The 72,089-nt window shown below is 43.7% G+C and overlaps 1 long non-coding RNA gene across 2 annotated transcripts; it reads left to right on the top strand.

The window, feature by feature from the left end:
* Positions 1 to 43,490: 43,490 nt before the first annotated feature.
* Positions 43,491 to 59,049, top strand: LOC135452757 (uncharacterized). Of its 2 annotated transcripts, none has more exons than XR_010441690.1 (5): positions 43,491 to 43,592; positions 52,702 to 52,879; positions 53,900 to 54,125; positions 54,224 to 54,410; positions 58,537 to 59,049. It is a non-coding gene; the product is annotated as an uncharacterized LOC135452757 (long non-coding RNA). The 2 variants fall into 2 exon arrangements; XR_010441689.1 differs by having other exon boundaries at positions 52,702 to 52,930.
* Positions 59,050 to 72,089: the final 13,040 nt, after the last annotated feature.

Raw genomic sequence — 72,089 nt, 5'->3', positions numbered from 1 at the left:
ATGGATGGCCCAGTCCCTGCTCACACACCAAAACTCTGATCTGTGATGAGATAAACCCAGCTCAAACCAGCCTCGTGCTCTGAAGAGCTCTCAAGCTTTCACCAACAACCCTGGGGGATATTTTTGCTTTTCTTTAGCAGAGAAAGAGGCCTCACCTGGGGCTGCAAATGTGGCCCTTGACATGGCAGCGTTTGTCCTGATTTGGGAGGATCCATAAATTTCATATATTTTTGTTTACCTTGAGAGTGAGCTCAGGGCTCCCTTTGAGTCCCGCCCTGGGCTCTTGACTGTCCTTTCTGTGTGCTGCACACAGTAGTTGGACGTGGTCTGGAGACCTCTGGAGTTGTTATTTTTCATCAGGAAGATGGCTTTTAGCTGCAGGGGTAAACCTCACTCCATGCTGGGCAAATGTTGGGTGGAAAAATATTTCACAATAGGAAACAAGTTGGAATAAGTCAGAAAAGAGGAAGTCAACCAATCCGCGGTGCTGTTTGGGATTGGTGTAATATTTCAAAGTTCCCTGTTTTGAAATTATTAGACCACCAAAAAAGTGAAAGGCTGCCAAAAATTACTGTAAAAGGTAATAATTGTTAATAACTTGGCATCTGCTGGCTCATTTGAGCTGCATGGGTTTGGCATTCATTAAAGACAACATTGTAAGCAAATAAAGGAGCAACTGCCTGGCACATAACATTTTTAACCACATCATAACTAAATATTAAATGTGAGGTTTTAATTCAATTTATAGTTTAAATAAGGATCTTTGCAGTAACTTTAAGGGAAAAAATAAGAGTCAACCCCATAAACAGTGAGTCATAAGAAGATTTTAAATAAATAATTGCAGTGTCCTTGACCTTGAAATGACCCTTTTTCTGAATTAGCACAGGAATTTAATTAAAGCTTCAAAAAAAGCTTTCATTTTAGATTTGAGTTACCAAATATTTAGAGATCCAGTGCCCAGGCAAGCCAATGGAAACATTCCTGCTCATTTCAGTGAGCTTTGGATCAGGCCCCGCACAGCTTTGGGTATCTCATTTCACAGATGGACCCAAGGTCACTGCAGGAGAAAATGTTCTCCCTTAACCCAGCATTATCTGAGGTCACACATCCCAGGGATCCCAGAGCAGCTGCACAGCATGGACAGGGCAGGGAGGAGCCACCTTTGTGCTTTGCCATCTCTGTGCAGTCATTTCAGGTGATTACACAGAGCTCTGAGGGCTCTCTCTGTTTTTATCAACAGCCGGGACCATTCTGACCCATCAACACAAAATCTCTGCCCTCACCAGTGGCAGAAATGCCAGAGGTGCAGCAAAATCCTGCCAGCCTCTTCTGGATGCACCCAAGGTCACTGCAGGAGAAAATGTTCTCCTTTAACCCAGCATTATCTGAGATTGTTCATCCCAGGGATCCCAGAGCAGCTGGACAGGGCAGGGAGGAGCCACCTTTGTGCTTTGCCATCTCTTTGCAATCATTTCAGGTGATTCCACAGAGCTCTGAGGGATCTGTCTGTCCTTTCCAACAGCTCGGACCATTCTGACCCATTAACAAAAATCTCTGCTCTGTGAGAGCAGATGTTTGGGCACTCTCAAATGTTTGGGCATTTTGAGAGTGCCCAAAATGCCAGAGGTGCAGTCTGATCCTGCCAGTTTCTTCTGGATGGGCCCAAGGACACTGCAGGAGAAACTGTTCTCCTTTAACCCAACATTATCTGAGTTTGCTCATCCCAGAGATCCCAGAGCAGCTGGACAGGGCACGGAGGACCCACCTTTGTGCTTTGCCATCTCTTTGCAATCATTTCAGGTGATTCCACAGAGCTCTGAGGGCTCTCTCTGTCCTTTCCACCGTTCTGACCCATTAACAAAAAGTCTCTGCTCTCACCAGTGCCAGAAATGCCAGAGGTGCAGCACGATCCTGCCAGCCTCTGTGTCCCTTGTCCTTCCAGCAGAGCTGCAGGAGTCACAGCCCCAGCGTGTCAGAGGCTCATCCAGAGGTCACTGAAGTCAGGGGACACCTTTTCTATTGACTGCAATGGGCTCCAGACCAGGCTCTTACTCACCACTAACGAGTCAGCATTTACCAGAAGTGATATCCAGCAATTTCCTGTTCCCACTAGAGGGTCAGTGGTGATAGCTGGGGTGTCATCCAGTGGTTACATTTGGTGTTTCTGACCTCTAAATGAGCTTCTCTGTCCCATTCCTGTATATCCAGGGCTCTGTGCTTCACAGCTTGGGATGCAGGAGAGAGGGGAGCAGGCTGCAAGGAGTGCAGCTCTTCTTCCTCCCCTCTTCTTGTTGTGATCTTAAGCAGAAGATAATTTTTATGGGTCTTCAAATAAAAATTAAAAATTAAACTTTTAAAAATTAAAATTTTTTTTTAACCTTTCTAAGGCTAGTGAAACTCCTGCCCTCTTTCTCAAGTCGAGTTCACAATGAGAAGGGTGGCAATTTTGCTGGAGTCAGGAGAAAATAAGGACAAACTGGAAAAGAAGCCCTCAGTCCCGGCACACAGTCAACAGTGTCATCTTTCAAAAGAAGTTTCTGCACGCTCAGAAGGATCAATGTCTTCTTATTTTGGTTCAACAGGGGCTTGGTTTATTACACAGCTTTTGTTTTTATTAGTGAAATGCACTAAACTGTTTTCTCAAGACTTGCCAAACAGTTTAAAATGTAATACCATTAAATTTGAGGTCCTACTGGGAAAAGTAATGCAAACTTAATTAAAGTTAACCAGAGTTTTCTCTCTGTGCAGCCCCGTGTGTCTCTGGGCTGGAGTTTGCTCATAAAGCACTTGTTTGCTCAGAGCAGAGCAGTGCTCAGGCTGGAAAGGGTGGTGGAACTGCCAGGGTGGGAGATGCTGAGCAGCAGGAATAGCTGGGGAAACAAAAAAAATAACAAAACCAAAAGGCTGTTTTCTTCCTCGGGTGTAAAATATTTCAATTTTCATCCTAAGCTTGATTGCATCCCCACGGCTTTCCTGGGATGGGGTCTGGAACACAGTGTGGTGTCTCCAAGAGGGGGGTGAAGGCTCCAGCTCCAGCAAACCGCCACAGGGGTCAGACATCAATCTCTGCAATGTAATCTCTGCTGTTGGATCTCTGGAATATTTCTTTTGTGGCTTCTCACTGTTTCTACCTGTTTATCCCCACGCCGGCTCTGTGGGATGGCTGCCCTGCCTGTGGCAGGAGCCTGGCAGGGATTGAGGGCTCCAAAGGGAAGGATGAGCTTTGCCTGCAAGAGCTGTGACCCTGCACCCTCAATTCCTGAGCACAGGGAGGGGAAACTCTGATTGCAGCTCCACGTCTCGAGTCTGAAATAAATCTTGTATCCTGGCTCCTTGTAAAACTTTAGATTTTCCCTGATGTCTTGGGAAAAGGGTGAGAACATGGCCCCTGATGCTTGGCTTGGTGCCCACATGGGTAACTGGATATTTTTTTGATCAAATATTTGCCTTGTGGTTTGTGCTGGATTCTTGTCCTGGGACTTGCTTAAAAATTTGGGGGCTAAACCCCAGAGCTGGAGCATTTGAGTGGAGCATGAAAAGAAAAAACAAATGTTAAATTCCTCTAGAGATTTATTTTGTCCTGGAAACAGACAGATTACAGAAAAAGGTCCTCTAAATGCCATTTTTTGGGCATCTGTTGGTCAGAAGAGGCTGGAAATTTGGCAGCAGAACTGAGCCATGAAATGAGATTAGGAAGCAAATCCAACTGATGGGTCCAAAATTCCAGGATGCCATTGGATGGGCTAGAAAGCACTAATAAAAGACTCTGGGAATATGAAAGTTATTTTGCATGAGTTTTTTGCTGGGATTTTACCTCATTCTGGTCCTCCATCTTTTTTTAGTCTACTGACCAAACCTTATTTCTACCTCAGGCATTGCAATGTACTTTCTGTAGCCTGAACGAGTTTATTCCACGTGGTGTTGTGAGCAGCACTGGCAAGAAGAAAACAGGTGGAAGTTTCCATAATAAATTCATTTTTAAAAGAGAAAACTTTAAGTAATTGTTCATATTCCTTCTCTTCATCCCCAGCCTCAGGGATGAGTTTCCAGGCCATACATCTTTCAAAGCAACAGGTAGTGATGGATGTGTAAATGGAAACTTTAATCTTTGAGTTGTTGAATTAGAATTCTCCTGCTCTGGTCAGAAAAAAAGGAAGCTTTCTTGTGATCTGTTTGTCCAGTTAGAATTCCATGAATTTTGAACAGTATATTTATGCTGGGTTTTTTTTTTACTTAGTAGGTGTAATTAATTATTTACCTTAAGTTAGAAGTATGCAGGAAATAAGCAAACAGAAATGGAGATGACATTGAGCAATGGAATTATTCACTGTGGGTTATATAACACCTTCTAATTTTTATAGAACTTTTTTTTATTGTTCCCCATTTATAGCAGATATCTGTAATAGTTCTGACCAGTAATTTCCTATTCATCACCTTTTCTCAGCTGAAATTTGGAGTTCTGATAATTTGGAGTGTGCATGATATTCCATTTACAAAGAGTCTGGAATGCTGTAGTGCAGAAGAAGAGCTCTGAGATGGTTTTCTTTCTTGATCAGATGAAAAGTAAAATGATGTGGCCTCAGACCACTCATTTAGTCTGTTCTTTCTCTCCCAAATTTTAAATTACCTTCACTTTCCCTGAAGGTGGGGACAGAGATTGGTTTCAGGTTTTCCTGTGAAGCACCAAATCTTTTGAAATGAGGATGTAAATAAGGATGAAATATTTACGTAGGCAGAAAATATTCTTGGATTAAATTCTTGTGGAGCAGAGAGATATCTCATGAGACCTTTTTTTCTTTCCTTGCTGCCACCTCATGGAAACCTGGAGCATCAGCATTGGCGACTTGTTTTTGTTTTCCCTCCCACAGCGCTTTGACACGAGCCCCGTGGAGATCACCGCTGTGCTGATAAGAGGACAGGAATAGCATTTTGCTCCTTGAAGAACTCCTTTGTTTCCTAAAGCTGTCCTGCTTGTGAAGCTCTCACTTTCCCTCCTGTCCAAGCCTGGGGGACACCAGGGGTGGCCAGGCCTGGAAAGCCACACGTCCCTGTCTGCAGGGACACTTCCTGACCAGAAACGAGCGCTGCCACATCTCTTTCTTTCCACTACCCCTGGAGAACAACAATTTTTTTGGGAGAAAACTACGCCTACATGGAAAGTTCCCATTTCCTCCTCAAAATAACAAAAAATAACCCCCCAAAAAACGCCAAAACAAATCCCAAAAAATGAGGCTCTTGTCTCCTCTGTTGCATGGCCGGGGCAGGTTCCCGCTCGCGCGATTCCATGGCCCTCGCCTTGGCTGCCTGCCCAAAACTCCCGTCTGTTTTCCAGACAGGAAATATGAATCAAAATAACATGACATAAAAACAGTAATTAGCTTTTGTGTGTGAGGCTGCTAAGGCCTTAATGAGGAACAGGCTTGCAATAAAACTCTTGGCTACTCTCTCCCAAACTCGCTCTGTCGCTCGCTCCCCTTTTCAGTTCATCATTTATTTTCTTGCAGGGAGAAGTGAGGAGAGAAGGAGACACTATCTGTAAATTGATCCTCCCCACCCTTGTTAAATTATCAGGGAGTCTATAAATGTTTTGACAGTTTTTTTTTTTTTCCATTTGTTTTTGGGCTATTTCTGTCCCACCCACAATGCTCATCTTTCCCTGTCATCCTTTGCTGCCTTTCAGGCATCTTAAGAGCTCTGGTTTGAGCAATAGCTGAGGTTTGAATGAATGTGGGGGATCCTACAGGTCACCTGAGGTTGGCACATCCTTCCAAGGATATTTTCTGGATAATCAAGCTCCATCAAGCCACCCAAGGCAGCTGTGGTGTCTCTGAGCATCTTTGTGCCTTTGAGCAGAGAGAAGGATGTGGTGGAGCAGCAGGGTGACCACGAGGCCAAAGGAGATGGGCTGGTACCAAGGGTCACTTTTGTAACCTTTAAGCAAAAAACTGTGATCTCACAAGGAAAATATTTAATTTCTGCAGGAAGAAGCTTCAGGTCACATAAACGCTTCACAGACCTGGCATTTTGTAGCCTCAGACTGAAATGTGAAGCCAGAACTGTGCTGCACGTGCTGTGAGAGCGCCAAGGTGAGCAGAAATGTAAAAACTGGGATTTTCTGCATAAACTCCTGGGATTTTCTGCATCAAGACAAATTTGCTCATGCAAAAACCTGCGTCCCCTTCCCAGACAGATATATTAGTGACAGGTGACATGATGTTATAGTTCTGCTGGAACTGAGGACCACTAAGTACCCTCCTGGTCTTGGCCCAAAGCATAAACCCTACTTTGACACCGCTTTTCCTCATAAAACCATTAAAAAATCTCTTTGTGTAGACCCTAATAATTTTCCTGTCCACATCTCAGCATGTTTATAGGCTGTCCACTGATTTTTCTGAGTAATTTAAAATCCCTTTGTGGTCAGTGCATTCAGAGCTGCAGATCAGTGGTGGGAGCCACAGATTGCCAAGGATTTTAGGAATGAATGGTAAAATTTCTCCAGGATCTGTCATCATCCATGGCCATAACACACTGCTGGAAGCAGATCTAATGGGTTTATCAAGTGAGAGGAAAGAGAGAAGGTTGTGTCCCTAATTCCATGCCCTCCTTTCCCACCTCTCTGTGGGCACAGCATGGAAAGACCTGGCAGGAATGTTTGGAGAGAAAATCCACAGAAAGTCTTCTATGAAACCAACCATGGATCCTCCTGGAAAGCTTTCTGCTGGGATTTACCTCAGGCCAATGACCTGAAAGTGGTGTTCACCAATTAATTTAAAACTCTAGGAACACCTTGGCTGCTTATGGGTATTTTTCCATTTCTTGATGCTCTAACTCACAGCTGGCAAAGCCCAGAGGTGCTGCTGGAGTTGGGGAGAATAAATTCTGGGAGACCTCACAACATTCTGCAATTTTTAACTCCAAGCACTGATGTCCATGATGACATCAGATTAGGGGCAGCAGGAAAAAAACTTTTCCCTGGCAATTTTTCAATGGAAAATGCCATCCACTTGAAATCCAGATTTCCCATCAGAGTACGCTGTTGTCAATGAAGTTTTGCTTCAGTTTTTTAAAAAAGATTTGTTTTGACTAGTTTGAAGTATTGTGTTTGGACCTTGTTGGAGTGAAATGACTTGATTTTCTGTCCTGTCTTTTCATAACAGAAGTGATTTAATTTTATGCTTTGAATAATGCATGCTAAAAAGGAAGGTATTTTGTTCTGATTTAGTTTTATCAGAACATGCTATTTTATTTCATTCCAAATCAATTTTTTTAATGTGGTTGAAGAGAAAATGTAGCTTTCAAAAGTTTTTTTCTCCTGATTTGGCGCTGAACCAAATTTGAAATGTCAGAATTTCAAGTGGCCTTCCAGTGAAGTGCAACCCATTCCATGGCATAAAGCAAGAAGAAAACCCACATAAAACAATCAAATTGATGTAGACATTTATTACTTGTGAGAGTTGTAAAAGCATCACATGGCTTTCTCATAAAAAGTCATAAACCCTATTTACAGTCCCTGCATTATTATTCTAGTAACTAAAACCAGGGACTCTATGAAGTGCAGGAGTGTTCAGCGAATTCTCTCCCAGCTCTGTTGGAAATGCAGAAAATGCTCCCTGTTTTCAGAGCAGGGGGATCGTGTTTTACATGTATTTATTTATTGTGTTTACCTCTTACACTCAGAGCTTGGCCCCTGCCCAAGAGGTCAAAGCTTTAATTACTTGCATTTCATGACAACAAATGCAGAAATTAATTCACCAAAGTGTTTTGGGGAAAACTGGTGGTGTTTAGGTTACATTCAGCACTCAAGAGGCTTAAATGCTTTAGTAGGAAAAGTTTAACCTTGTCCACAGTGTTGCATCCAACACTTAGAGCCTTGAGCAGTGTGTGGTTGCAGGTGAAATTCATTTGAAATTATCATAAAGACGGTAACAGACATAAAAAAAAATTCCACGAGGTTTTGAATCAAGTACAGAGATACATAGGGGAAAAAAAAAGATATATTCAGAAAGATTTGTTTGTTCTTCCATGTTCTGAGCTCAGTGAAATCAATGAGAAAGGGTCACTGCCAGGAGGGAGTTGGGTTGTTCCGTGAACCAGCCCTGTTGCTATTGCAAACACATTGTCTGGGAGTGGTGTCATCCCTGGAATAAAGGGCTGGAGCTTCAGAGCCAAGCCAAAGCTTCCCTCGGAATTCCTGATGTGAAGAACCTTTTTGTTGCCTGCAAAAATGACACCCCTTCCTTCTTTAGGGGAAGTCGAGGCGTCTCCAAAGCAGGATCAGCTGGAAATGTTTGAGGAGAAGGGAAATGGAAAATGGGAAATAGGAATTGGGAAAGTGAAAAGGAAAGGGAAAGGGAAAGGGAAAGGGAAAGGGAAAGGGAAAGGGAAAAGGGAAAGGGAAAGGGGAAAGGGAAATGGGAAAGGGAAAGGGAAAAGGGGAAAGGGAAAGGGAAAGGGAAAAGGGAAATGGGAAATGGGAAAAGGGAAAGGAAGGGAAAAGGGAAAAGGAAAGGGAAAAAAGGGAAAAAAGGAAGAAAGGGAAAGGGAAAAGGAAAGGGAAAGGGAAAGGAAAGGGAAAGGAATGGAAAGGAAAAGGGAAAGGGAAAGGGAAAGGGAAAGGGAAAGGGAAAGGGAAAGGGAAAGGGAAAGGGAAAGGGAAAGGGGAAAGGGAAAGGGAAGTCATGCTCCTCCTGCTGGCTCCTCCTACAAAACTTGAACTTTTGGAACATCGTCCTCTTGACTGTAACTTAAGTGCTGGTGATTTCTTACTTTATTTTCTCTCATTTATCATCCTGTACAGATCCAACAAGTTAATCTAAGAGTGTGAGTGAGCTTTGCCAACCAGCAGTGGAGGATCTCTGGGGAAGCCTCTCCCTCATGTGTTTCCCACTAGTGTCACTGCACTGTCTATATCCAGCTCGAGCAGCTTTTTATAACCTTGTCAGGGTTATTTTCAACTTCTTGCTTCTATACAGGGCCTATACATAAGCCCAGGGCTAAAAATACTTGAATCCAGCCAATTTTTCCCCTAACAGATCTGGGAACTCGCATCTGTTGTCTGAGCTCAGCCAGAAACTGATTTCCAGAGTCAGAAACTCAGCTCAGCCCAGTGTCTCAAACAAAGGAGATGCTGGAGGATGGCCCTGGGCAGCTCAGAGCTCCATCACCACCCTCCCATGGATGTAGTAAAGCTACACCTCACTAACTCACCTCACCTTTGAGTGCCTCCAAAAACAGCCTTCAAAAACCTAAAAAAGAAAAAATAAAATTGCTTTTCTGGCTGTTAGGAAGGGTTAAACTATCCGAGCCGTGCAAAGAAAACATTTGTTTTTAAAAACTATTAAACAAATAGCGGAGTTTCCTTCTCAGAGAGGAGATGCCAGAGGACATGTGCTGCTTGCCCATCCCCTTGGGGACATTCCAGGCTATCTGTGCCATGTCCTCCTGGACCCTGAGCCTGCCCACAGCATTCCCTGACTCGTGCACCGGCTGGGAGGACACATGGAATTAGTCTTTATGATTCAATTATTCTGCGGTAGAGCTTGGACGTGTGCAATGCATCGAAAGCCTTTGGGAGACCATCAAAATTTAATAGGGAAAGTATGGCATTTTTAAAAAATTTTTACTTCCAGCCCTTGCTGTCAAATGATTTGTTTGCTATTTTTATAAACAGGCTGCAGTGCCACTGAGGAGGTGCAGGGACAGGAATGAACCAAGCTGGCTAATCCAGGTGCAAAACAGAAGGGTGGATTAACCCCTCCAGCACCAATCATTGGGATTTCCAGATGGAAATCCATTGGGATTTCCAGATGTCCAAGGAAAACAGCCAGGTCTGACTGGCAGTGCAAAACTGCCTTTCCCTGTGGGGTAAGAGCAGTGGCTGCATTGCTTTGTATCTCAGATACCCTGGTTGCTAAGTTTGGGGTTAACTGTCCATGCAAATAATATTTTTGAGGTAATTTTTCTGCTGGTTTGGCTCTGCTCTCACTCTGGTCTTCTTGGAAATAATGCTGGATGTGGAGACTTTTCCCTGCTATGCCATTTCTACCTCTCCTCCACACTCTTAAACCTCCTCTTTGTCTTGTTGCTCTTGGAATTACTCATCCGAGCCTTCAATCAGATATTTAACATTCTTTATCATTCATTTGCCAAAGTCTTGGAGGTTTGTGCCTTCCTCCATGTGCTTCCTACCTAAATTCCTGGTCAGGCAGTCTGGTTCTGGACAAATATCCCAATCTGCCCATTTAACAGCTGTTCATCAAATCCAATTTGTTCTTTTCAAGCCAGCCCTTCTGAGGTCTTGCTCACCTGCCACACAATAAAATTCAGCTCTTTTTGCCTCCTCTCCCTCAGGGCCCCATTTCTGCCTCTCTTTGCAGCTCCTCTGTCAGCACCTGCCACCTTGAAGCTGCCTTTTAAGCAGCTCTGCTTTCAGAGTTCTCGTTCTACCTATTTAGACCTTCTGCACCAAACATCTGGCAGGGACAATGTGCAAGCCAGGATTTTTATTTCACACTGAGATATCCAGAAATCCACCCCTTCACTGCTTCAGGAATTTTTCCCTTTGAAAAAGCACAAGTCCTCCTTTCCTCTCTCTCTTGACAGCTTCTCTTTTATGCTGTGGGACAAGTGGTATTCCTCAACCAAACACTCAGCACTTCCTCCTTTTCCCTCTTATTCCATTCAGCTCCTGAGGAATTTGCTGCACGCTTCCTTTTGGAGGTCCAAAAGCTACACAGCACTAATGTAGCGTTGAGCTCGTCATGGGCTGGCAGCAGTGAAATTCCTCTCAGTGTTCCCTGGGTTTCTCTGGCTGCTCCAGCACCACCTGCTCCCCAACCCGCCCCTCTCACGCACCACGATTTATTTTTGTTCTAATGGCAAAATACACTGAGAAATAAATGGTGTGCTCTTCGTCTTCAGTTATTTCCTTGAGGAGATGGGCCTGGAAGAGAGCTCTGAGTGGGTCTTTACCTCTGAATCACTGCAAAGAGCCTGCAGCTCCCAGTGTGGGAAGAGGAGGGGATTTGGGTGTGTTGTGCAGAAACCTTGATGCTTGCATCTGCCTTTGATTCAGGGAAAGGGCAGAAAGGAGCAATATCACTTTACAGGGACAGGAGAACAGTTCCAAGCCATGTTACATTTTGTACAATAATGGTTTTGAAGGATGACTCATTGGAGCTTGTCAAATTAGCCATTACATTTGCATAGCTCCCGTGGGAGCCGTTTCAGCGAGCACAGAAACCTGAAAAACAACTCACACACAGGGAAAGAGGCAGAAATTCACTTTATCCTCAGATCTTCTTCCCCCATTAGAGAGGCAAAGGGACAGGTAGTAAAACACCTGCCCTGAACATCTCCTTCCTTGGAGTGCGCTGAGGATTGGAAAACATTTTGGCAAAGTTCATTTCGTGTCACATGTGTGTAATTAAAAAGCAGTTTTCTGACGAGGAAGAAGTTTGGTGAGGACACAGACACTGACCCCCTGATCACTCCAATGCTTGTCCAATATTCCTGAAGCATCCAAGCCATTGTGTCCATTCTTGGCACTGTGGCTCCAGGATCTGCAATCAGCCTCCACACTCTGCTCCCCAGGGAACCACAGCTCTCTGCCAAGGCTGATCTTGAAGTGTTTGGGGCTTTCTGAAGCCAGACTTCTCTGTAATCCTGTGTTCCTGTTAACCTCTTCACTCAGGCGTCCTTGGAATGATGAGAAAGCTGTTCCTAAGAAAGATGACAAACTGATGAGGGTTGGGACACAGGGAAGGCAGACTTGAAGGGGAAGGGGAGGGTGTTCAACTGAGTTCTTTCATTTAAATCTGAACATTAACACATAGTTCCAAATCAGTCGGTCCTCTGCACAAATATCTGAGTTTCTGCCTCAGAAAGATAATTTTGGCATCATTCCTGCACCTGCTGTGGTGTGAGGATCCCACGGAGCGCTCACCCACCTTGCATTGAGTTTCCTGGGATGAGCTGGGGCTGGATCTGAAGCTCTCAGCCATCAGTGTAAAGGCTCAGCTTTGCTGGAGCTCAGCTCCAAGCTAGATGAGATGCTTGGCATGGAGGCTCAGCCTCTTGCTATCTGCACTCTTATCACACTTATCACACTTGCTATCTCGTCCTGCCACACGAGACTTCGCTCTGAAGTTCATGTTACAAACCTGTTTTAATTATCTTCATTTCCCCTCTCACAGCAACCTGAGTCTCAGTACAAGCAGCAGTTAGAAGAAACAGGATTTTTTCATCATCTCTTGGCATCTGTCTCTCTTTCTCTCTTGTTCCCAATCTCAGTTCTTGTAGCTGGGTTGTGTTTGGTTGTTTTTTTTTTTTTTTCCTTTCCCTTCTTTTTTTCATCTCAACCATGACTTGGAAAGATTAAAGCCTGACGTTACTACTTAGGAAAAGGGAGCTCTGCCAACAGGGTGTCCTGCAGGATGCAGATGGGGAGGAGCAGTGGGAGACTGAAGGGCTTGGAAACAACAGCATTAACATGTGGGGATTGCATTGCACTCAGAATTTTTCCTGAGAATACCAGAGGCTGGATTCTCTTTCCCTCACTCCTTTTGTCCCTGACTAAACCTCAGAAGGACAACTTGCAGAGCAAGGCAGCAGGTGGAGGCTGCCAGGCTGTTAAAGTTTGTAACTTTCTTATTTAATGAAAATGTTGGTCCATTTGAGACCTTTTATAGCACAGATTCATATTTATGTAACATGCCACTCATTTTTATGTCTTTTTACTGCGGCTGCTTTGCTTAATCTAGCACAGAACAGGGTTTGACTGGTTTATGGTAGGAAATCACACGGAGAATGGACTCTGGAAGAGAGGAACCTGTTCTGGTGGACCAGAAATTTCTGTATTTCTAAGAAGGAACCAAGTGGTGCAGAACTGGAGGAGACTGAGCTGCCCCAGCCATTCAGCCAATGATCCTCCAAGGACTCTGCCACATCCCTCCAAGGACTCGTTGACCACTGCTTGAAAAATCTTTTTGGAGGAGCTCTGGCAAGTTGAGCTTGTCTCGGGTTGCTGTTGTTCATTGCTGCCCTGAGATGTGCAGGATGTCTCTGTTTTGGCCCGCGTGGCTGAAGAACGAGTCTGGACTCTTCACTTTTTGGTCTTGAGGTTGTTTATTAATTCTTATATATAAAATTTTCTTTCTGCCCAGCTGAGATCTGCTCAGCAGGGCAGCCACAGGCACTCTCTGTGTTGTGCCTTTATACTACAAACTACGTATAACATATTTACACTTAATTCCCAATACCTATCACCTATGTTAGACAGTGAGCTTCTACTCCAAACCAATCCCAAAGTGCCAACATCACTGCAGACAATGGAGAACAAGAAGAAGAAAGAAGGACTAGACATGCCCTGATTCCTCCATCTTGTCCCCATAACCCCCATACCAAAATCCTAAAATCTACATTTTCACCCTGTGATAATTTTATTATTGTGCTATTCAAACCTGTGTGACTTTCACATCCTCATACAAAGTTGGCAACTTGCTCCAAGGGTCAAAATCAAATCCCCAGATGTTCTGGGCTGCATGTCAAGCTCTCTTTCTGACATTCCTTGGCTTCTGCTGCTGCTGTTTAGGGGATGTCTGCCTCCTCCATGCATTTCCAGCTCTCCTAGAGATTTGTGGCCATCATGATGGGCTGCACGACTGAGCAGCAAAGAGCCAGGAAGAAAAACTGATTTAATTTGCACAGAAACCTCTCTTGCTCATATCCACTTTTATCTCCTTAAGAAAATGGGAGTCTTTCACTTCAGGTTTTCCTCTGGTTTTGCCTTAGCAGTTGAGGGTCTCTCCTCTGCCCCAGAAAAGTGTGGGGAGCGGTGCAGATGAGTTGGTGGACAGTGGCAAGGTTTTTGGGAGATGCTGAACTGCCCAGTCATTTCCATATTTCCCCCTTTTACATTCACGTATAATGTTTAATTTACATCTTTCCCTCTACCACAGGTCTTCATTTTAGATACAGACCTTCAATGATTTTCTAGAAAGAAAAAAATATATGAGCATGTGCTCACTGCCTGTGAGAGGGGGAAGACTCTTCAGCATAGTGAAAAAAACATTTTTTTGGTAATTTGCTATAAAATTAGTCAAAACCACTGATGACTCCCAGTGGCATAGGGGTTTATTACAAAGGCAGAGTTTTGTGCTCACCTGGCCCTGCTGCAGGTCTGGTTTTCATGTTTTGTGCTGCTCTGCATCCACCACAGCCCTCACCAAACACCAAAAGTCTCCTCCTGTGCCCACCAGAGGAGCCATCAGCCTAATTCATGTGGTCACACCATTTAGACCTTGAGCAAGTTTTCTCAGCTATGGCTCTGTACAAGGCATAAATATTTTCCTTGTGAAGCACAAACACCCTGCACCCTTCTGCTCTGGCACCCTCGAGGAGCTCACAAGAGAGCTGTTAATCAGCACCATATTTTGAAGACTGTCTCTTTTATTTATTTTTTTAAATTTCTTCTTCTTCTCCTTTTCTTTCTTTTTCAGAAAAACAAGCAGCCTCTGCTCCATACTCACAATTTTATTTTCACATTGCTGTTGACACACACTATCCTGACCAGTCAGGTTGTATTAACTTCCCTGAATGGCACCATGAGTAAAGTTACACCTTGTGTTTCAATTCCAGCTCCTTCATGGAGCAGATACCACCAGAGGAATTTGATTGACTGTGTTTGCTTAGGCTGCCTGACTTACCTGACACTTATCCTTTTAGTTTTCCTTTTTTCCCTCAAAAGAAAAATTGGGATCTCAGAAAATTGGGATAACACAAATTACAGATTACAGAAATATCAAAAAATTGGGATTACTGATCACCTGACCCGAGGGAGGAAAAAGCTAAATAATGACAACAAAATACATTTTTTTCAGGAGAAGAGTTTTCTGTATTTCAAAGAAAATAGGCATTGCAGCATCTGTGGGTTTCCTCAGCCCCTGGAGATTGCAGTGACCTTTGAGATGGATTGTGGGCCATCAGAAGCTAAATATGCTGCCTTTGGTTAGCTCGACATGAATTATGACTCTGGAATGCTGAGGTCCATGTTCCTGATATATTTAGGTATAACCAACGGTTGTAACATCAAATTAAACCAACAGATTGCTGGCTGGCAAAATGCAGGCTGAGAGCTGCTGCAGGCCACAGGGTAATGGAGTTACAGTCAGAACCTGGTCACTCACATGCCCACAGCTACCAAATCTGCAATTTTTGGGACCTTTTTCTCTAAATCCTTCTTCACTTCCCAGTAGATCTGCACAGATTGGAAACAGCACAGCCCAAAGGCCAGCAGGGACATGAGGCCAAGAGCAGAGTGCTCCAAACCCCATCCAACCAGGCCTTGGGCACTTCCAGGGATCCAGGGGCAGCCACAGCTGCTCTGGGCACGCTGAGCAGGCCTCACAGGGCAGGATTTCCCCCTAAAATCCCATCTAAACCTGCTCTCTTTCAGTCAAACCCATTCTCCCTTGTCCTGTCACTACACACCCTTTGAAAAGTCTCCCCATCTTTTTTGTAGGCTCCCAGGATCTGAGCTTGATTACATTTTCCGAGGGTCTTTCTGACGGTTTCTGGATCTGAGGTTGATTATTATTTCAAAAATCTGTTTCATGCTCATGCCCAACATCTGCTAGGGCTGAGCTCTGCTTGGAATACGTTATTTTCCTTGGATTTGGGAAGGTGCTAAAGTTTCCCTGAGCAGCTGTGACTGCAGGGCCTTCCCAAGGAGCACCAGCTCTGGCCTTTCATCTTGGCAATGAATGTTCTTCCCCACACTCCTGTTCAGAAGTGTGCATGTGAGTGATTTAGTGCTCCATGTCAGCAAATCAGGATGTTGATCTTAACTATGTTTTCCCTCTCCCAAGCCTCAGACAGGACTGCAGACACCCTTGTGTTAGGTAGAGTAAAAATACAGGCTTAAAAATTGGCCTTTAGCTTCTAGTTTTATAATTCAGATCCATTTGTTGTTGTGTCACCTCCAACATCCTCAGGTGTCATTAAAAATCCCAGTTACAGCTGGGAATCTTTGTCCCACTTTGCCAGAAGTCTTCATATAGAAAAATAAGGAAAATACCACGTATGACACAAAGAAACATCCTCCTGGAGCCATTCATTTCTCAGCAAGGGCAAAAATGAGAAAAACACAGCCAAGCTGAGTTTATCTTTCTTTCTTCCATGCACAAGCGGAGCTTTAATGGTGGAAAAACAAATTCACCATGCTCAGTTCTGGCCTTTGCCAGAACAGAACCAGATTTTGGCACCTGGGCAGCAGAAGGAGAGGAACTGGGGCAGAATTTCTTGTCACAGGCAGAGCTGTGTGAGCCTGTTTGCTCTGGCAAAGTTCCCTTTTATTTATGTGAACTCGCAGCCGCTTTTCTCCATCCCCTGGAGAGTCTCCTTCAGAGGAAATCTGCCCAAACTTTGATGGAAACTGTCTTGTTGCCTCCCTCTCCTAATTTGCCTTGGGTATATGGGCTAGAAGAAAAATGCAGCCACCCACCAAAATGGTGAGAAGAAATTCACCCGCCTGAAAAATGAAACGATTCAGCAATTTCGCTTTTCACACTCCACATCTCTCTGGGTTGCCCCACGAGCCAGGCAGCAGTAAAACCATTTACCAGCAAGCAGGCCTGGGGCCACCTAATCAACCATTTTTAGAGTCATTTGGGCTTCCAGTTTGGCTGGAAAATAAGTTCTCAACAAATTCATTAAGTATTGTTACCTCACAGAAGCCATAAATAAGTACTTGCTGCCGTGGCCATCTGCTGCTGGAGGTCACTGAAAAATAACTATTTCAGGAAAATGTTTAAATTCTTATTGGTAATACCTCTAACCAAAGCCAAGCCAGTAGGGAGATCATATGTTGGTTAGTGGGTGGCCTTAATGATTTTACCTTAAAAGTAATTCCAAAAATACACATATCAGGCACTGCAGCTAATTCTGCAGCTTGATTTGACAAGTATGAACCAAAATACATCCAGCAACCAGGCAGTTATTAGTGGTGGAGCAGGAGGATGAAAAACTGCTAAAACTGCACAAATGCCAGTGTGGTGCCTTTGTTGGAAATCAAGGGGAAAGTTGGAATTTTGTGCCATTCCCAACATTCTCTCCTCTCAGAGGGAAAGCCAAGGAAACTGAAGGTCTCTCAGGTATTATCTGGAGTTCTTTCCCCTTGGAAAATGCCCCCCCTCATTGCAGGGATGATATTGGGAGGGAGAGATGGACACTTTCCACTGGACCAGGCTGCTCTAAACCCATCCAGCCTGGCTTTAATATTTTAATGTTCCCAAATTTCTTTCTCTTGCCATGCTCTCTCCTCAGCCTGTCACTGGCTTGGTCCCTCACAGGAAAATCAGAAAAACCAATCAGAGACATTCATGTGAGCCCCACAAACACAGTGGCTGATCAAAGAGCCAGAACTCCATGAAATGTGAAGGGTTTATTTCCATTCCCCAGGCACACATTGAACCAGGGCTGCTGGGGCTGAGAAGAGGAATAAAATCACTGTCAGATAAATTTGGTTCCTCTGTCTGTGAAGGGCCCTCCCAAACTAACCCATGAGATGGGCTTGAAATGAAAAATTAATCTTGAAATAGTAATCTTCCAACACTTCATTTTCAGTGTTGTTAAGCATGGTGTGTGATGTTCATGATTTGCAGGGTGGTAAAAATTCGTGACAAACCAGAAACAAAAATATGGGGTCAAAATCTATTCAGTGCCAGCTATTGACGGGACACTTTCATTGCAGAGAGCTTTCTGAGGTGGAGCAGCCTTTCAAAAACAACTTTTTCCACCCTGCACTTATGTTTTGCAGTGACATCTCCCTGTCCCACCCTGTCCCAAAGGATGCCCTGGGCCAAGGCTGCTGTCCATCTGCAGAGTCAGCAGAGCAGCAGGACAGGATCCCAGGGGTGCTGGTGACCTTGGGGCACACAGTGCCATCAGCAGAGAGCAGTGCTAAGCACAAATCCAGAATTGATTTGTTTTTCTCAGTCCCTGAGCTACTCACTGCCACAGGATATCGGAGTAGACACAGCTTGGAAAAGGATTTAGGGAGATCCCCATGGGATGGATCCATCAGTGGATCCATGAATAGCAAGGACACACCAGCAGCCTCCAGATGAGGAAATCCCCGTGCTGGAACTCACCAGAAGCTGGGAGAATATACAAGACACTGCTCTTAGTTTGTCTTTTATTTTGTGGCATTTCCCTCAGTGCCTGTTCCTGTCTGTCAGAGGAAGCAGACCTGATCCTGTGTGGCCATTCCTATTGCACATGGCTAAATGCTTTGAGCCCTAAATGTGCTGTCCTACTTAGTGGAAAGAGCATTTAGGGCTAGAGGCATTTAGGAACTCATCCTCCCTTCCAAAAAATTTGTTTTTCTTCACCTTGAGGGAGCTGAAAATTCTTTGCCTTCCCCAATGGTGTAAGTGAAACAAAAGGACCTTTATTGATGTGAGCACCTGCTAATTTTAGAATGAATTAAAGCGGGAAAGGGATGTTCCATTGGCCTCAATCCCTGGAATAAAGGAATTATAATAATGCTTGCTGTGCTGTGCATCCCATGCCTCAGGAATCTGCTGCTCCAACAGACTCTTCACCTCCAGTTTTGCTTCCATTCATGAGGTGACATCAGTGCTTTGGTTTTCTTTGTAATTCCTGACATTTTGCCACTGTTAAGGCCATGGGGATATTGCAAATAATAATTTGAAATGACCTAATGCTTAATAAGGGAGCTTGAGGGGATATATTAGTATGTATATGTTTATATCTATATAATATATAATATATAATATATAATCTATAATATATAATATATAATATATAATATATAATATATAATATATAATATATAATATATAATATATAATATATAATATATAATATATAATATATAATATATAATATATAATATATAATATATAATATATAATATATAATATATAATATATAATATATAATATATTATATAATATATTATATTTTCTATATTATATATTGTATATTATATGTCATATATCATATAATATTTATATAAATTTTATTTTTTATATCATTCCATTCCTAACAGCAAGATACTCAAGTGCACAGGGACAACACTCTCATTTTTCTCCTGAGATACATTTTGCTGTCATTTGTGTAACCTTTCTTTTCACTTTGTTAATCAATTATACTTTGGGCTTCATCAGAGGGGTCCAAAATGTAACAGCAGCCACTATTGTTGCAAGGGAAGGAACAAATTGATTGATGGTGGGTAATCAAAGTAATATAGAGACTTGGCATGGGCAATATTTACTTTTCATCTGTCACTGAAGATATTTTACTGCCAATCAGTGCCTTCAGAAGGCTGCCTGGAACAATAGAGGTCTTTCTACTTAATTCCTCCTATTGACTGGGGCTTACACTGACAAAGTTCACTTGCTATGTAATCCTCAAGGCATGCACTGGCTGCTGCAGCCAAGTTTTGAGATATATATCCCCCTGTGTCAATGAATTGGAAAAAAGCAGCTCTTTGGAGCCAAAGCATTGAAGGTGGTCCCTGAAACACGGCCCACGACAGCGCTCAATCGGCGTTGTTGGCTTTGGAGGTGTCAGAGTGATAGGGGAGCTTACAGGAACCCTCCCTGCAGCTGCTGGGGATGTGAAAGGCCTTTGATGGTTCACTGGTGACCACTGTTTGCGGGTCAAGTCTGGCCAGGAAGATCCTCTGCAACAACAAAGGAGGGGCGGTGGTGGCAAGCGGGAGGAGGGGGTCATTTTTCTCCATTTCTCTCTGGTTTTTTGGGTGTTTTTCCCTTTCTTTTTTCTGTTCTGTCAGTTCTGCTTGCTGCAGAGATTGGTGTGTACAGGATGAGTCAGAGCAGCCACAGACCAGGGCTGGAGTGGGGGAGCAGGAATCTGGGAAAACTCCTTGTGCCGATTTTTGGGTCCCAGGGTGCGTTGGATGCCCAGCACCAGGAGCAGAGGGGTGACAGCCACAGCCCTGTCACCTCAGGGGCTGGCTGGGGACACAAAGCTGCTTTCACCCTTCCTGGTTAGGGTGAGGAGCTGGTGAGAGCAGGAGATGACCCTGTCAGCTGGAAGCCATTGGTACCTACAGCACATTCCACTTCCAGGCACCAACACCCTGATCCTGACCTAGACCCATCAGACCAGGGAATGGCTTTAAGCTGATTTAGGTGGGATATATTGGGAAGAAATCCTTCCCTGTGAGGCCAGGGAGACCCTTGCACAGGTTTTCCAGAGAAGCTGTGGCTGTTCTGGATCCCTGGAAGTGCCCAAGGCCAGGCTGGACAGGGCTTGGAGAAACATGGAATCGTGAAAGGTTTCCCACTGCAGAGGGTGGAACTGAAAACACATTTTCCCCTGTTTTATTTGCAGGTCTCCTGGACATCCACCCACAAGGATTTAGTGCACATCTTGTCAGTAGCTGCTGCTGACTCTGTTCCCAGTTTCCCAGTTTCCCAGTTTCCCAGTTTCCCAGTGCTCTTGTCCCTTCATTCCTGTGGCAGTTCATCTCCTGGGTTTAACACCCTTTGGCTCACAGGCTTTGCAGCTCCCTCTCACACAGCAAACCAGATCTCTGCCCTCCCTAAGGCACACTCTAAACTGTATAACCCTGCTGAGGATTTATCAGCCAGACTGCAATGTTTTAATGACTCTCAAATTCAATGGAAGAAGTTACATCATTTTCATGCTTTAAAGACCAAAGAGGGTCAAGACCTTGTTGTCCTAGAGGTCGTTCTTAGTGACAGTCTTCTGTGTCACAAATGGCAATTTTCCTGCATGCACTCCCAAATATCCTCAAGAGAGCTGAAAGTGAAACACCAATGGAGTTTCCTGGATTTCAAGATCCTCTGTTCCAAATAGATTCTATCCTCTTTTATATTATTATTATTTTTAAAGGGTGGTGGGGCAGCAAAAGGGAAAAAAAATCCTGGATCTCTTCCAAAATAGCTAGCTAACTTCCAAGACATATCTGTCAGTGGGCTTGCTCTGGAATTTCCTCTGCAGTTACTGGAGGGTTCAATTTTTCCATAAAACCTGGTATTATGTAAGGGGCACTGACAAATGTTTCCAGTTGGACCCTGGGACTGCAGATGCATTTGACAAGAGATAACAACCCAGGCTCCCAAATCTCTGAGGTCACCCTGGAGCCAGAGCACACTTGCAGCTCTTCTGCTCCTCCGTGGATCAAAAAGAGCCAGAATTAAAGGTTGGAGATTTAACCAGATTATAGTGGAGATAAAAAGAATTCAATCGGATTTAGGCGCGTAAATGACAACGCAGTGACAGGACGGGGTTATCACAGCACCTGGAGCCTTGGAGCACATTCAGAATTGTTCTGAAACGTCCCCAAGTGTTGCATGTCTGTGTTAATGGGGATTTCAGTGTCAGAACATTGTTCAGGGAGGGTCTGGAATGGCAGAGGGTGTTTTGAGGGGAGCTGTGCACGGGAAAGCCTGACCTTGTGCTAGGTCTGGCCATGGCCACTGCAGTCACACTGAGCTCCTCAGAGCCAAATCCAGCTTCCAGTCAGGCAGGGGGAAGTAAAAGGAAACTGTCATTTGCTCTGCAGCTCAGGAGAAGCCTGGGGTGCAATCAGATGTGAGTATATGTAGGAAAGCTGCTTCTGTGAAACCCACACATCTGTGAGCATCAACAGCTGGAAAAAATGGAATTATATGGGGTGACTACAAAAAGTGGGGATAGCTGTCCATGATTTATTGCTCACATTCTGGAATAGCAATAAATTTAGTTGAAAAGACTGAGCTGGACCATTTTTGGCATGTTTGTTAAGGACAGGGACACAAACACACATTATTGCATTACTTTCCAGCAGTTGATGCCTTTAATGTAGCTCAGGATGGGTTTTTAAATGTGCAGTGACACTTTGGTGTGTCATAGATGTGCCTCATTTCCAGAATGTGTTTGTCACCTGCCACTTTTCTACATCCTGTCACAAACCCTGCTGACCCTTCACACCACTCTTGGACTCTGTGTCTTCTTATTCCATGGGACCATCAAGGAATCACAGAATGGTTTGGGTTGGAAGAGAATTTTATAGGTCACTGAGTCCAACCCTCTGCAATGAGCAGGAGCATCTTCCATTGCATGAGACTGCTCAAATCCCCACCCAATTCCGGAATTTTCCAAGAATGGAGCATCAGGACAACCCAGACTGGTGTTTCACCACCCTCATTGTAAAAACTTCACCATCACCCTCAAGGATGCTCCACCATTTGGCAGCTTCTGGGGCTGCCAGGCTCACCCTTAAAAGTGAGCAAAATGTGCTTTAATCTGCAAATCCATCTTAGAATGAATTAAGGGGGAAAGAGATGTTCCATTGGCCTCAATCCCTGGAATCAAGAAATTATAATAATGCTCCCTGCTGTACCCTCCAATATTTCCAGTGTCATCCCAGGATGAGAAACACGGCAAGGAAATGGGGTAGAAAGGGAATATTTGGAAACATATTCCAGGGAATGCTATGGAGACCTTTCCATGATTCAGTGGAGATCAGGGCTCAGTCTGAGGGGAGGAAAGGGTGAAGGGAGCTGCCTTGCTGATAGGTAAAAGGTAAAAGTTCACAAGTCCACACGCACAGATGCCGAATATTTCATGAGCTCGGAGGGATTCGGTTTCAGATCACGCTGCTGGAATGCAGCCCTGGCTGCAAAGGCTCAGAGCAGAAGGGATGAGGGGGTGACAGAGCCAGGGTTGCACTCAGGCTCTTTGCACCCTCAGGAGATGGTGGAAAAGAAGAGAAAAAGGGGATTATTGGAGCGGGATGGTGAAATCCTGGTGGGTTCTCCCAATGGAGGGGAAGGGAGTGCAGGGAAACGTTGCTGGCTGCATTTGCAGCAGCTCACACTCAAGTTCTGGTGGTTTTATTGATCCCTCAGGGAGCAGACTTGAGCCTTTCCTGTCTGGATCTACCTGGAATCCATGCCCAAATACCTGGTCTTTGTAGGTTGCTCAACCAGCTGAATCTAGTTAAAAAATCAATGGCCATTTCTTCCCTCTGAATAAATAATTGTAATTCATGTGGTCATAAACGATTTTTTTCCCCCCTAAGAAAGCTCCCCTTGATATGCAGCCACTGGTTGTCAAACAGAGGCTTGTTTCCTTTCCTGTTAATAAGTCCTGTCTCCTTTTTTTTCCTGAACCAGGCTTTTTGGGGCATTACATCACCATGCACCAAGTTGTGTCAAGGCTGGATGGAGATAATTCACATCCTGTCAGGTCTGACATAAGAGAGTGGGCGACCTTCCAGCAGGGAAAAATATGAAAGGGAAAGTAAAATGGACTTATTCTCGTGTAAATGAGGGCTAGGGAATACCTGACAGATGGATTTGGGAGGTGATTCAGGAAGAAGGTTACGTGTTTAATTCTGTTCGCTTTTTGCTCCCCTTCACCTCGACTGATTATGCCTTAAACGCTTTGTGTCATGGCCAATTGTCATCTAAATACCTACAGTGAGTTACACCTCACATTATTGCTCCTTGGACAGTGAATGTATTTGGGGACTGTTCTGCCGCTTCATTGCAAAATGGGAAGGTAAAAAATTACCTAAAAAATTATCAGAGCCAAAAGTTGTGACCTATAAACAACAAAATGAAAATGTTCAGTTAGAATTGTAAAATTAAGGAATGTTTTGGGTGGGAAGGGACCTGAAAGCTCATCCAGTCCAGGGACACCTTCCACTGTCCCAGGCTGCTCCAAGCCCCAATGTCCAACCTGGCCTTGGGCACTTCCAGGGATGGAGCCGAAGCTTCTCCAGCCTGTGCCAGGGCCTGGCCACCCTCACAAGAGAACAATTCCTTCCCAATATCCCTTCTAAATCTACCTTTGTTCAATTTGAACTCATTTCCCCATTTCCCATCACTCCATGCCCTTGTCAAAAGTTCCTTTCTTTCCTTTTTCCAGAAGAATTATTCTGCATTTCCTCAGAGTTGCATAGCCACTGTGTCACCCTCACTATTTGGAGACTTTCACAATTTTTAATTTGAGCCCTTCTTATTGCATTGCAGTCCCACTTCTTATCCCACCACTTCATTCTCTGTGAATGCAGTTTTTAGGCTTTCAGACCTAAAACATCACTAGTATGGAAAACCAAAGCCTAATTATAGCCCCATTTTAATTAATGAACACCTACTATGACTTTAACTAGATTCAGGATGAAGCCAAAGCCTGAAACCTGCTCTCACTCCACAGTTACCAGAAACAGGCGACCAGAAACAGGAATTTCAGATTCTGTTGCCCATGTTTGTCCCTCAGGGCTCTGCTCTGCAATTAAAATAAGGAAGAACTGAAAAGTCACACTTTATAAAAGTGACCATAACTTTGCATCAGGCCAGTTTGGGTTACAGGCTGTGATGACTTGGAATAAACCCCTTTTCTGGAGATGTGTCACTGATATTTAAGGATTGGGATCTCTGCTCTGGGAACTCCTCTGTAGCAGTGTAAAATCAGTGAAAACTTCACATTTGGGAAGATTTACTCTGGGTTTATGGTAAGTAAAAGAGAAGTATCATTGCACATGAATCTCAACTCAAAATAAATTTACTAAGTGCTTTAATACTTCACATTTGGCCTCAAATTACTACTGTGTGACAGGATTTGAGGGCATGTGAAACAGGAGCGGCTTCAAAATGAAAAATCTTGCAGGTTATTTCGATTTTGTGTTACTACAAACTCTTCAGAGTCCTCCACATCCTTTTGGTTTCTGATTTTTAATGAAGCCATCATAAACCCGCAGCAAATTTAGCTCAAGGAATTCCAATAAAGCCTTTAGGAAAAAAAAAAAGCTTCCAACATACTATATCTGAAATGACAAGTGTGTTATTACAATCAAATGCAGACTGACTAATGTTTATTTGGGGTTAGGGAAAAATGGATTTTAATTCATGACAGCTGATTTTTATACAGTTTTTTCAAAGAATAAGAATTATTTACCTGTCTGAACCAGATTATGTTGTTTGAATTTCAACATTTAAGGATGAAAATGCGACTGAGAAAGGTTATCCACCCATTTTAACATAAAAACCAGTTAAACAAAGAGCCGTGTATTTCAAAGTGAAAACAAAACGCTGTCATTATTGCTTGTGGAGAAATGTGCAAAATTAAGCAAAGGCAACGGAAACGTGGTTTTGCATGTGCAGCAAATAGGGGTATTTCATGGTGGAACTTTTCACTACCTCATTTCAGGCACTTTATTGCTCCTCCAATTTCATTTTCTGTGTAATTTGACAAAATTACAAGTTCCTTCCCGCCCAAGGATGGCTTTGCTTTCAAACTGTAAATGTGTAATTTCAAGCTCCAGCTTCATAATGCACCTTTAAAACAAATTGAAGCCAGATTGCCCCAGCCAAGGAGTCGTGTTGGAAATGAATAAAGGTTTCTTGCAGAAGGGTTTGTGTCTGTTCTTGTACCAAAAAACAAGTGGGCTCCACATCTGATGGCTTTGCTGCTGACCACCACAGGCTCTCACTCTGTTATTCATTAATGTGTCCATTTAAAAAAGCCTTTTTATGATGATTAAGCTTTCACACCTACATCCTGACACAGAAAGCATGAATTTTTCACAGATGGTACAGAAAATATCCACCTTCCTTATTCTGTCTGTTCAGTGATGCTCAGCTGAGCCATTGGAAAATATTCCTAGAAGCACTATAGGCAGAAAAAGCTGCTTTCCTCACTAAAATAAATATTAATGAGAAATACTAATGGAAACGGAAATACTTATGAGTGGGCAAAAACCTTTCCAAGAAATATCCAAGTTGAAGGATGCAGGACCATCATCTCCTGGCAGTGGTGAGGATCAATATCTGTTCCCAAACCTGTTATCAGAGGTGAGCCCAACTCTTGTGCTCCAAACTGGGATTTGGGGACCCACGAGAAATTTGTGACCACAATTAATGCTGCAGGCGCTGTTCCTTCCCATCATTAATATCATTCCTATCATTTAAATAAAATTGCAGAATATTCTGGGATGGAAGGGGCCCACATGGATCGTCAAATCCAAGTCCTGGCCCTGCAAAGCACCATCTCCAAGAGCATTGTCCAAACACTTCTGTCCTCCAAAAAAAGGGGGGAAAATCTAGTTTTAATCAGTTAAAATGCAGGTTTTCTCTGCTTGGGAATGTGCTCAGGTCTGCTCTGAGTGCTTGGGCTGAATCCCTGACCTCTGGATGCACACAGGGTGGTCTGACAGCCACCACAGTGCTCGGGGACCTTCTCCTGACTCCTTCTCCCCTATTTCAGCACCTCTCTTTTGGGTCTCAGAGGATGTGACAGAGTGGGAAGCAGGGCCTGGGAGTTCATGGAAGGATTTTCCCCTCGTCCCCAGATGCTTTTTTTCAATTAAATAATCTGTAGGCTCAGAAACTGCTGGTGGATTTACATACCATTAAATATCCCTGGGTGTGGGTAATTGAAAAATGTGAGGAGTGAAGGATAAATCCGTTAAAAAACCCTCTACAGAACCTGCTTTGGAGATTATTACTTAAGTCAAGGATATTAAAACTATGCTGAGGTTATTGGCTAATCCACCAGTGGGATTTCCTACAATTCTCCAACAGATAAAAAATAAGGTGATCCCAACTGGCCTCCAGCTCCCTTGTGTCAAAGGGAAGCCTGTTGTAATTACAAGAGACAGAGAAAAGAAAGGTTTGATTTAATTTAGCAAAAGACCAGCGCAGCATCAATATCCTGGGGGAATTATTTGGCTTTAGACATTTGTAAAAAATTAGAATTTGTGGTAATGGCACTTATTTATACCTTTCTTTCCCTTCCCCAAAATAACTGTAAAAGCTTCAAACCTGGATTTTACGCCCTCAGAAGTGGATCTGCAGCAGGTTCATAGGTCAGCCTGCAAGATTTGAGGTGATGTTTTGAACTTTGAACAAGTTACAAATACTTCCTCGAACAGCAAATGCAATAAATATCTCAGCAGAAGAAATTTCTTTGACTTCTTTCCCTGGATGAAGGCCAGGGAAGAAAGTGGGGCCAGAGCCGTTACATGATGAGGAGGAATTTAGAAAGTCAGCTTTAGGAACCTCAGCAGAAAGCTCATTTCAGGCTTCGTGTGAGTTTTTGATGAACATTTAAGGTGTCTTGAACTATTTTACTCATCCCTGTTAAATTGGGGCTGCATCTGTTAAATCTGTCAGCCAGGAGCCGCTGTAAATGTGAAAAGCAGAAAAGCCTCTGCTGAAGGTTTGAAACCAGTCCTTATTTATCATTTTGGGGGGAATTGAGGGCTTGTTTTCCTTCTGTCTGGACATGTCACCTACAAGATCTCCTAAATCCTCCATCCTTCACAATTTGGGGTTGCATTCGATTGGAAATTTGTCTCCAAACTCAGAGGGGTGGGCTGGGATCCCCAACTTCCACGACAGATAATCCTTTTAGAGTAAATAGATTTTTGTGTTACATTTATGAACAGTGAATTATGAAGGGAGAGTGACACACTTTCCTTGATGTGCTTTGTCACCCTGAGCTCAGGGCAGTCAAATTAATTTAGGCCTGCAAAAAGTGAGTGATGTGCCCTTTTCTCTGAGGTAAAGAGATATTTGTAGTGGCATGAAGCAAGCTGGGAACATTTCTTGTAAGATTGCCCAAAGGAAATAGCACCGTGAACAACTGGCTTTTTGTAGGGAAGACTACATTAAAAGGAAAAAAAAAAAAACCACCCAACAACATAGTTTAAAATTATATTTATAAAAAAAAAGGGAAAAAAAAAAAAGATGACATATTTCAAGCCTTGCTGAAACGCCTGAAAAGTTTCCCTGTGACACTAAAATGATCTAAGTCATGTCTCCAAAGAGTAGCTCATCATTTCTCAGACAACAGCAGGAATTTGTGGCTGACCTCCTGAGGGAAATGGTCAACTTTCTCCATCTTTCCTCTCCATGCCAATGTTTGCCTTTAATTTATGTTGGTCAGTCGAAAATGGAAAGTTCAGTACCAAAGCTGAGCTAAAAGGGGGGTAAAAATCCCAGCCTGAGAAAGGATTTGTTTTGTGGGATATGTTTTCCACAGCACCCTGGTTTTACCCAGGCTGTTTCTGTGTTTTCCAGCCCGTTTCTCACCCTCGTGCTGCACAATCCCAGGGCCCTCCCCAGATGGAGAAATGAAAGGCTGCAGTAATTGAGGGCAGTTGTCGTTCCTGCCGACTGTTTGCAAAGGGTTTTTTACAAGCTGTCAGGCCACCTCCATCTGGTAGAGAAGCTCCACATCTCTCCCAGCCAGGGAAATGTGTTTTCTTTCAAAATATCATGGAGGAAACTTGTTGCTTCAAGAAAGATACAGGGAATTCGCAACGAAAGCCAGGAACTTGGATTTCGTGACGGGCATTGGTATCTCAGCCTCTTGTAGATCTGGAGATTTAACGGATTTAATAATAACAACTATCCTGTAGATTTGTAGAATTAAAATTCTACAATTTAATTTAATTCTACAATTTAATTTAATTCTACAGTCTAATTTAAACACTACAATTTAATTTAAACACTAAGTCATGTGAGTGCCTCAGCAATGAAGGTGAAGAAAATGAGGCGCACCAAGAAGACAGCACCCAAAAATGGCACAGGAGAAACTCATGCTCCAGGCCATGAGAAGAAGAGGGGTAAAAAAAGCTAAAATTTGGGCTTCTTGACCCTGCTTTGGTGAGATAAATGTGTGTGCATCTTCCTGCACCAAAGGAAGGTCTGAGGGATATCAGAGAGTTCCAGAGCTGCTTCCATGATGCTTCCAGAAAAACACTGAGGTTTTGATACCCCAGGAAGATCCAGCTGCTTCTGCTTTCACCAGGCTGGTATTTAACACCAGAGCAGATGGACATTGATTTTGGATGGGCTGAACGTGTCCAGCCTCACAGACACCTACAAGAAACCCTTCTGCTCTGACCTCTTTGAAAGCTCCCTTAAAAAACAACATTCCAGGTCTCCAAAAAAGCAATGAGAAGGTGACTAAGCTGCAATCTACAGGGAAAAGGTGATTAATATTTTGTGATGAGTGGAAGATTTTGTGCCACTGGAAGGAGCATCAGAGTGATGCTGTTTGCCAGACAACATGAGGCACAGGTTTTGTCAAAGAGAATTTAGAAGAAAGGTTTGAGATTTGTGTTCTAGCACAGTGTGGAACAGATCTCCATCCTGCAGATATTTATTACTTTTGCAATTTCTTTTCTGTCTGCTTTTTGTTTATTTCTTTGTTTTTCTGGTAATCAGCCTTTATCAACCTGTGTGAGGTTTTTATCATTTCCAAAATGTTGTTTTTGCGAAACACAGTTTCCAAAACTGGAGAAATGCAGAAATTTAGATTTTTCTTCCATAAAAAGGTATTTACAGGCATGGCAAACATAAATGCCATTTAAGTTGATTTTAAAATATTATTTATGCCAAGATAATCCCTTGAATGCAATTTTACCCACTTGGGAGAGACTGTACTCTCCTGAAGATGAATTTCAGCAGGTCATGCACTTTATGGTCCTAATGAACAGCCCCAAATTGTGTGAGCATGAATAGCAAATAGGGGTTGGGTTGTCTGTTTGTCATCTGGTGGTCTGTTGGTGGTTTGTTTTTATCCCTTCACCCCAGGCACATCATGCTGTCTCATGCTTTTCCACACCCAGGACATTGGAAAGAAGTCGTTCAACAGCTCAGCTCCTGACGGAATCTCTCAGGCACGAGCTCATTTCCAGGGCTTCCACCTGTCGGTTTTCGGCTGTTTGAAGGGCCTGGAAAGGCCCGGAGTGGCCTTGGGGCAGCCCGCGTATCGAAGGACGAGAAGAGGCTTCAGTTCTTCTTTCGGTCTTTATGTTTATTAATTGTTTATCTAAAAGATTTTCTTTCAGCCCGACAGAGCTCTGCTCAGCAGCCAGCCATGAGCACACACTGTCCTGCCCTCCGGACAGTCACCTATCTTTATACCCATAGCTACGTGTACAATTTTTATCATTTTTCCCCAATACCATTTATTCTTATTGCCCGGTGCACTTTTAGTAATGACCAATCCCAAAGTGCCACCATCACCAAAGAAGATGGAGGAGAAGAAGAAGAAGAAGAAGGACAGGACACGCCCCAATTCCTCCATCTTACTTCTCTAAACCCCCCTGTACATAAATCCTAAACCCTGTGTCTCACCCTCTAATTAACCAATCCCTTCACCATTCACCCCGGTGAAACCCTCCTATCCTCATACAGGTGTCGTCTCCTGTGTAGGGTCAAAGTCCAGCCACCAGACACTTCTGGAACATTCCAGGACTCCCGAGCCCCCCAAGGGTGGTCTCGGTGGCTCGGCATCTCAGGACTCAGATCCTGAGATCCCACATCCACCCAAGATTTTCACTACCTGACACCTCACTGGGCTTTCTCCCTGATCTGGAAACATCTGGACTGCCCTGCAGTGCACATCTGGATGAGGCACAGCTGCTGGAGGGTCACTCCCAGCCAGGGAAAATCAGAGATGTTGGGAAGGTCTCAGAGCACCAGGTGAATACAAAACCCCACAACCACCATCAGTCCAGCCATGGTGGGCTCCTGCGTGGCTGAAAGGTTTCAGCTTTTTCCCATATAATCAACCCTTGGCACAAGCTCCAATGTATCAAACTGAATTCACCTTTAACCCCTCAGAATTCCTGGGGTTTTTTTCCCTAGGAAAAGTCTCCAGCTGATGAGGGGAAGAAGAAGATGCTCACATTTCCCAGCAAGACCAGAGAGAGGATGATGCACACCCTGCACTGGCTCCTCCATCCCTCTCAAACTCCAAAGCTCAGCTGAAGCACAGCAGAATCTGAATCCTGCAGGCCACAGGGCTCTGTTAGCAATGAGGAGAACTCTCAGAATTCTGGGCCAGACCTGGAATGACGTGTTTTACACACAGATTGCTGGGAATGGCCAACTTTTCCCAGCTGGGAGTGGGCAGAGGGTGCTCCTGTAGGCCAGGGCGTCTGTGCATTGTCTGTGACAGCCCTGGCAGTAGCAAGCTGGGCCCTGTATATGAAATATGGTATTTTCACACATCCAGGGAATGCCACAATAAAACAAGGAACTGGTGCAGTTTACGACTGGGCCTCATGCTGAGTCCAATTAAACCTACTGTTTCCAATCAGGTTTAATGTGAGGATAAAGTGAATGCTCCCTGAGATTTGGAGGAGGATAATTTGTCAGTAATAATAAGTGTAGACAAACAGGATGTTCCACAGTGCAGGGGCCTGATTAAAACCAAATGTGTTTCCAGGGATCCTCTCGAAACTCCTGGCAGCCAGCACAGCCAGCCTTGCTTGCAACTTACAGCAGTTCTTTTGCAAAAGCTTGCAACCTTTGCAATTCTTCCTAAATCCCATGGAAAAAAAAAATCAGAGCCAGGCCATTGGGTCACCCAAGAGCCATCTCTGTGCATTGCTGTTGGTTTTTGAGGGTTTTTTCAGAGTGTGTTTCAGCTTTGTAACCTGTCAATGCAAGGACATCCTAACAGGAAAGGGAAAATGTCTTGGATTTTCAGGCTGGCCCTATCCTACTTCCTGACAGGAGCCTGTCTAGCTGGTCTTAACATTGGCAAAAAGGTTTCCTACAAGAGGTGAATTCTTTCTTGATGAACTTTACCATAGAAACAAAATTTGCCGTCATAGGTCCAAAAAATCCCTTCAGCTCCAGCGGAGTTTATTGAAAAGAAACAAGGAACGTTTTAAACTATCCCAGACTTCAGGTTTTAAATTAGACTTGAGATCACTCTAATAACCTTTTTTCTTATTTCCTAGGAAAGGATTTTCTCACTTTCTGGCCAGATGGGAGCCTGGGTACCTCAGTGCTCGTTAGTCGGGTTACAGTCCCTGGGAAAGCAGCGGTTACCTGGTGCTGCAGAGCTGCCTTTGTTTATTAGAGACAACCAGCCTGAGGTCAATGTGCAGAGCACTTAACATACTAACAAACCACTAATTAACCCAACACAGAAGCAGGAGCCCGTGCCCAAAATGTGTCTCCAATTCTCCATCTCCCCGTGTGCTTCCAGCAGCACAATGGATCGTGTGTGGAGCGGGGGCTGTGGCACGGACCTGCCGCTGCTTTCTGCAAGTTCCAGAAATCTGGATTGGGATGGGGGAAATCTCTGAAAGAAATGCAAACCTGGATGTTGTGTACTGCTGATTTTCCCTGTATGTAATCACCTCCTCCAGCACCTTCTTTAGGGCTGTAACTCTCCTATTTCAAATTTACGTTTGCCTTAAGGATGGTTCAGGTTTACTGGAATTTTTCTGTCTGGATCCTCTCTCTCCATCTGCCCTGGTGGCACTTGCTTTTTTCAACAACAGATTACGGGAATCACTGCAATCCTCAAAAATGTGGATTCTGTAGGTCTCAATGTTTTATTTTTTTGGCGCCTTTTTTCCAATAACAGAAACCTCCATTGCTTCCTTACATCTCATTCATTAATGACTTCTTGTTGGGAAGGCCTGATGAGCTCCTTCCACTGTCCTCAGGACCAAATATATATTCTGATATTTTAAAATAAACTTTATATATATTAAAACAGTTAATAAACCCCATTCTAGGCTATAAACAGGGAGACAAGCCCAACACTTGAATCCCAAAGACCTTTGTGGGTGAATTCCCATCAAAAATGGAGGATACATACAAGACCAGGAAGGTCTGATGAGCTCCTTCCAGTGCCCCCAGGACCAAATATATACTCTGATATTTAAAAATATACTTTATATATGTAAGGTTAATAAACCCCATTCACAGTTAATAAACCTCATTCTAGGCTATAAACAGGGAGACAACCCCAACACTGGAATCCCAAAGACCTTTGTGGGTGAATTCCCATCAAAAATGGAGCACACATAGAAAAAGGTGGAAGTTTTAAAGTCCCAAAATAAAGCTCTGATGTGGTTTTGGGGCATGTCCCCAGTGAAGTGGCCTTGCTGGAGAAAGGCTGCACAGGCACTGAGGGGTTTATTTCTCGAAATGGATGGAAAACTCTGTCCTTCCTTTCAGCCTGGAAAAAAAAATGCAGGTGGATCCACAGGGTTGAAGAGGCCTGGAAGAAATCAAACTTTGGGAAGAAGATGTTTTGGGGTGTCCGGTTTTCGGCTGTTTGAAGGGCCTGGAAAGGCCCGGAGTGGCCTTGGGACAGCCCGCGTATCAAAGGACGAGAAGAGGCTTCAGTTCTTCTTTCAGTTTTTATGTTTATTAATTGTTTATCTAAAAGATTTTCTTTCGGCCCGACAGAGCTCTGCTCAGCAGTCAGCCATGAGCACACTGTGTAGCCCTCCGGACAGTCACCTATCTTTATACCCATAGTTACGTGTACAATATTTATCATTTTTCCCCAATACCATTTATTCTTATTACTCGGTGCACTCTCAGTAATAACCAATCCAAAAGTGCCACCATCACCACAGAAGATGGAGGAGAAGAAGAAGAAGAAGAAGAAGAAGGACAGGACACACCCCAATTCCTCCATCTTACTTCTCCTACAGAAATCCTAAACCCTGTGTTTCACCCTCTAATTAACCAATCCCTTCACCATTCACCCCGGTGAAACCCTCCTGTCCTCATACAGGTGTCGTCTCCTGTGTAGGGTCAAAGTCCAGCCACCAGACACTTCTGGCAACATTCCAGGACTCCCGAGCCCCCCAAGGGTGGTCTCGGTGGCTCGGCACCTCAGTCCTGAGGTGCTGAGATCCCACATTGGGGCACCTGAAGATTTGTGTAAAAAAAAAAGAATTTCTACAAAACTGGGAGTTGAGATGGGAAAACGGCACCAATAAAGAAAACAAAACACATCCTGGATGGGAGCATGGATAGAAAGAGGTCCCAAAACAGGGATGCCAGTCTGACACAGTCATGCCTGACTTTATCCTGACAGATGTGACAGTGGCCAAGATGTCCTTTCAAACAGCAGCAGCTTCTCCAGAAAGCCCTGGATGTCTCTGAGCAGAGCTGCCCCAGACAAATAAACCATTTGATTTAATTTAGAGCCACAGCTTGTTCCCAGGGAAGGGTAATTGGATCCATGGCAGAGAGCTGGGGAGGGGGCCTGAGATGAAACAAAGGAGGCAGCTCTGCTGCTTGGGATACTCCTGTCCTCCAGTGGAAATTTCTTAGGGAACAGAAGGGAACAGAACCCCTTCTCCAAACAGCAGGGCAGCTTCTGTGACCTAATTTCCTGCCACTGTTCCCTCTCCTCTGATAATGGGGAAGAGCGCTGCTTTTCTCCTCCCACAACTAAACAAACAAATCATGGAATCAGTGGGAATGTTTCATGCCAAAAGCCTGCAGAAGGAGAGAGAGCTGCTCTGGCCTGGAGACCTGTGCAGGCAGAAGGTGGAAGCAGGGTTATGAGGTGATTGTTGCTGCTGTTCTGCATCTCCCAAGCTTGGTGCATCCTGATGTTCTGAGAGTGGTGAGGAGCTGGGAAAGAGGAGAAGCTGCCTCTGAAAGGGAATGGAGAACCAGGAGAGGCTGAGGGACCTGGGAAGGGGCTCAGCCTGGAGAAAAGGAGGCTCAGGAGGGACCTTGTGGCTCTGCACAGCTCCTGCCAGGAGGGGACAGGTCCCAGGGAACAGGGAGAGGAGGAGATGGAACGGCCTCAGGCTGTGCCAGGGTGGATATAAGGAGAATTTCCTCACAAAAAGGGTGATGAGCATTGGAACAGACTGCCCAGGGCAGTGCTGGAGGGATCTAAATGTGGTGAAGGTGCCACAGGTGGGGACATGGGTCAGTGGTGGCCATGGCAGTGCTGGAGGAATGGTTGGACTCAATGACCTGAGAGGTCGAGGTTGGACTCAATGGACCCAATGACCTGAGAGGTCTTTTCCAGCCCAAATGCCTCTGGGGTTCCATGCTTTGCCTCCTCCCTCCATGACTCCAAAGAGCTTTGGAGGAGGACAGTTGGGTTTTCAGCTGTTGGCCATTGTCCCCACACTTTTACTTTTACTGGACACCTCCCACAGGTGCCCAGTGAAAATAAAAATGACTTTAGGTGCCTGGGGTGGGCTGGGAGGTGGATTTGAGCCCTGGCTGTGGTGCCAGGGGGTTGTGGCAGCCCCGGGGGTGGTACCATGGACAGTGTGCCCATCATCACATGGCGCTGTTTGGTGAGTGAAAACATGACATTAAAAAATAAAAAATGAGAAAAAAAAATCTAAAAATATCCCATCCCAACACATGGTCACAGGCTGATCTTGGGACTTGCAAAGAGCCTGGAAAGTGATATCAGTGTCTGAATCTGATTTGAGTCTTCTTGGGTCTTCCTGACCCAGAGTAATTGAACAGTGACCTTTTCTTGAGCTGTCACCACTTAGGAACAGCTGTGGAGCAGAGCTGCATGGATATATCCACAAGATAAGGCATTTACAGCTTTTTTCTCTTTTTTTCTGTTATGGGATCAGTAGAGAAGTAATAACACTGGTTTGTGGTGTTGTTTGATATGGGTTTTTTTCATTTTAATATAAATTATCACAATTTTCCTCATTCCTTCTCCTCACTGCACATCATTAAACACTCAGCTCTGGACTGCTCTTCCCACACCTCTCAGATGTGTCATTTACTCTGTTGTAAAGAAAGAAAAATCCACAGCTATTCAGGATAAAAAAACAGTTGTTTGAAATTCTGAGGCATAATATAAACATTTCCCTCAATGTTGGATTTCCTTTTTCTAAGCAAGTGCTGTCACTATCATTGCTTTCAATCTGGGCAGAGTTCTTGTAACTGTATATACTTGTTTTGTAACTGTGACTGGCTTGAAATTCAGAGTGAGGATGGTAGGAAGCAAATTGGAGATGTCTTTTCTTATTTTTTTCATTGATTGTTTAAATTTCATACCCCTGAATAATGGAGCTGGTCCTGTTCACAAGAACATTTTCTCACTTTATATTCCCCCTCCAAAAACGAGTGCTCAGCCTGGGAATTATTTTAGGAAGATTACTGTTAATAAGATCCATACAGTTATAAAACATAATCAAAATATATTAACTCTTCTTTAGTCCTTTGCTTTAGGCTGGAATTCTCTCTGCCATTTCATGCCTGGAAAATGAAAAATATATTTTAAAATATTCAGCTTTGTTCTCACGAGGGAAAAAGGTGTTTGCTCCAGAAGGCTTCTGATATATATGGTGTATTTTAAATTTGTTTTAAATAAACGAAGGGAGGTGTCACAGAGCTGCCCAGCAATGTGCTTGGTGGAGATGGAAGTTGCATTTAAAGCTCTTTTCCCGATTTTTTTCCAAAGGAAAATGCTCCGGGAGTCCACTAGAGGGTCCAGCTCGGAGCAGGCTGCAGGTGGAGCATCCACCCTGCTCCCAGCTGGATGCTGCTCCAAAGCCACCCCCAGGTCAGGAAACTCCTGAGAGAGGAGAAAAGGAGGAGATCAGCCAGGAAATTTATCCTAATGATCGTCACAAAAGGGTCAATTGTTCCTCACTTCAGTTAATTTGAAGATGGGCGTTTATGGGAATCAGAATTACTGCTCCTTCTCTTTCCTCATTTCTTCTCCCTTCTCATTCCTTAGGAAGCTCTCTGGACTTTCAAAATTCAGTTTTGTTTTAGTTTTGAGCATTTTTCTTACAACTCAAGGGAAATAAATAAATAAATAAATAAATAAATAAATAAATATAATATATAATATATAATATATAATATATAATATATCATGCATATTTATTATGCATTTATATAATACATAAATATATAAATACATAAATATCTATTTATTACATATAATATATAATATAATATATAATATATAATATATAATATATAATATATAATATATAATATATAATATATAATATATAATATATAATATATATTGTATATTGTATATTATATATAATATATAATATTATATATTATATATATATATTTATCTAATATATTATATGTTATATAATATATATATTATATATTATATATTATATATTGTATATTTTTTGTATGTAACTATGTATCTAGGTATATGTATATGTAAAATCACCTGGAGCCTTTGGAATTCCAGCTGGCTTGTGCTGCACTCAACAAGTCAGCCTGAAATATAGAGTGGCAGGGAAATTGATACCTTACCTCAAATTTTTCTTGCACTTTTTTGTTTGGAAAGCACAGAATTATCTGAAATTGACTTTTTTGTGGGAGGCTGGGGGCTAACACCATCTAACACGGCAGAGAGTCGTGGATCCCAAGTTGGGGTGGCAATAAATCACTTATTGGCCCATTCATTCCTTTTTGGCACCTTTGCCAAGACCAAACATAGGAAAGGACCAGAAAGGGAGAGGCTTTTATGGGAGCACGGAAGGGAGCTGTCAGAAATGCCCTCGGGAATGCCATTTTGGGCAAGAAAACCCTCTTGTAGTCCAAATTTACTGATCAATCTCCCAGCAGTGCCATTTTGGGCAAGAAAACCCTCTTGTAATTCAATTTTACTGATCAGTGTCCCGGGAATGCCATTTTGGATAAGAAAACCCTCTTGTAGTTCAAATTTACTGATCAGTCTCCTGCCTTACAACCCTGGAAATGTTAAATAAACACGGGCTGATAACAGATGGGACACGGGAGGAGCAGCCCCACACTGTGCCCATCTCCTTTGGCATCTCCATTCCCAGAGCTCCCAGGGGACACCTTGGAAGGTTTGACCAAAAAATGTCACCTGCAGAACTCGGTGCCCCCAAATCTCAGTGCCATGTGTGGCAGGAGGATGCTCTGGTGCTGCAGGAAGCTGAGGAGGCTCTGCTGAGGATGCTGAGGAGATTTATGCCCCAAAATGAGAGATTTTAGCAGGGCAGGCTGCGAACACCCAACAGCAACTGTCCAGAAACAACCCCAATGGAATATTGTTATTTTATCAAGAACAATATATTTTATAATCTCTTTCTTGCTTAATTCAGTGGCAATTTTCCCCCCTGTTCTCTGGGGCTCTGGATTTTGGTTTCATCATGGGGATAGGGCGATAGGGAGGTGATACCCACAGCTTTTTCCTCAGGGCTGACAGCTACTGAGAAAAACCTATTTGTGATGTGCCTCCATTACACTGGAATTACATTTAGGCATGTAAAATTCCTGCTCCTGCTCCTGAATTCTGTCTGTGCCATGTCATGGAAAGTTAAGGCTTGGCTTTCACAGGAATAATTCACTCTGCTGCTGCCCTGCCTTCTGCTGCCAGCAGAATTGTCATGTTTTATGGACAGATCCAAAAGTGCACCCTTCTATAAATGGGCAGTTTGAAAGGAGAGGAAAGGCTCAGATTGCAGCAGTCCCCGTTTGAAAATGCAGCTTGGAACACTGATTATTTTCCTTCCTCCTGCACCAAAGCTCCCATTTTTCTCCAGCCCCCCCACTCCAAAGGCCAGGCCCCAGGTGGGGCTGGGAGCTTTGCTTGTGTTGAATAAAACAAAACACTGAGAGCTGTTCAGAAAGGATCAATAACCAGTGATCCTTTACCAGCCTTGCCTTTGAAAGCAGGGCTAAAATTTCCATTGATTTCAGCAAGAACCAGAGATTTACCTGCAAGTCAGCGTGGCTTTGGTCTGAACACAGCAGGCTGGGATGTAAATAAAGCCGTGCTTTAATCCTGCACTCTGCCACCGAAGTTGCACCTTGAATAATCCTCTTTTTTTTCCTTCCCTAGTGCCTCACTTTCCTCGCCTATAAAAATGAAAACAAATGTTGCTGGTTTTCATATTAGACTTCAAAATTAGAAAATAATTAGGTCAACTAGCAGAATATCTTTGTAGTTACCTCCTGGATTTGTTTCTTTCTGCTGTTATTACTTTTGTTAAAATCTGCTATTTGTGCTCTCCACTCCCCTGCAGTCCACTCGAGCATCCTTAGGTTGATAAAACTCTGCTAAGGAGGAAAACTGAGGATCCAGGATCAGCATTTAAATCTTATCAATTCCACTTAATCCATGCAATTATCCATGGATTAGACGAGCAGTGCCAGTTCTGAGGGGCTCTCCCGGCTCCTTCCTTGTTGTGACCATCCCCAGGGCCTGACACCCACATCCAAGGGGGACTTGTTGCTGACTTTAATTTGAATTTAGCTGGACCACACAGCCCTGACTCAATGACTGTTGGCAGGATTGGCTCCTATTTTCCATATTTTTTAAAATATATTTAATATATAAACTTGCTTTCATGGACAGCCTGTGTACATCATGAAAAGATAAACTTCACGAAGAAGAAATGACAGAAAAGACACCCAGGTGTTTTAAAAATGTGTGTTAAAACCTCAGTCACTCCACCCAGATTATCCTTTATTTGTTTTGTAGGCAAACAGCACGATTTTAAGGGGTTTAATCCACAGAATTACATCCCACCAAACAAAAACAAGGAAAGGTTTTCTCCTGGCGCATCAAGCCGGGATTAAATCCTCCCGTTCCAACAGGGACTAAATAAATATTTCCCTCTAGGATTTCACACCGCCAGCCTCTCCACACACTAAGGAGGTGAGTGTGGCTTTAATGGCTGTGTAGATAAGCCCTTATCTAAAGGATACAACTTCATTTACAGCCTGCACACTTATTTACCAGCTGCTAATGCCCCTCCTTGGTGGCACTCGTGCCTGGGTGACAACAGCCCCGCTTATCTGGGCCAGGTAGCCCGATTTTAGTCATGCCCCAAACGGCCCAGAACAGGAGCTTTTGGTTTAAAAAAAGCGATTTATAGGGACCTGCTAGGGAAAAAAAAAAAAAAAAAAAAAAAAAAAAAAAAAAAAAAAAGGTGTTTTGCTCATGCTTTAAGCGAGCAAAGTTTGCTGCCCCGGGCACTAAAATCACCGCGCGGCTTCAGCTGAATTTCAGCCGCGTTTGGGAGTTTGTTTGGATTGCTGGGTCAAAGCGATCACAAAGGTGATTTTTATTATTATTTTTTGTGGTTTTTGTTGTTTTACAGAGAGGAAAAGGAGGGAAAAGCCTCTTCAGCCGTGTCGGAGGAGGGATGCTGCCTGCCCAGGCGCCGGCACCTCTCCCAGGTGATGTTTAAGGCACAGAAAAACCTCCTCAAGCCGGCTCACAATGGCCACATTGTAAACGCGTCCCTTCCCATCATGTAGAACGCTGGGATCGTTAGTTTTGGCTGGAAATAAAATATATATATATTACACGCAAAGCGCTCTGCTAGCGGGCAGCAAAGGCGCGCTGCCGCTGTAATGTTTCTCATTATTTTTCCCCTTTGTTCCTAAAAAATGACTGAGTTATTGCATAATGCGGGGATCAAGGAAAAGGGAAATACAGCATGAGGATGGAAATGAAGGCAGCCTGTCAGTTTTAAGCGCAAATGAACGCTCGGTTTCTTTTATAAAGAAATCCCGCTGCAGGACTAATAGTCTGAAAAAAAAATCCCATTTTGACAAGTCAATAGTTTGTTTCCTCCCCATTTCAAACAGCCTTGAGAAATCTCCAGCACCTAGTCAGAGGATTTATTTAGGTTTTCTCGATTCTTGAGTTTTCCCCCCGAATTTTGCGTGCATGCGTTTTATTAGGTTAATAAAACTCGATTTCCAAGCTTTCGGACGCCTCGGGGGTACAATGAGCTCGGATGTCAAATGCATCAAGCAGCTAATGAAGGGATTTCAGAGGTCTCCAAAGTGTCCATAGCAGCAATTTGTAGCGTCTCATAAAGGTGAAGCCCATTCTGGCTCCAGCGTGTTTTGTCTGACACTTTTCCGGGCGCTCCGATTTGCTGCTTTATTCTGATTTTATGTGGTTTTCAAACGCCGCGGTGTCGCTGTCACAGGGATTGTGGCTGAAGCGACTCAAACCAGCATCCCCAGGAGAGCTCATGGCAGTGGTACTGGGAAAGGACAAAAATCCCAAACCTATCGGGCTTTACAGGGATTTACCAAAAGGGATCCAGAGGAGAAAACGATACAGGGGAAAATTCTTATCCAAGGAAATATTTTACTATATAAATGTCTTGTTGGGAGTGGGGCGGGGGAAGCTGGGCTGTTTTTTCTTCTTTTTTTTTCCTTTACTTTTTCGTATTTTCTTTTACTCTTTTAATTGAAAATATATCTTCTCTTCTCTCTTCTCTTCTCTTCTCTTCTCTTCTCTTCTCTTCTCTTCTCTTCTCTTCTCTTCTCTTCTCTTCTCTTCTCTTCTCTTCTCTTCTCTTCTCTTCTCTTCTCTTCTCTTTCTTCTCTTCTTCTCTTCTCTTCTCTTCTCTTCTCTTCTTTTCTCTCTCTCTCTCCCTCTCTCTTTTCCTCTCCTCTCCTCTCCTCTCCTTCTCCTCTCTCTCTCCTCTCCTCCCCTCTCTTCCTCTCCTCTCCTCTCCTCTCCTCTCCTCTCTCTCCTCTCCTCTCCCTCTCCTCTCCTCTCTCTCCTCTCCTCTCCTCTCCTCTCCTCTCCTCTCCTCTCCTCTCCTCTCCTCTCCTCTCCTCTCCTCTCCCCATTGTTTTCCTCGCTTTTTCTTTCCAAAATATATTCCCTTTCCTTTTTTTCCCTGTTTATTTATCTAATTTCCCTTTCCTTCCTCCCCTCCTTTTTATTTTTTTTTCTTTTTTTGATTTTTTTTAAACACTCTTGGTTGTCCTTGGGGCTTTATTTCCACGACTGTTGGTATTTCGTCTCCTTTTGCTCCGCGCCCTCTCAGCGCTGAGCTGGGTGGGTGACACTGAGGGATGACGGAGGGCGGAGCGGTGGCTCCGCGGGCTCCTCAGGGCTCTCCCCGTTCGGATCACCCAGTTCTGCCCCCACTCTTTCATCCCTGATTCGCTGCTCATTCCCCCTCCCCAGCCCGGTGATATTTTGGCAAAAGAACCAAACCCAGCATCTCCCCCTTCCCAATCCCCATCCCGGCCATCCCGGGGCTCCTTTTCCCCCGGGACTGGTGCGTTTATGGAATTCCTGGGCGAATGGCCTTGCTGTTGCCAGTTTTCCTCCTCCTTTTCGATTTCCAGAGGTTCCCTAGAAGCCGACCCGCGTTCCCCTCGCAGCTGGAGCAGGTTCTCCCTGTCCCGGATGCGGGAGGTGCCAAAGGTGCTCCTGCCACCGCTGGCAGCTCGCTCTGACATCGGTTCCCAGCTCTTCAAAGATATCATCGTGATAGTAATAATAAAAAATATCACTTAAAATTAAGGGGACTTTTGAAGCCGCTGCTTCCGCTGGGAGGACACCCAGAGTCTGTGTAACACCCAGGCATGGGAGAGATGGGGATGGAGAGGGAGTGGGGGGACACCAGAACCCCGAACAGGGAGAGACGGGGATGGAGAAGGACTGGGAAGACCCCGAGAACCTCGGGCAGGGAGAAATGGGGATGGAGAGGGAGTGGGGTCACCCCAGAACCCCAAACAGGGAGCGATGGTGGTGGAGAAGGAGTGAAGGAACACCCAAAGCATCGGTGCCTCCCAGGGAGGGCAGAGATGACGATGGAGAGGATCTGGGGGGACACTCAGAGCAGGACAGGGCTGGTGATGGAGAGGGACGGCTCTGGGGGTGTTGTTACCCCTAAACCCAAAGGGCTCTTTTGGGGGCACGGATCAGCAGCAGCGAGAGCTCTCTCAAGGCAGGGCTCTCGCCATGAGGTTACAACAGCAGCGTTAATCTGCTCTGCAGTGTTTACAGAGCCAGCTCATCCGTGGGGCGGGTGGAAGGCGGCCAGCTCGCCCGAGAACGCTCTTTATTAAAAATACGGACTCGTGTTGCTTTTAGCGGTGACCCCGGAGCGCGTCCCGCATTTTTGGGGGAGGGCGGCTCCGCACCCCCCCTGCTACCAGCCCCGCACCCAGGGGACATGGGGGGTCCCGGCCGCCTTCAGCAGCACCTGGGAGAAAATCCCTTGGGAGGGTTTGGGGGCGAATTTCCGAACGGGAGCATAAAGGAGGCGCTGAGCGGAGGGCAGGACGGGGCAGCTCCGCTCCGCACAGCTCGGGGAACTTCCAAGGATTTACTTATTTGTTTATTTGTTTTACCTAAGGAAGACACGGAGGGGATGTGAGCGGCTCGCTCCGTACCGGCAGGCAGAGACTGGAATTCCGGGATGAGGGAGCAACGGGTGAATGGTAGAAAAATTAGGAAAAAAAATTATACATATATATATTAAACCAACTCCTCTCAAACCTCTCGCTGCTACCCTCGCCCTTGTACAAACTGCACTTGTAGCAGAAACACAAGCACGGAACTGGCTCATTTCTCCATCCTGCTCATCCCAGCCCGTGGGAAGGGAGGATAACTCCTGGGAAATCGATGCGCACCCGCACAGGGGGCTCCTTTTGCGGACAGATATGGAGATTTCTGCCAGGGATTGGGGACACAGGAGCCCATCCCTGCCCCGCGTACCTGGGTGTCCGTGGGGTAAATAATTCAGGATTGTGATGGAATCGCGGGAGGGAGCGCTGGGAGCGATGCGCAGCTCCCCGCGCTGCCTGCGCGCCTCCGTCCTGCGCCCGCCCTCGCTCCCCCGCCGCCAAAGCGAATTTGTTGCATTTCCTCCATTGATTGTTTAGTCAGAGGTTTTGCCAACTTCCTGACGGTTCGTTTTCTGATTCTGAAAAAAAAAATCCCGAAAAAAAAAAAAGAACCGCATTTCCTTTTTGACTTAAGAGGGAGAGAGAGAGAGAGAAGCGGAGGCTGGGGGCTGGTGGACGCATCGAGCTGTATGTACTGGACTTTTTCTCTTCGCTCTCCCCGTCCCGAACCCTCCTCCTCTTCCTCTTCCTCCCCTGCGAGCCCGGGCTTTGCAGCGTCCCCTTCTCCTCTCGCAGAGCTCCGCTGCTCCAGGGACGGAGCCTGAGCAGGGGAGCGGCTCTGCGGAGCTGCTGCTCCGAGCTCTTGGGTTTGCTCCCTTCTCCTTAAATTGCTTTTTTTATTATTATTATTATTCTTTCTTTTTCCTGCCTTTTATTTCCCATTCCGCACCCTATGCTTGCAGTTCTTGTGGCTACGACACGGGATCCAACAGCAGAAAGAAAAGTAAACACGGAGATCTGTCCCACTCGCCTTTATTTGCTTCGGGTTTTCTGTTGTGGGGTTTGTCTGAGCTTGGTTTACTATTATTTCAATTTTTTTAAAGCAGCAAAACGCCCTTTGCATTTTATTCCCGCTGCTTAAAGTGTAAAAACTCTACAAGAACCGTGCAGTTAAAAACCTGTAAATCTTAAATCTGTATCTTTGTCATAGTTCATTTTTATCCCTAATCTTGCCATACCAGAATATGCTTAAAATCGGTGGTGAAGGGGTGCAAAGCTTGGCATAAGCAGAGCAAGTTTTATGGAAAATTATTGGGTTTCCATCCCTCCAAGCCAATTCTCTAAATTATTTTTGTGTTGGCCGATATTTGTCATTCAAATCAGCAGAGGTTCAGCCCTGGCTGCAGCAGGTCAGGAGCCGCAGAAGTGCAGGGCCCTACCCCAAACCTCCCCAAAATCAGCGGGAGCTTTGGATCCAGCCCTGCAGAAATAAACCAGAGGGAAATCCTGGGTACGGTGTAAAGAAAATACATTCGGGTCAGAGAGAGAATGGGGCTTTGTTCTGCTGCAAGGGACACAGGGCACTGCAAAATCCCAACTTGATTCCAGGGGTTTCACAGGGAAATCTCCAACCACCTTCAACGGGAAATCTCAAACCAGCTTTAAATCAGGGCCTGCTTTGGGGGTCAGCCCTAAAAGCTGGCCCTAAAGCGGTTTGGCCCTGTATTTCTGTGTGCGCAAGGGTAAGCTGTGTGTCCGCAGCGCTGCCCTGGGGGTGTGGGAGCATTCCCGCACGGAGAGAGGCTTGGGTGCGCTGCAGAAATCAGACACGACACGGAAAGAGGCAAGGACAGATTTCTCCTCAGTCTGTCCCTCTCTCGGTGTCCCCACGTGTGAGCCGAGCCATGGGGGAGATGCTCCAGCGCCCCGACCACGCCTCGGGGAGGGCGATTTGCGCATCCCGGGTAATTCTCACATCCCTCTGCACCTTCTCCTCCTGCCAGCAAAATCGGAGATCACAAACCCGAGCCGTGCACCCAAACAACCCCAAATTCCCATTTTAGGGACCCCAAAGGCATCCCAAACATCTGCGCATCCTTTGGTGCGGGATTTTGTAATTCCAGCATCCTCCAGGAGCTTTGGGGAGCTGGAAAAGCCCGGCCGGGATCGCTGCGAGGTGCGGGCTCTCCATTAGGTGGCATTGGAAGTTTGGTGCTGGGACAGGGAGCGCAGCCCCTGCCTCGCCTTTGCGAGCGGATTTATCTTTTCAGCACTTGCTGGATACTCGCGGCATAATTTGCTTTATCAACAGGCGGTTCAATGGTTTTATCAGGGAAGAGAAACCCTCCCCTGTCCCCTCGCGGAGCTTTGTAGGCAATTAAAGGTGTTATCAAAATAATTGGTTGTTGTAGGACACTTAAAACCCATAACAATGTAATGTATATATAATATAGAATAATGGAGAGCAGATATATATCATGTATATATAATATAGAATAATGGAGAGCAGAAATATATAATAATATAGAATGTAGAGCAGATATATATAATAATGTATAATGGAGAGCAGATATATATCATGTATATATAATAATGTATAATGGAGAGCAGATATATATAATAATGTATAATGTAGACCAGATATATATCATTTATATATAATAATGCATAATGTAGAGCAGAGATATATCATTTATATATAATAATATTTAATGTAGAGCAGATTATACCCAGCCCTTCCCTGTTTTCTGGAGGTTCAAACACCTGAGAATTCAGCCGTGCCTTGCTGCTCTCATCGGCAAAGGAATTTTACACACATCTTGTGGGGGTGGTGTCTGCTGAGCAAAGAAAAGATGAAAATAAGAAAAAACCTCTTTTTAATGTGTATAGCACGAAATAGTTTTGTTCTGATGGATAACAGATGCAGTTTTAAATAGTAAAAATAATTAAAATTTCTTAAAAAATAAAAGTCGATATTAATCAATTAGGAAAAAATATTTTTCTGCTCACAGCAACTTTGTGAGAGTTCTGCTTTTACATCTCATTCCAGCAGTTTTTGTTAAATTAGAAAAAAAAAAGCCCTTCAACTGTTGTTTTATATTTTTTTTTTGCAATGATAGAGATCGTTCTAATCATAGGATAATGAACCTAATTCAATTTACACTGGTGAAATCTCATTAACTAAATTAGAGCCAGCCCCTTATTTACAATGAGCAGAATCAATCTCAAACTGTTTGCTATTGTTTGGTTTGTTTTGGTTTTTTTTCCCCCCTGACTTCTCCCTGTCATTTAATTTAAAGGGCAGACTCCACATTTATCCTCATTTGGGGAAAACATTCTAAAGAATTAAATCTGGATTTTGATTTCAAGGCACTGTGTTTGAATGGCTTTAAAACCTCCTGATTACTTAAAACCTCCTTATTATTATTATTTAATAATAATAACAAGAGTATTATTTATCAGAATGATGACTGACAAGCTGTATCAGAAATGTTACCTGAAAATTTATATATAATTATATATACATGTACTAATGGCAAAATATATATTAAAGTATTTATTTTGTTTTATCAAGTAAAAAAAAATATTTTAGGCTGCAAAATTTTCTCATAGTACAATTTTTGCCCATTTTTGCATTCCTGAAAATGTGTTGAACTTCTTTTAATGACCCTTCCTCCACTCCCATGGGAGGGAATATTCTGTTTATTTTGACAACTGATGTTTTCAAATATTTTTCCTTTTTTTTTTTTTTTTTAAATACAGTGGGCACATAGTTTTATTTCAAAGTGTGAATCAATGATAATTAGCAAAAATTTATCATTTTCATAGCTTCATTCTCTAGGCTCCAGCAATAACAAAATGAGTGTTCATGTCCCAGATATGCTTTCAAATGCAAGTTTTAAATGTTGTCCGTGTAATATCCACAAGAGCTCAAGAGGGTCAATGAATATGTTGATTTATGTTGATTTATTTGAAAAAAAATTGGTTCAACTCTTGGGAGCCCGTTGGGAACATCCCAATCCAGTTCTGCAGCAATTGACAACAAGGATGACTAAAATTTTGTGGTTTTAAAGGTCATTTTTGCCCCCTGCACAACTGGGACACACACACACAAAATCATAAATTTCCATGGTTCCTTCCATCCATTTTTGATGGAAAATTGGAGAAATCCAAACCATTTTCCCAATCTTGCGTCCATTTGCAGCTGAGAGCAGATGAGCTGAGGCTGAACCCAACCCCAACCCCACCAGGGCCAGCTGGGACTCCCAAAATTCACATTTCAGGTTGAACCCTGCTGAATTCTGCCATGCTGGGACTCCCAAAATTCACATTTCAGATTGGACCCTGCTGAATTCTGCCACGCTGGGCTGCCAAAATTCACATTTCAGATTGAACCCTGCTGAATTCTGCCATGCTGAGCTCCCAAAATTCACATTTCAGGTTGAACCCTGCTGAATTCTGCCACGCTGGGCTGCCAAAATTCACATTTCAGATTGGACCCTGCTGAATTCTGCCACGCTGGGCTGCCAAAATTCACTTTTCAGGTTGAACCCTGCTGAATTCTGCCACGCTGAGCTCCCAAAATTCACATTTCAGGTTGAACCCTGCTGAATTCTGCCACGCTGGGCTCCCAAAATTCACATTTCAGATTGAACCCTGCTGAATTCTGCCACGCTGGGCTCCCAAAATTCACATTTCAGGTTGAACCCTGCTGAATTCTGCCACGCTGAGCTCCCAAAATTCACATTTCAGATTGGACCCTGCTGAATTCTGCCACGCTGGGCTCCCAAAATTCACATTTCAGATTGAACCCTGCTGAATTCTGCCACGCTGAGCTCCCAAAATTCACATTTCAGATTGAACCCTGCTGAATTCTGCCACGCTGAGCTCCCAAAATTCACATTTCAGATTGAACCCTGCTGAATTCTGCCACGCTGAGCTCCTTATTCCCCTCTGCACGAAGGCACATTCCCATCCCCAGCTTTCTCCGACTTTTTCTCCCTCTGTTTCTCAAGGTGGGTTTTCCCGAGGGTTTTGTTTGCTTTTTTCTGAGGTAGCAGCACCAACCTCCAGCACATCGGGATTTTTCCCTGTGCAGTAACAGCGATGTCACCATCCCGAGCTGAAACAAAGCCGGGCTTTATCTGGGGGGCAGAGCAACATGATAATCCAGGAGAAATCAAAAACCAGATCTTAAACGAGGAGAAATTGGTGAATTTCCATGAAAAATCAATGAGGAGCTGGATTTTTTTTTTCCCTTTTTTCCCCCTTTTTTTTTCCTTTTTTTTTTTTTTCTTCCCTGTGGTAGAAGAAAACTGATATTAAAGTCAACAAGCTCCGAGCTTGCCCCAGAGTGTGGAAATTTCGACATCCATTACCTGCTTTTGACCTTTAGCAGGGCAGCAGAAAAAGCAGCGCTCAAACCCTCGGCAATGGCACAGAGTTTCTCTTTCACCCACGAAAAAACAGAAGGGAGAAATTCAAATTAATTTATTTTCTCGAATCAGAAAAATTCTCTTAAAAGCCACGTACTCAAATGAGCGACGTGGTTGTAGGAATTAAAGTTTTTCGTGCTCTTTTGGTTTATTTTGCTTTTTTTTTTTTTTTTTTTTTTTTTTTTAAGGCCCCCGGGTTTGCTCGAGGCTGAAACTCCTGGAAAGCTCAGGAATAAAAAAAACAAACAAACAAACAAAAAGGGGATGTTGAAGCCCTGGGGGTCGGGTTACCCTGCTTGCCTATTCATCACCGCCTCCTCTAGGAATGTTTAACCACATTTTAGGGTCCTCGCAGGCTGCGGATTGTTTGGGAATTGTTTGGGAATTGTTTGGTCCGACTCCTCTCCGTGACGGCATCAAAAAATGCGCAGTATTTTGGGGAGTGAGAGATCGTGGGATGAGGCTTGGGACATTCAAATTGTGGTCATGGGCAGCGGTGCAAGTCTAAATAAATACTGAAAAACTGCAGGGAGAGCTCTGCACGGGTTTCTAGTTAAAGTAAAACCGTAATAATAATGGGGAGTATAAATTAGGAAAGGCCAAGCTCTGCTTTAAGCAGCCCTAATGATAATTACGTTGTGGTAATGAGTGTGCAGGCCAGTTTTAAATAACATAAAGACAGTGTTTTGCCTTCAGAACGTTTCAGCAGGAATAGGTCTTTGTATAATCCTATAGAAATTCCTATGGCTCTGACCTGATACTTTATTTAGGTGGATCAGGGTTTTAGGGTGGCTCTTCCCCATCACTCCCGGCCCCTTTAGGACATTTTCTTGCCTTGTCCATGGTTTTGTTAAAAGAGATAGAAACCACAGGCTGGCTGTGATGCCATCCCAGGCTCACATCCACCTTCCAACCTTGGGAATGGTTCAATCCGATGCCTCCAAAGCAAAAATCCCCCGACAGACAAATCTCCTCACACAAATATGGGGGGTGTGGAGCATTACCTGATGAATGAAAGCAAGGAAACGACTTCTTGCCCATGATTAAAAAAATAAATTGGTTTTAAAAGAACACATTCCATTTATTCAGTTTGGAGTTTGGCTGAGGTTTGTTATAAAAATAGTGCCGTAATTTTTTAAGAAACATTTTCTGTTTGGATAGATTAACTGTACACGCAGGCACTTTAGCTTTTGATTCCTTTCAGTAATAGAGTAATATTCATTGCTGGCATACAAAAGTCCTCCTAATAAAAACAGTTTGGGAAATCTTCCATGCCAGACAGATAAAATCTCTTTGAAATGTCAAGGGGGTGATGAGCAACAGTCAAAAAATGGGATTTTCTTGGCCCCCAGGTCCCAGCGCTGCAAAAGCATCACCATCAGTGGCAGAAGTGCATCTCTCCAGTGCTCTGCTGCAAATTCTTGGGTTAAAAAAGGCATTTGGGACTGATATTATTCCTAGATGATTGCTATAACCAGCGTTTTGTGTATTTGGGACAAAAATAATATGGGAGTCACATCACTGTGGGAGCCTCCCTCCCTGTTTGTACGCTAGGGCAGCATTCTGGTACCAAACAGATTCCTGGCACATCCTTCCCTGCCCACCTTGTTCTCTGGGTTCCCTCAGGCTCTCAGAGAAATGTTTTGCTTCCCTTTAAGTGTGGGAAAAGGCAGAGTGAAGCAGCAGGGCTGGGGAACCAGCACAAGGGATCCTCTCCCCTCTGCCTCTGCGCTCACCTTTGAAACAGCTCCCTGTGCCCATTGCCTTTCATCCCTCTGTCACAGGCTTCTTGCAATAATTCCTCTGCTGGCCTGAGAACCTGAGAAGTTCCCTTCTCTCATTTTATGTCTGTTAAATCAGGGCAAGGTTCATCTGAGTTAAATTTTCATAGTTCTCTGAAAATCCCCACTTCCCTGAGCTGAGGCTGCAGCCCTGAACCCCTGCGCCGCTGCTGTCAGCTCAACGTCAGCAGAAGCAAAAATTAAAACAAAGGAGAAAAATTGCAAAAAACTTGAAGAAACAAATATTTCTCCCATTTTCTGTGGCAATGGGTGGAGGCCAGCCTGGGATCTGGCTGGGTCCATGTCTTTGGTACCGCTCTCATTAATCCAGCCCACAGAATTCATCCCAGCCCCAGCAAATTTGTACATACGGGGCTGTTGCTGGTCCAGGTTTTGCTTGTGTTTGTTTCTGCCTTGCATTCTCTTTTGTAAATCCTGAACCATTTCTGTGCTGTTCATTTAATTCCTTTTCAAAGTTACATTTTGGGTGTTTTCTTTCTCATTTGTGGTGTTTTTACTTCAGTGCCTCCACGGATGCGCTGCCAACACAACCGTGAATGCACCCAACACTGAAGGTTCAATTTAGCAGCTCACTGCTCTTTTGACATTTTAATTTCATCTCTTTTTTTCTTTTTTTTTTCTTCTTAAAGAGAATTAGTGGTAACTTTATCTCTCATCAAATTCCAGGATTTTGTCTAATTCAATTATGCCTATGGAGGCTCTTTTCTTGTTTCTTTGGCTTTACTGAAGTGACACAGATGATTGTGGATCTGTTTCTGAGAAAATCCAAATCACCCTGGAACTATCTGCATTTTTGTTTCTTTGTGTATGTCTAATAATATCTCTTATAATTCTTCAAGACTAGAAAGTTCTGATCTATTTTTCTCTTTACATATTATTATTAAAACACTTTAATGATCACTTGCAGAGATTGGTAATTTGTTCCCACAGCAGTGGTGATGATAATACAAAAAAATATTAGGAAGCAGCACCTCTGTGCTTTAGACTTCCTTGCCATGTTCCCTGTCAGCTTGCATCCCCTTCTCCTCATCTGTGGGATAGAAATAACCTTGGGACTGGGAGAAAAGTGTGTTTCTCATAAGAGCACAGGACAGGAAAGCCTTTTCTTTAAATCAAAAGCAGTTGGCTGCTGCAAGAGCCTGGAGGCAGAAACTCTGCTGCTGCTGTTGATGTCTGTCAGCCCCTCCACCTGCCCACAGGCAGAATTCTCTGGGGTTAATATCGACCCCAAAGTCCTTACTTTTAATACTGCTCTAATCTGAGACCTGCTGCAAAGCTCTGTGCTTTCTGTGTGGGAACAGCCAGGCTTTCCTGGAGGCTGCAGGGAGCTGCCTGTGGCACTGGAACAGGTCATGGGATATTCCCCAGCAAGCCCCTGACCTCCAGAGCTGCTGCTGCTGGGAATTCAGGCTGGGCTGTGCCCACAGCCCCTCTCCTGGAGCTAAAATGGATTTTTTAGGTGATATGTCCAGTCTGCTCCCTCCACCATCCTCTCCTCCATCAGTGATGCCTGGATGCTCAGACCATTTTAGCTTTTCCCTCTTGGCAGAGAATTTCAACAATTTTCCTTCTGAAATGTCCTTTTCTGGCCACAGAACTGAGATTCTCTTCCCCTGCACAATTCGGTCTTTCCTGGGTAGATGAGAAGTCTGTGTGTGACCCAAGAAAATAACGGGGATCATCCCCTCTTTGTAACCCAGTAACCCTCATGGGCTGAAATACAGAGTTTGGGAAGGACCTTAAGATACACAACTCTGGGAGAGGGGCAAATGACATTGTGGTCTCTGAATAAAATAAACTACTGGAAAAAAACAAGGAAGCCTCTATTTGGACTAACTGGAAATTCCACAAAGTGCTATCACCTCCCAGCTTTGTCTACAAAATTATTAGCTGTGTCCCCTACCCTTCTTCCTAGAAACATCCTTGCCTAGAGGGAGAAACCTAATTAAAACATTACTTTTGGTACATTTATAGTAGTAACACCACTGATTGAGTCGTGTTTTTCAAGTAAAGCTGTAAGACAGAAAAAGGGCAAAGATGGAGAAAAATCCTTTTCTCCCAGAAGTAAGGGATTTGATTCTTGAGGAAATAGTTGAAGTTTTGGCCCTTCCATTCAATTTTCTGTTGTAATCCCCAGGCCCCTAAGTGGTCCCACAGCATTGCTGGTGGTGCTGCACTGGAGGGTGATGTGACCCTGTGAAAATTGATGCTGTTGATTTCACACAGCTTTGCTCCAAAATTCCCAAAGACGAGGATGGGCATGTTGGGAATGCCTGAATTCCAGGCCTTGCAGGCCTTGGTGCTCTGCAGGTGGATTGGTATGTGGAGAGGTCACACCTAACCAACTTCTTAGGCCTCTGGTGTGAAAGATAAAGCCATCTGGTCACCATTTGACAGCTGAAATTGTAATCACACCATTTGGCCTAGGAATTCTTAGCAGCCACCGTTTGAAGCTGTCCCAGATAGGGATCGCGCCATCCCACGGAAGCCGGGCCGCTGGAATTCATCTCCCCTCATCTCCCTGGCCCGCTTTTCACCTTCCCCAATTTATCTCTGCAGATTCCTCGTCCCGATTGTGAACTTGGCAGCGGCTCTTTGGCTCGAACAACCCCAGTGGCCACTAACCAGGAACACCTGCTGGTTACCCGGAACGGGAGGGAGGAGAAGATGGGCATCTCCAGCGGAATTCCAGCGCGGAATATGGAAGTGTTTAAAGGAAGACCTTCCGCAGCTCAGGGTAGCAGAGATCTGAACCTTTAAATTGCAGCCATTCCCGGCCTGACGATAAGTAAATAAACAATTCACAGCTGCGAGGGCTAAACACAGAACACATCTATCTCTCAGCCCGGGCCTGATTGCTGGACGAGTAATTAAGTGCGAAATGTGAGCCCTCAAAGTCACCGGGAGATGATAAAGGTCTCCAGTTGTAAATTAGCTGAACTCCTCGATTTTAACCCTTCAGGAGCCCTTGGGTGGCACTGGGTGCCTCAGCGTGACTCCGGCACAATTTGCATGCAATTATTCCTGACATTTGCCCCTGGGAATATGGAGGTGTTATTTTAACAAATTAAAAAAACAAGGGAGGGAGTTGCTTTGTCTCTTCTCGCTGAGCTAAGGCAGGGCACCCTCACATCCCAGCTCCTGGCTCTGCCACGGCGCTCGTCCATCACATCCCCGCTGTCACTGTCCCTCCTGGCGATAGCAGAGGTGTCACAAACCCGAAATGCATTAAAGCCTCTGCTCGGGCTCTGAGATAAAGGCTGGGATGGGCAGATATCCATCAGTGCCTCCAGATTGTGCTCATTCAGGATTCTCCTTGAGAATCAGGGTGTAATGAATGACCACAGATTGACGTATCACCACTTGTTAAGTAATTCATTAAAGGGTTGCAGGGTTTTGCTTTCTTTGGTTGTGGCTATGGTTTTGGGTTATTTTCCTTTTAATTTCTTATGGATGAAAACTTGACTTTTTATTTGATAATTTATTTTAAGGACTCAGCTTCTGCAATTTTTGACTATAATCAATGCATTTTCAGATGCATAACTAATTATTTTAGCACACAATGGAAACTTTGTCAATGTCCAATAAGTATCCAGTTTTCAACCCAATGGACTGCTAACTAGAAGATAAATAAAAATTATTCAAAGTCGGATTTTTAAAATAAATAATTCTTACACCATCCAATAATTTTTGAGTGCTGGATACCAACTTGGCAACTTCTACACTTGATTTAACTTAATGGAGTTTCTCTCCTTAGGTGATTCACAGGCCTAGATGACCTGTTTGATGCTGGAGCTGGATTTGATTTGAATCCTGGACTGTGAAGCCATGCAGGGATGTATCTGTGGATCTGGATCACACTCAGATCACTCCATAGTTAATTTTTATGCGGACCAAATGAATTCTTGGGCTCTCTGGTGAAGGGAGAAAAGTAGGGAGTGATTAACAGCAGGACCTCAGCTTCCTTCTCACTGAATCATGAGGTTTGTTGGGACTGGCCCCGTTATTACAAATTTCTTCAGATTTAACTCCCAGACTTTCGCTTTTCTCGTGTTCTGAAGCAGCTGCTTATATTTTACAGCTTTTCCTGAAGCCACGGTAGGAGCTGTGCTGGAAATGGTGCCGTGGGAGTCTGCATCCCAGGTCAGGAGACCAGACATCAAATCCCTGGTGCATCTTGGCAGCTGGGAGCGCTCCAGCAAACCAGGAATGCTCCAGCAGACCCTGACAAAGCTGCTGCTGGGAGCACATCACCAGCGGTGCAAATGGTAGGTGGGATCAGTGGAGAACCAGCCAGGGGTCTCCTCACTGAGCAGAAGAGCTTTGTCTTTCCCCAGCCCCAGAGAATCCATAAAAACCACTCAATTTCACACAGCTGCTTTTCACACAGCTGAGGCCACGTGGAACACGGCTCATCCTTTTTAGATCCCTCTTCCAGTGGGAACTGGGCAGGGAGACAGCAAACCTTCAAACCCCAAGCTGTGAAGGAGCAAGAACACTCCCAAAATGTCCCTTCTAAAAGGGAGCCTCCCTTCTGGGTTTCCAATGCTATCTTTGTTACCACCCTTGGTAACCCTGCTAGCAAAGAGCTGAATGTTATTAGAAAACAGCTGAGCATGGGTGGGAAGACAAGAAAACAAAAGGAAATGGAAGTCCTGGAAATTGATTTTCCATTTGAATCTGTTATTTTTTCTTCTAATTTTTAATAAGATGTTTTATGAAGCTTATTGCACTGCTATCTATTTTCTTTTAGGGTGTGTTATCTTTTGTGACTTAGTTTAGACTAAAATAAACCTCAGTTGCTAATTAAGGATAGAAATGGAAATCCAAAGATTTGCTTCTCATCAATGCCAAGCAGTAAATCCTTTAATGCTCTGGGATTTTGCTCTATAGCTCTAAATTTCCCATTGGTATTTAGTAATCTGCTGATTGCATTTACTTTAATTCTTTGGTCTTCAGAGTGTTCGTGTTGAGGCACTCACTTACAGTAGCTCTGCGTGCTAAGGGCAATGCGTTAAAAGCTGGAGAGGTTTTTTTATTAAATTCCAGCTCTGTTTTTCCTATTGAGTTCCCAACTACTGTGTTATATCACACTAATAGGAGTTGTACTCTGGCTGGACAAATGGCAGCGTGCTGCAGTGTCCTGGGGGAGCCATGACATCATTTTTAATTTGCTTATCTGGACTCGGGAAAAATAGGAGGGTGTTTGGTGAGAAAGTGGATTTGTTTGGTGAGAAAGTGGATTTATTTCTGCTCCAGCTCACCTCTCCTTGCTGTGACGTTATGGGAACTGTGTCCCTGTGCAGGTTACACCCACTGGCTGCTCCCTGGAGGTCTCAGATGTGCCCATTCCAGCATCTCTGAAGGAATGGAGGGGTTTAATGGCCCATAAACCCATTTTCCCATTCCATAGGAACTGAGGAGGAGAGGGCCACCATTTCTTTTAATGCATCCCTCAAGATTTGAGGCTTGCAAGCTGAGAGAAGCCAAGGAAACTTCCAGGCAGTTTTGTGGTTGGGTTCCACAACCAACTTGACACTGGGATCAACAAGAATAGGGACTGGAGAAATTCTCTGGAGCACCTTGGACACCTTTGGCTGTGTTTGGACTGCATTGGCTCAAATAGGATTTAATTCTTAATTTTTATTTTTAATTTCCTCATTCCAGCTGAGACTGGAAAAGGTGTTTCATTCCCATGGGAGCTGGAAAAATGCTTCCCAACAGAGCTCATCTAACCTTTGCTGTGGATGTCAGATGGAATTAGGACAGGAGACAGGAATTTAAAATAAGAGAGAGCTTTTAAGTAATATCATTCTGAGGAAATAGTTTACATACTGATAATGTTGGATAAGTAGTTACTAAATCAGTAAATGCTTTTCTAATTTCCCAAGTTTTTAGCATTTGCTGAAATCATGGCTGTGTCTTCTCCAGAAAGATAATTTTGACATAAAGCCTTTAATAACTCTGTAGAACTCAGCCCACTGAGAAATTTTATTTTCCCTAATTGAAGGTCTGGCCATTCTGTCCACTTGTTTTGCCATGAGAACCTTAAAAATGGAAGTGCAACAATATTTTTTATCAATTATTTACTTATTGCACTCAGTCCAGAGAATCACTTGTGAACTATAACTTGCACTTTCCCACTCCTAACACAAACACACATTTAATCAATCTCACTGATGCTCTTTTAAGCTTCAAGTCCCAACATTTGGATATTTAAATTCTCCTTACCAATTTGGATAAACTAGGTTTGAAGAAGGGAACCAAAGCTGTATTTTCTGAGTGATTTAAGAAAAGAGAATCAGTCTCAGTAGCTTTCAGTCCAACCAGTGCCATAAGCTCCTGGCCACCTGGAACAGCTGACTTGGCATTCCAAAGGCGAGCGAGGACCAAAGGCTCCAGCTCCCTGCAGTGGGAATGACCTCCCAGCACGAGGAAGACCTGATTACATCACGGAGATAACCTGTTCCCTTAAAAATAGCAAGGTCAGGGAGGCAATAAAGCTGTCAGCATGGCAATCACAGCTTGTGTTCCACCAGCTCCCCAGCCTGGGGAGCTGCAGGGTGGGGACCTCACAGCGAGGACGGCCACGTTTGGGTAAACAAACCCATGGCAATACCCCAGTGCTATTGTCTGCTCAACAGCTCTATTTGTGCCAGTGATATTTCCAGGTTAGCTCCTCCTAGGCCCATAAAAATCTTGGTTTTGTTCTTTTTGCTGCTCTTTTTTTTTTTTTCTTTTTATTTCCCCCTGGATGCAATGATAGATGGAGTGCCCATAAAACTTCATGGCTCCATGCGGGACATCCCCAAGCTCCGAGCCAGGTGTGGAGCAACTGGTCATGGAACAGGCTTCCACCCAGGCCAGGGCTTGGCTCGAGCCTCCTGTCCACTCACTGGGATGCCTCACTCTTTGTTCACATCCAGCTGCGGGAATATTTCCCACCAGAGGCCAGGCCAAGAATGGAAAACCATCCAATCTCTGCAGCCAAGCAGCCTTGGGAGGTGCTGGGGGTGCAGGTGGCAGCCCAGTGCTCTCATTGTGCTGGGCTGGTTGCTTTTCAGCAGAGGAAGATGTTGTGAAGGGTTCACATCCTGTTGGTGCCTCAGATACGTTTCAGCTATTGCTGTTTTCCTCTGGATAACGTGTCCCTTGGCTCAGCCTCCAGTTCAGCTGGCCTTGGACAATGGGTCAGAGTGATGCAACTGATCTGGGGACTTTTGGACACGAGTGTCAAACTGTGAGGTTTAGATAAAGATTGAACATGTGCAAAGCAGTGTCTGGGGATAAAACATTTCTTATTATATCCAAAATTAAGCATAAGCTTGTGCCACTGATAATATATAGCAAGGCCTTTCTGTTAAACATCAAATCTTCAGCAAATTTTGGTAAAATTTTTGATTTTTATGATACTTTTCAGCTTAAAGCCATGTTAGGGGTTGATTTCAGAGGTGAGAAAGACCAAAAGAGGCATTGGCCTCATGTGAATGAAACGTGGCTGTAGTCAGAGCAGCTGCCACTGCCTTGCACAGCTTGGCCCTTCCTTTGGTGGTGGCTCAGCGTTGCACTCAGAACAGCTCCAGGCTGTTATAATCTGAAATTCCTGACAATCAAATCCACCTCCTCCCATCCTGGCCAAGAAAATCCATTTGGAAATGAAGCTTTGAATCCAAACTTCCATTGCTGTTGAAAAGGGCTAGAGATGGGATGAGATTATGAGCAATCAGATGGGAAAAAATTTGGATTGACCCAAAAATTTAGCTGAAATTCAGAAAAATCTTTTAGGAATTTTTAAAGTATATTTGCTACGTTGCATAATATTTTGTTTTATTGTTATATTTTGTTATATTGTTATATTTTCACACTTACTGATTTTGAAATACTTTGAGATGAGGCTGTTTCCATGGATTATTTTTGTTCTGTACTGGAGGGGGGAAAACCTGTTCTTGTAGGATTTTCATCCCAGAAAGAAATAAAAAAAAATAAATTTGTGAATGTTTTTCTAAATGGAAAAATCAATCTGAAGCTTTCCTATCACCAAGTCCTAATTATCTGTTGATGTTAATTCCACTGATTGTCCATAGGTGAGTCAGAGTTCTAGGGCAATGAAGGAATTTAATTGGAATGATTTTTCAGTTTTCTGGGTCTATTTACAGACTGTGGTATGTCCATTTGATCAAGTGCCAGAATGTGAAACTGAAACACCAGTGTTTTCTTCTTGCTATAATTGGAATCTTTTAAGACAGGATTCCAATGTTTGAAGGTGTTCACTACAAGGTTTTGGTTCTTTCCCATCAAGATTTCAATGCTGATACATAAAATATGAAACCCAATGTTGATCACCTTCCTCTTCCATTGAACTCAACAGGGATTTAATTTTTTTATTTCAATCAGGACAATGTTTAGCACTTCTGGCTGCCCAAAAGACACCGTGGCCCAACCACCTGCTCTGGATCTGCAGGCTGAGCTCCACAGGTGCTGCCAACACTTCCCAAGCCATCACTGCTCTGGAAACAGGAATTTCTCTCTTTTTCTGAACAAACTATGGTGACCTGAAACACGACTGATACTTGGGGCTTCTTGGGAGCAGCCCTGTCAGGGAGGGAGCTGAAGGATATTAATTTTTGGGATGATAACAACATCTTTTAATGAAAGGGGAGGTTTGGCCTCCAAGGGCTTTGCCTTGGGGAGAGGGTGTGAAGGGGAGCAGCCCCTGAGCCCTGGGTTTGCCATGCTGGCTGGAGGGCGTGAGAAGAACGGGGTTTGTACCTCTGCCAAGCCCTTCCCTGCTGCTCTTGGGGAAACCAAGCTGCAAAAAGCTCTTTCCTGCAGAGTGTCACAAGGATTCTCTTCAACTTGGCTTCAGGAAATGATTCAATTATTTTCTTTTATTTTTTAAAAAATCTATCTTTCTCCACATCAATAAAAAATAAAGATATGATTTATATGGATCTGTTGCATGGGGCATGAGACCTATATCACCTACAGGGATGGTGATGGGGTGGCAATTTGTCTGTGCTGGAGAAACCAGTCAGCCTCAGTTTAAATCCCTTCCTTCATCCAGTGCAACAATAATATCTTTTGGACAAGGGATTTTGGAAAAGTTGAAATGTTTGCTTTACAAAACAGACATAAAATTTCTCCTTCAAGGTGCTAAATTTGTGCTGAGCTGGTCCAAAACACGACTGCATCTGGCTGTGTCTCGTGTCTGCCACTAAAAAAATGTCCTAAATTCCAGACAACCTCTGGGGCTTTGAAATAAAACTCATTAATCCTGCATTTGAATTTAATATTTGAAATTTTATCCTAATCTTTTTTTTTCTTCCACATGAATTAACTTTAGAATACTTGGAAAGGAGCACAAGGGTGGGTTTTTTTCTTCCTTTTTTTTTTTTTTTTTTTTTTTTTTGAGAGAGAGAGAGGGAGAACATTCTTAACAAAGGGTATAAAATTAAACTAAATTTGACCTCTGCCTTTAGCAGATTTTCCACCTGGTCTGTGCAGGAAATCAACTTCTATATAGCAGCTCTTTCATAAGGAATAACATACATGAGTCTGTAAGTGACAGTTTTTCTTGGGTGGACAACAATGTTAGTTACTTTTTATGATTAATTGATAAATGTTTTGATATGGTGCCTGGGCTCGGAGTCAAAAATCACTCCAGTTAGATGATCCAACACTTGGGAAGCTGAGCCAATTACAGCTCAGGCACAGTGAAAACAATTCGAAAATATTTGAGCCTAAAAATGTGCATAGCTGTTAAGGAATCTTACATGTGGGTGTATGGTGGTATCCTGCATTACAACGACTTGGTGGGCCAATTTCTTCAGGAATGCAGGGAAGCTCGGGGATCCGAGACTCTTGCATCTATATTTCAAAAGACTTGGGAAAACAGAAGAACCACATGGGCTCTTGTGGCTGGGCACGTGCTGAGGAAAACCAGAGCATGGGCCAAAATGTACTTTTAGTCCCTTGGGTTGCACAAATCCCTTTGCTTTTTTGGGGGAGGTTTTAGGTTTCAAATCTCCTTCCCTTGATTCTTAACCTCCTCTGAGCTTGCTCTTTTCTTTTTTTGGGCTCCAGAATTTACTTTCTACACCAGGCTTCCGACTTTCATCCTCAGATTTGCACCCTGATGGATTTTTAAATGGTCCATGAGGAGCAGGATTTCATGTCTGTGATCAGGTTGCCCCTACCAGCAGGGTGGGCTGGACTCAGAGATTTTAGGTACAGCCCAGCACCAAAAAATCTCCATTAGACACAGCTTTTGGAGGTCCTTCAAAAGAATAAACTCATTTGCAATTAGAGTTTATTTTCTCGGATTATTGGGAGAAAGAAAAACACTCTATTTTTCTTTCTGCAGGTAACACAGAGGTGTTTTTTCAGTAGGATTTTGGGGTCATCAACCCCAAAATTTGATTACTGAAAAACCATTTGGAAAACTGCAGATTTGCTGATGGCTTTGTGTGTGACAGAGCAGTTCCCAACAAAGTCAGTGGAAATAGAATATTTGTTTTCTTTTCTGGTTTCCCTAGCCTTCAGTTCCTAAAATGTTACATGGAAATTTTGAGGGACACGTGCCCGGAATTCTGTGCCACCAGAGATTTGGAAACTGAAGGGCAAATCCTGAACTTCAGAAATCTCAGGGGTTTTTGGCTCTTCAGCATTTTCCGTGCAAGGATCTAATCCTAGCCCCAAGCATCTCATGGTCTTCAATGGATTTTTATTCCAAGGCCAAACTTCACTTTAGAAAAATTAATGGATACAGCTTCTGCTGGAGGCTGTTTGACATCAATAAGGCCATCAGCTTCTGAAAGGCTTGAAGGTATTTGAATAGAATTAGATCTAGGTATTACTCCACCTTTTCAGACCACTTTACTCTTGATATATTGTGAAGGAAGTGAGGAGCTGAAGAATATATTTTCAAATGGAAGAGTGTCTTTCCTATCCTTGTTTTCCAGTGAAGATCCACTCTGCTATGTGGTTAAAAATGCAATTTCCCCAGAAAATGTCTCACTTCAAGTATGATTGGAATGGCATGACACCCCTTTCCCAACCCTCCCTCCATCCCTGACACCCTGTTTTTATCCTGGATCTAAACACAGCCCTGCTTTCACTTTATTTAACCCTGGAGGATTTCACCACCGTTGATCCAAAAGGAAAATTTCTACCAGCTTACACTGTAAGCTTTACTGCTCTGTGACTTCTTAATCATGCAGATTTTATTTCATGTTAAGCTAGCAACTGAACTCTTCTAATAAACAGAGTAAAATCTAATTAGGCTACTGGAGGGGAATAGAAGAATTTATACTCCTCCAGACACACAGACATCAGGAATTCTGCCTCAAACACACAGCCAGGCTTCCTGGCAGCCATCCCCCTCAAAGAGTGGCTAATGATCCTGCTAATTTGCACTTAGCTGATACTGCGAGGAGCTCCTCACAGATGGAAAATATACTTCTTCCATGAGATCATCCAGGGCAGCAGGGCCTCGTGGATTGTGCACAGAGCAAGAGAAATCCCAGCTCCTAATCCCACGGCTCCCACTCCTCGCTGTGTGGTCTCTCTCAGTTTCTCCATGCACAATCTCGCTGTTCATTCATGGGCTCGTGGTGATTACTCACTCACTCCTTTCTCTGTGTTCCCAAAGCAGAAGGCACAATTAAAGCACTGAAACGCTGTGGTTAGAGACTCAGCACTACCTCCAGAGCATCTGTAGTGGAGATTGACAGCACAGATGAATTTAACTGATTTTTGGGCTGGTAATTATTTCAAGTGTTGCTGGGGAGAGGCAGATCAGAAACCACCTGGCCTTGGGGAAGCTGACCCCTATGGAAAGGGACACATCTCCCCACAAGAGGCCACACAGCCACACACCCATATTGGAATATGTATCCCAATATAACCAGTTAGATGGTGCCTAGGCCAGTTCTGACCCTCGCTGCTGGGCCAAAGGCAGCACTGTGGTGTTTTACCCCAGAGATACCTTGGCTGGCGGCAGAGTGCAGCGGGGCACAAGACAGGACTCCGTTCTCCTCAGGAGAGAGAGCTTCTGGCGATGGTGAAGAGAAGTAAGGAGTGGATTCTGCTAGAAGGTTGCCAGATGTTTATTCCATGAGTACAGAGATGTCTGCACTGGGCCACTGCTGCTAACAGAATGGAGGCTGCATGGTCTCATTAACATTTTAAACCCAGGGCAGGGGAAGGGGAGGGAACAGGTGGGCCACCAACCAGGTGAAGGGGCAGGGTCTCAAGGGACTAGGGACACCTATCACACGACGCCTTGCTGGTATGTTAGCCTGATTGACAGGGCACACTCAGCGAGGGGCGAGGGGGAAGGGAGAAGGTAAAACAGGATATTGCAACACACCACAACACACCCATCCCTCAGGGACACCTCCATTCACACCATCAGCTCTGCACACCCATGGTTCTCCAAAAGGATGATGCTCCCTAGAGAAGTGGTGGAGTCACCATCCCTGGTTGCATTCCAAGAACATGACACTTTGGGATCTGGTACAGTGGACATGCTGGTGATAGGTCAAAAGTTGGACTGGATGGTTTGGGAGGTCTTTCCCAACCTTGATTAGCCTGTGATTCTGTGATAACACCTCAAGATTTTACCCCTTACAACTGAAAGCAGCTCAAAAAGGCACTGGGGTCAGGCTTGGCCTCTCTGCTGGTTTGGGCTGGGGTTAATGTATCATGCAAGGGGCAGGGAGTCCTCCAGCACATTCCCTCACTGTTCCCTGCAAAGCACATCCCAGATGTCCCCCAGCAGTCCCAGCTGTCCACTGGCATTGGGAACCATGGGATAGATGTCTAGAATTGACTGGGAAAATGTGAATGCCATGGAAGCAAAGGGTACACCCAAGGCATGCAGCCCTCCCCAGGGATTGGTGCTCAAGGCTCTTCCCCAAAGCTGTGAGTTTTCCAGCAGTCTTTTTTCAGATGGATAGCTGTCATGCCCTTTCCCAAGACTGTTTAGCCTTTCCATTTTCTTGTCAGAATTGCTCCTATAAACCCATCAGTCATTTCTTGGGCTTGAATGAAGGACAGAGAAAGAATATAGGAGTAAATGTTAATATAAAACCAGACCAATAAGCTGGAGGTTGTTCATAAGCAAATAGAATCATTAAATTATAGGATTGTAGAATGGTTAGAGTTGGAAGGGACTTTGAAGCTCATCTTGTTCCAACCCCCTGCCATGGCAGGGACACCTTCCACTCTCCCAGGTTGCTCCAAGTCCTGTCTAACCTGGCCTTGGACACATTCACAAAGGGCTGGGTCAGCCACAACTTCTTTGGATAACAAAGCAGGACATGACCCAGCCCCTGGTAATCTCAGGAGACCACTTTCCCTTGATGACATTAGGGCAGAGTGCCAACAGCTCAGGCCCTGGAGATGAAAATGCTCCAGGAAGGATTCAGGTCCTGCTGAGACCAGGTTTGTTCAGGGAAGGGTGTAGCCCCAGGAGTGGGAGGAGAAGACCTTCCTCCTCATATTTCAGATTTTTCAAAGTCAAAACACGAAAAGTTCCAGAAAGAAAACAACCCTGCAGCGGGCTGAAGCTGATGTATCTTTTTCTAACACATGGAGCTTTTGTGAAATGAAATCCCTGGCCTGAAACCTGGAGGCATGGCTTACTTTTAACTTTTACTTTATCCAGGCAAACCTCCAGCTGATGTGAGAGAGCACTGGGTCACATTAGGATTAGGGCAGAGCAGAGCCAAGCTCCCAATGTCACACAAACATTTTAACTGGAGCCTGGGCTTTCTGCAGGATCCCAGGGACAGAACAGGGCTGTGATCCGGTCCTCTGTGAGGCATTCAAACTGCCTGGAGCATGAGGAGAACAGGATCCAAACATCTGCACAACCATCTGTGTCATCTCTTCCTCCTCCCAGAGATGTCTGGAATATTGTCTGTTTTGTGTGATGGGTAGAAACGAGCTAAAAACTGCTTAACCTGTTCTGTGTGGGTGAAAAAAATTCAGAAATCAACCCCTCTGTTGTTCATGCTGAGGTGGGAAGTGTGTTCTCGCTGCTGCTGAGGTATGAAGAGGGCATATTGTTCATTTAAAGCACACTCTATAGTTTTTGCAGCAGTAAAGTATTTTTGAAAGTTTACAGCTGTAGGAGAAATTCCCTGGAGCTTATCCGTCAGTTTTCTGCCAATCAGAGAGCTGAAGGCACTCTGCTTTGGGCTCCAAAAGTGACATTTTGGTGTTACACGTCTGAAATGTGGAGCAGTTTGGGGAGAGAGCATCCTGACAGGTTTGGAACTCCAAAGAAATGATTTTCTGGTGCCAAGCTCCACAGTCTGGGAAACGCTGCACGCCACACTCGCTGCTGTCCCTGTGCCAGAACCCAAAATGCAGATTCAAAAGAGAGCAAGAACTATGGCTCAGGACTCTGCTTTGTGCATGCATTTCAAGCAGGAGCTCTCTCTGATATTTAATGTATGAACTGCTCTCTCAGCCATAAGAATTCCATGCAGGAGGAGGTCCGTGTTCAAGTAGATCACATAGCAACGCCGTGGAGAAAGGGAGAGACTCTGCAGGAAAGAAAACGTCCCAGGCTGACCAGAAAAACATCTCCAGTGTGGAGGAAATGGCAAAACTTGGGCCAATCCACTGCAAGGCCATTAATTTATAATTTTAGAAGTTGTTTCAGAGTGGTTTCTCAAAGGGAAAGCACGGGCATCTGAGAAGGTGTGGATGCTAAAGCATTGATGTGGGAGCCATCCTGCAGGGAACAAGAGTGCCAGGCCATGCCTGTGTCCACAAAATGAGGAGATTGAAAGACCTTTAGAGTTATTGCTTCAAAATAAACCCAAAAGAAAGGTTATGAGATGGAAAAAAAAGAATACATTTGGTTTCTCACTATTATTTTATTTAAGTAGAGCAGAGAAGAGCTGGGAGAGGAACAGGCCACATTTTTGCTCTTAATGAATGGTTTTAAAATGTTCTTTAATGAGGTGATAAGAACAGAGCATCCTTTAATTAAGGCCTGGGATGAATCAATTTGCAATAACTCATTTTAGCTGATTAGGGAAGGATCTGCACTGCCATAGGCAGGTCCATCCACAGGAATATCCTGGAATGTGATGGCTTCCACCCCAGTCAGGGTTGGAAACAGCTCCTTGAAGGGGAACAGCTCAGATGTGGCTCTCATATCTCTCCTGAAGGGCCCTGCCAGGACACCAGGGGAGAGGATCTCTGAGCTCAGCCCCTTCTGATGCCCTTGAATGTGGGGAGTTTAATATTTCTGAACGCTCTGCCACGGATTCGATGACTTTGGCCCAGCACCTTCTGTTTATTGTTAATGAAAGGCAATAGAAGTGTGGAAAAGTACAAAATGTCAACCTATGACCTTGTGAAATCCGTGCCAGGAGACAGCAAAGAAAGAAAATCAGCCTTTGGTACACGCTTGGTCCCTCCTGCCGTGTTGGGATCCAGAAGTAAAAGGGTTTTTTTTTTTCAGGACTGGATTTAGTAAGTCAGGAATTTTGTCTCCCCTTGTTTTCCTTGCAGTTAGTTAAATCCTTAGGCTCCTGTTAACACTGAGCTCCAAGTTGATTTTTGTGTTAAAATGCTGAAACCTAATTTTCGTTTAACAATTTTCTCTTGGAGGCCAACATCAAATTAGTGCGTTTTCCACTGGCAGCCCCTGGTAATTTGGTAGGCAGGAGGCTCACACATACTTAAGTTATTCAATACATTTTGTTATACTCTGTACAAGAAACCCAGTCAGAAAAGGCTGATTTATGGTATTCCTCAGGTTTCCTGTTACTTTAAACCACCAGCATCCCATGGCCAAGCCCTTCAGAGGCAGCCAGCACATCTGGCCCAGAGTGCTCCTGTCACCTATGGCCAAAATGCCATATTTATAATCAAGTCATCATAGAAAAGAAAGAATTGATTATTATGAAAAGGAAAAAAAAAAGGAAATCTAAAAAAGCAAATTTATCATGGACACTTGTAAATATGTTCTGGTGGGTTTTTTTCCATGTATCCAGCCCAGACAAAGAGGAGCCCACAGCACAATGAGCAGATTTATTAGATGTGTGCAATCACCTCTTTTAGCCTAATTATAAATTACTGAACACTTTGATTTTCCCATTTCACCAATTTTTAATGTCTATTTCGTTTTCCATTTGCACAGACAACCCAGCCCTGGCTGAAGCCAAAGCTCCACAGTCCATGTGAAAACCCACCTGCAATTCTGCAACTGCCTGTGAAGAAGTGAGCCTGCTCCTCACAAAATGTATTTATTTTAGCTGCCCTCCTTGGGGATTCCAGTCCCTGTGTCTGGGTTGTATCTGTGCATCCATCTGTCAAATGGGATCAATGAGCCAAACTCTCCCTAAATATTAACTTCCTACATGTTTCATAAAATAGGCAGAGGCAGAAATTTGGCTTGATGTCCTCCTGAAAGGGAAAGCTGGATTGCCTGTCTGTGCTGTAAAAATCATACACAAATCCACAGGGCATCAAATGAGGCTCACAGCACAAATCCTTGATTTTTCTCATAAAACTATGGGTTTCAAATGTGCTGTAAAATAAAGGGAGTGAAACACCTGCAATGCTCAGGCTGGTCCAGGCTGTGAGGTCAGGCAGTTTTTTGGGGTTGCAGGACCCTAAACTGGCATGAGCAGGGATTTGTGGGCACCCCAAAAGGGCAAAGCTGTATTCTCTTCTCTGGAAGATGCATTTACAGAGATTCATTTTAAATAAGAGACTCATAAAAGAAACCTATAGATGGTAACAAACAGAGGCTCAGCTGTGTCACGCCCTGGAATGGAAATGGGAAGAGCTGCAAAGGTTCAACATCTCTGAAAATCTGATCACTGAGTGTTTCTAGTCAGCTTCCCCTGCCAGAGGAAAATGAAATTTTCCAAATCTCTGCCAAACTCTGACGCTCATGAGCAGCTCCTCAAGTAGGTTTGGATGATGTAACCAATAATCACGAATCCCTCCTCCACTTTCTAAATTACATCTGGTTGGGACAAATTTTTATGTGGATAACACAACCAAAATCTGAATTACTCTTTTTGGGCTAAATCTCATTATGCATTTGCATTATGACATATAAAATTTAGGAAAAAAGGGAATTCTGCCTCATGAGGGTGGTGAGATCCTGGGACAGCTGTGGCTGCCCCTGGATCCCTGGAATGTCCAAGACCAGGTTGGACAGGGCTTGGAGCACCCTGGGATAGTGGAAGGTGTCCCTGCCCATGGTGAAGGTGGCACTGGTTGTGTGACCCCCAAATAGCTGGAGAAATAAATAAAAAATAAAAATCCTCAAAATAATTGTTGTAATCTTAGGTGCCTTTTGCCCTGGAGCACAAACACACGTTTCTATCTATGAATTTCTAGGTGAGAATAAAATTAAATCCAAATAATGATGCCATTCATGGAGGAAGGAGGCTTTGTATTTTCTGTATGTGCCCAGCCAGGCACTTACAGAATGAGCATTTAAATACAAATATGGAGCTTGCGCACTCATATTTAAAACTCAGATTGTTTTTTGCTCATAGAAAATTCACTTTTTAATGGAGAAGAGAGCAGACAATGAGGCCACATTGTTCTGGCTCCAGAACTAAAAGGAAAACTGGGGGAGAAACCCAAATCTACAGCCAGACATGGAAAACAGGAACATGTCAGTGACCACTTGGAGATATCAGGGTGAGAGGAACTTAGGGGTCTAAAGAGCCTCTTATCACCCAGGAGGGACTGATAGAGGAGGATTAATGGTGCTCAAATACTTCCTGGCAATGACCTTCCTGCAGCCATTCCTTCTCCTTCACAAGGGCTTTGTTTGCCCAACAGTAGCAGGGATTATAATTTATTTTGCGGTGATTTTATTTCTTCCTTTTATCAAAGGATTCGAAGAAAATCAGAGCTGGTGGTAGTTCTCGGATTGTCCATAAAAATGGCACAAAAAAGCAAAAATTATGTGAGATTTCTGCAATTGAATCTGATTTTTATGGCATTGATTTCCTCTTATTACAGCAAAAATATCTGACCCTTTCTTTATGAACTTTATTTTATTAATCTGGCCCTTTGTGTTCATGAAATACTTTCAGAAATCAAGACTGGATAATGAAGTTAATTTGAATATTAATTTTCTTTGTTTAGAGGATTCTCTTGCTTTGCCACAAGTCTGTGTGAAAGTGCGTACAAAATTTAGGAATATGGAAGAAATTTCATAAAATTTCATAAAATTTCATAAAATTTCATAAAATTTCATAAAATTTCATAAAATTTCATAAAATTTCTGAGTTCACTCAGATATTTGGATCAAAATAATTTTACTTTTTTTCTTAATAAAAAAAAATTAAAAGAGGGAGTAAAAAAGGGAGAAAAATTCTTAATGGGGTAAAGATTTCTGACTGAAATCTGTTTCATCCGGGGCCATCAAGTGTCAGCATCAGCTTTGCCATTAAAGGAGGTTGGGCTGAGGTGGAATTTGGTTTCTTCTCCCAAGTAACCAAAGTGGAAACAGCCTCAGGTTGTGCCAGGGGAGGTTTTGGTTGGATGTTAAGGAAAATTTCTTGACTGAAAGGTTTGTTAAGCACTGGGAAAGGCTGCCCAGGGCAGTGGGTGAGTCACCTTTCCTGCAGGGATTTATGACATGTGGATGTGTCACCTGGGGACATGGGTTAGTGCTGGGACAAGGGTTGGACTCAATGATCTCAGAGGTCTTTCCCCAGCTAAATGATTCCATAATTCTAAATTATCAATTTTCCCTGCTTTTCTGACTTTTCTGTATTTTTTTTCTGGTATGATTATATTACTTTCATTTTTTACTTTCAATAATCCCAATGGGAGAAAAAAAAAATAGAGAAGTTCTTCTTTGGAAATATTTGAAATATTCTCCACTGGAAAAAAAATATCTTTTAATAGATGGATAGTCATGCAAACACAACAAAACCAGCCTGGATGCATGGGAATGACTTCACATGGCATGGTGGGGAGGCAGCAGGAATTTTGCAAGGAATTAATGCACCAGGTTTGAACCTCTGGGGATGAGGGCTCCAGTTTGGGCTCTGGTTGGGAAGGAAAATAATAAATCAGGGAAAATCAGTGTGGTGGTCTCATTAGCACTCGTTACAGAAATCAGCCACACGATTTGGGGCCGTTGGCAGCTTTTTGCTGGGTAAATCCAGGGCTGGAATAACAACTTTTAGTGCAGGTTAGGTTTGAGGAGCACTGGAAGGGGGAGAAGTTTGCACAAAGCCTGGCTGTACCCAGGCCAGTGTTAACATTCCCTTTACTTCCATTTGCTCCGAATGCGCTCAGGTATTTTGGATCAAAATAACGTTAGAGGTTTTTTTTTCTTAATAAAAAAATAAATTAAAAAGAGGGAGTAAAAAAGACAGGCAGGTTTTGAATTGTAAAACATGTAACAGAGCCCATTCTCAACAAGTTTTATTGCTGTTCAAGGAAATCCCTGAGGTCTATCTTTGAATTAGCTGAATTAGGAAAGATGTAAAACTAATCAGAGTGTTGCCATCCTGATACTCCTTTGTCTGAAACACAGGGGTTTTATCTTCTGGTCAAATCATTATAAATAACTTTTTCTAAAGGACTAATAAATCAAACAGTTTGCATTTCTTGAAGGAATATTTTTTTCCCCAATTAAACAACCTCAGCAAATTGCATTTATAAAAATTCCTTGTGTTTCCTAAGCGTTTTGCAGAGCAGTTTTGTGCACACCACATCTGAGCAGAGCAGGGGGGATGGATGTGAGGATTTATCCCCCCTCTCCATCCCAGGGGAGCCTCAAATGAGCCAAATATTCAGCTGATGTAAATCAGTGTTGTTGCAGATCCTTTTGGACATGATATTGTGCATTAAATCAACAGCCAGCCCTGCAGAGCCCACCCCATCCCTGGGCCTGGAATTGCAGCTCAGGAGTTCGTACCCAGCAGCCTCCAAGGATTAATTTGGGCTGATATTTATTTCTTTTGATAGGAAACCCAGATGTGTGCAGCTAAGCCAAAAAGCAGAGGGAGAGCCATCCTGCTTTTCCTTCCAGCAGACAGAGGAAAAGCAGCGTTGCCCACCCAGAATTAAAAAACAGGAGCAGATAATTATCAGCACAGAACAATCTGGGGTTTCATCATCTGCTAAACCACTTTACCTGGCTGATTATGAACTCATTCAGATAACCTCCACTTTTTCTTTGTTATCAAATATTGTAAATATGAGTGTTGATTTATTTGTCTGAAAGCTGGGAAGAAAAATATGGAGGGAATAGTCTTGCATTCCACAGTTACAGAAATAAATCAGCTTGGATTTCACTCTAAGTACATGTTCTTGAGTAAGTTATAAGAGCACCTGTCCATTCATTAAGGAGTTTTCCTTCAAATTAATTATTAAGACTGAAAAATGGACGCTTTAAATCATGAGCAAGTGGAGCACCACCCTTGGATCCCACAATGGAAAGGGCATCTCCATCAGGAAATTGCAACTCAGCTTTAGAAAGATGTTACACTCAGAGCATTTTCATTTTCAGTGCCATGGGCACAGCTTTGGCAACATTATTTCCCTCAGAATATTCCCAAAACTGAACTGATTTCATATGAACCACGGCGCACTTTCATATTTGTGCAGAATTTCTTTGTCAGCCTTTTGTTCCAGTGGGAAAAATGATCCAGTCCCATAGATAGCATTTTGATTTCTTCATTATAGAAAGAAAAGAAGCAAAAAGGAGTGTTCCCAGCCTTTAAACAAAACTCAATTTTGGTGTATTTCAATAATTCATTCCCAGCCTGTAATTCCCCTTCTTTTCCAGTGATAAGATGTAAGCAGTAAATCTCCAAAGAGTAGGGATCACCCAAAAAAATATTATTGAAAAGCAACATGCAAAAGTCAGATTTTTAAATAATTTCTTCCCTTATTCCATTGGAAAGAAAACTCTGAACACTTTCAAAATAACAATTCAATATTTTTGCTAACAATTTTTATTTGGGTTTTTTTTTTTTTTTTGGTGTACCTGACTATTGATTCCCAGTAATGAGACTCCCACTGATTTCACTGAGTTTTGGATTAAATTCCTGGGCAAGATTTGAGCCAGTGATGTAATGAAACAAAACTGGAGAGCCCATTCCTTTTCCCTGATGCAGCCAGCACGTTACACTGGAGAAATGCAACATTTTTCCCATCTGAATAATTCCTATAGAATTTCAAAGAGCCCAATTTTTCTCTCTTTGTCACTGATTGCGTCAGTCTGTTTTACAGAATCTTCAAAAATTTAATCTGCGAGGAAAAAAATGGGTTGGACAACAGCAGACTCACTTTTTTCTCATTTTAAAAAAATGTTTTGGATTTTTCTGATATTTGTTTTGGGGGGAGATGTTGGAATCTGGATTTTGGAGCATTTCTCCGCTTCTTTGCAGTTCGTTAAACTCCAGTTTTTATCTTGCCTGGGGGCATCTCCACACCTCAAAATCATCTAACAAAGCAAGGACACTCTTTTATCTCCTCCAGTTGGTGCAAGACACGTCAGGATTGAGGGAAAAAATGGGGAAAAAAGGCAAACCCGCTGCTTTTGGAGCTGGAAACTGCTACTGGAGGTGCCCTGCTCCCCTTGGATGCTCTGGAGAACATCAGCCAGGCTGAGCTGAGCCCTGGGCTCCAATCCCTCTCTGCTCCCCCCAGGTCTCTGCTCCGCTTAATCCTGTCAGAAAAGTCTCCAGCAAACATTTGTAATTGCAGGCAGAAAGAACACTGCTGTCTTTCTTTTTTTTTTTTTTTTTTTTTTTTTTCCCTGACTTGACATCTATCAAATTTAGTTTAAGTGTTCCCCTGGGTCAGGCGAGTTGCTGAGCTATAAACTAAAAATAATTAAAATAAAATATTAAAAAAAACCCCCTCAAGCCTGCTTGCCAGGAGGGTATCGTTGGGAGTTAGCAGCTCTCAATCATGAATTTCAGAGG

The sequence above is a fragment of the Zonotrichia leucophrys genome, chromosome 11 (assembly GCF_028769735.1).
Source record: "Zonotrichia leucophrys gambelii isolate GWCS_2022_RI chromosome 11, RI_Zleu_2.0, whole genome shotgun sequence".
Taxonomy (NCBI): Eukaryota; Metazoa; Chordata; class Aves; order Passeriformes; family Passerellidae; genus Zonotrichia; species Zonotrichia leucophrys.
This window is presented reverse-complemented; position numbering and strand designations above follow the sequence as displayed.